The sequence below is a fragment of the Castor canadensis genome, chromosome 6 (genome assembly GCF_047511655.1).
Source record: "Castor canadensis chromosome 6, mCasCan1.hap1v2, whole genome shotgun sequence".
Taxonomy (NCBI): Eukaryota; Metazoa; Chordata; class Mammalia; order Rodentia; family Castoridae; genus Castor; species Castor canadensis.
Genome location: NC_133391.1, coordinates 680606 through 743763, shown reverse-complemented (window position 1 = coordinate 743763; position 63158 = coordinate 680606). Strand labels below are relative to the sequence as shown.

Sequence of the window (63158 nt, the reverse complement as noted above, 5' to 3'; positions counted from 1 at the left end):
TGATATAATGAAGCTGAATTGTATTTTTCACTTACCTTCTTGCTAACGCTCTCATCCTGAATCACTTCTACCCCCCTTTCCCCGTCAAGGGCCACACACTCGTCACCACAGAGCTAAACCGACCCGGCCCGGTTCCGAGCCGTGGGGGCGGCTGCAGGTTGTGCAAAGCCCCGCTCCCCGAGTTCAAGTTCACAGACGCCTCTGTTTCCAGACATTGATGTCCTCACAAGTGTGAAGTTGGGGGGGGAGGATCTAAGCAGCCATTCTGCAAATACGTTAACAGTTTCCAAAATCTATACTGTTGCTTAATTAAATATGTTATCCTGTTTATAGGATCTGTGGCTAATTATTTAGAGTCATTTAATCTACTCAATTTGCACGTTAATTAAACAGCATCACTTTCAGCGCGAGGCCCGGCGGCCTGGGAGAGCAGCAGCGCCGTCTGGTGGACATTCCGCGCCTGCGCCCGGGCAACGTCCAGTGTCCCCCATGCCACAAGGCACAGGTGGTTCAAAGTGCACGGCACTGACCAGTGGGGGCCGTCTGTGGGCCTGATATGCTGGGGACTGCTTCATGGTCCTGGTGAAACCTTGCCAGGCTATCCAGTAGGGAAATTTGGGGCTCCCTCCCTCAATGGATTGAGATTCAGCTCTTCTGGTGTCCTGTGTGTGTGTGTGTGTGTGCGCGTAGATTCATCCATCCATCCCCCAACCCACCCACCCATCCATCCATCTAATCACCCACCCACTCATCCACACCCACCCACCCTCCCATCCATCCACCCCCCACCCCCCCACCCATCCATCCACCACCCATCCACCCATCCATCCACCCACCCATCCACCCATCCATCCACCCATCCACCCATCCATCCACCCATCCATCCACCCACCCTCCCATCCACCCACCCATCCACCCATCCATCCACCCACCCATCCACCCATCCATCCACCCACCCATCCACCCATCCACCCATCCATCCACCCATCCATCCACCCATCCATCCACCCATCCACCCATCCATCCATCCACCCATCCACCCACCCATCCACCCATCCACCCATCCATCCACCCATCCATCCACCCATCCACCCATCCATCCATCCACCCATCCATCCATCCACCCATCCATCCACCCATCCATCCACCCATCCACCCATCCACCCATCCATCCATCCACCCATCCATCCATCCACCCATCCACCCATCCATCCACCCTCCCATCCACCCATCCACCCATCCATCCACCCATCCATCCACCACCCATCCACCCATCCACCATCCACCCATCCATCCACCCATCCACCCATCCATCCACCCACCCTCCCATCCATCCACCACCCATCCACCCATCCACCCACCCATCCACCCATCCACCCATCCACCCCCGCCCCAGGCTTGGGGACCCGGTAGCAGGCGGGAGGCTTGCAGGGTGCGCCATGCACGCTCAGCCCCTCCGGATCCATGCGCCCGGGGCTGGGCCTGGTTAACTGAAAATGATGAAGCCGCGTCCCGCCCCCGCACTCGGGCCTAATTGTTTTCGCTGGGTCCCATCTGTCCCTCTCCGCCCAGTGTGTTCTGGCCTTTGTCTGGCTGCCCCGCGCTGACACCCTCGTTCAAAGCCCACTTCTGTCACCCTTCACTGATCTCTTCTGCCCCATTAACCCATAGGCACGAGGTCCCAGCAACAAAGGCCCAGGGTCCGATGGGCATCTGAGGGCCACGCGTTGTCCCCACAGCCGGGTGGGGCAGACCGAGGCGACTGGACAGGGACAGGGACAGGGCACCACGCGCAGGCCAGGCACACTGGCTTTGGCAGGGCCTGCACAGCAGCTGCAGCTGAAGCTAATCCACTGCCCCCGCCTCTTTGTCCCCGCCCCGGACAGGGCCACAGGGCCGGCTGTGCCAGAAGGAGGTGCCCAGGCTCAGACCCCATAAACAAACACCACTAACCGTGACTTAGGGGGCCTCGCCCCTGCCGGGTCCCCAGCTCCTCCCCTGGAAAAAACGCAGCGCAGGGCAGGCCTGGGGTGCGCCCAGACTCTGGCGGGGTCCCTGGCACAAGGCCAGCACTCCCAGGAAGGACCAGGGTCCTTGCCAAAGGACCCTCCCTCCCCCATGGTCTACAGACAGGAGGCCACAGAAGGCTGGCTGGGGTGGGGACAGGCTGCGGGGAAACCAGAGGACCCCAACACCCGAGGGGGGCTGGACAGGCAGTGTGGAGGTGGAGTCCACGCTGCTGTGTCCACAGTGTGGGGTCTCTCTGTCCCCTGTGCTGGACCAGCGTCCTATGAGCGGCAGAAAAGGCACGCCCACAGAAGGCAGCCTTTCCATACAGTGGACCTGGTGACAGCACCGGGCTCCAAATGGACCACTGAGTGCTGATGTCCAGAGAGACCTTGGGGATGGCGTCCAGAGAGCGCTCTGTTTTGGGGGTTTTTTACCCAAACTTGTCTTTACTTTCTCTTCTGGCACAGTGGCAGACACGGAGGCCGGGCCCTCTCAAGTCCAGGCTGGTCAAAGGGCCCCACATCAAAACTTTAGCCATGACCGCACTGGGATTTGAACTCAGGGCCTTGAGCTTGCTGGGCAGGTGCTCTCACACTGGAGCCACTCCACCAACCCTTTTGGCTTTAGATATTTTTCATATAGGGTCTCAGATTTTTACCCTGGGGAGGCCTAGATTCTCCTACCTACAGCCTCCTGAGCAGGTGGAATGACAGGTGTGAACCACCATGTGAGCTTATTTGTTGAGATGGGGTCTCCACCACCCAAGTGGCTGGGATTACAGGAGTGATCTATAGTGCCTGTTCATGAGCATCTTCTTATTTATTAAAAGTCACAAAGCATTTTAGATTAAGATTGCAAAGAGGATAAGAAAAGGCATATGAAGACTGTGCAGGTCCTCCCAGAAGCCCCCTCCCGGGAATTTCCCGCCTGCGCTGGTCTCTCTCTCTTTCTCTCTGTCCACCTTGGTGTTGGTGGACCAGATGGCTACGTCGGGGGAGTTTCGCCATTTCCAGCTGCTGACCTGGGGGCCTGGTAGCTGGTTAATCCCAGCTACTTGGGAGTCTGAGGTGGGGAGGATCGAGGTTTGAGGTCAGCTTGGGAAAACAGTTCTCGAAACCCCGTCTTCAGAGCAAAACGGACCGGCGGAGTGGCTCACATGGTAGAGTGCCTGCTTTGCAAGTGTGAAACCCTGAGTTCAAATCCCAGTACCGCCAAAGAAGAAAGAAAGAAGGAAGGGGGAGGGAAGGAAGAAAAAGAATCGGAAGAACGGGGTCCTCATGTCTCTCTCACAGAAGTCCAGGTCCCATCCCAATTTTGTTCCCATTCGGTTTTTATCGCCATTTTCACAACTTCGTGGAAGTCCCCATCCTTTCCCCCTTCATCTCTGGCTACATTAACCCGAGACTGGACCCTGGAGGTCCTCTGCGTTGGTGGCAATGACAAGAGTTGAGGCAAAAGCCAAAGAGCAGGAAATTCAAATTTGTTTTACGGCACTAGGATTTGAACTCAGGGCCCGTCATTTGCTGGCGGGCGCTCTTCTATTCAGGCCACAACTCCCGTCCATTTTGTTCTGGGTATTTTGTAGAGAACTAGTTCCCTGTTCTGGCCTCACACTTCAAGCCTCCTGCTCTCAGACTCCCAAGTAGCTGGGACTACAGGTGTGAGCACCGGCACCCGGCTCCTTTCGTTTTTTTGTGGCAGCATATCCCCAAGGTTGTGCAACTGCCCAAGTACAGAACATTCTCTTCACCCCCAAAAGAAACCCGGCGCCATTAGCTGGCACCCCAGTCCCCGACCGCCCTCCCGGCCCCTGGCAACCACTAATCCACTCTGTGCCCGTGGATCAGGCTGGGATAATTTTGCAAAAAGAGATTCCACTGAGCAATGGCGGTGGTGGAGGGGGAGGCTGGGGGACTCCGTCCCGAGGTCAACGTCACCAGGGAGCCGGCGGGGCCAGGGAGGACAGCACGGTGACCGTCCATCCGCAGCCCAGGCCAGGTGTCCAACCACCAGCACTCCGTCCCTTGTTATCATTATTTTCAAAACCTCTTAGAGTCCACGACATGCGTTTAAAATCGTTCCTGGTCCCTTCCGTCACTGGCGCCCACCTCTGTGGTCCTCTCAGCATGGCACAGACCACCCGCCCGCCCCGGGGCTGGACACTGACATCCGGATGGCCTGACACCCCAATTGTCCCCCTGCCCAGTGTCCCCGTCCTTCCTGGCCGTCTTATGCCTTTCTCCCCGGTCCCAGATTTGGGGCTCGATGGCTTTGTTTCGTCCTGGTGCTCAGCCGGGTGTCGCTTAGAATCGAATGCGGACGAGAGGTCGCTCTGTTCCCATCAGCCGTCCTTCCGTCCTGTCAGCCGTCACAGTTTCTTGATTCACAGCAGAAATGAGCGGCTCTCTGCAAATCACCCCCATGGGAGAAAAATAAACCGAATGGCAAAACTCAGCCCTGGGAGATGAAGTCCCTGGGCTTGTCGTGGGGGCTGTGATTACTTAAGGGGACTGAGCAGTGGCAGGCATTGAGTGGACACTCGTTAACTGATTCTCGGCAAAGCCCTCTGTACTGGTGTGCAGGGAAACTGAGGCAGGAGTGAGCCGTGACAGAGGGAAGTGACAAACGAGGGTCACACACCCCGAAGGCTTCCCTTCCCTCCTCCTGACCACCTCACCATCTCTCTCCGCCCAGAGACTCCGAGCAAAAGTTATTGGGACCCTAGCTGAGAACGAAGCCAGGGGCGTCAGCGCACACCTGCAATCTCAGCCACTCCGGAAGTGGAGGCCGGAGGATCTCGGTCCAAGGCTGGCCTGCAGCCTGTTTGTCCCTGTGGTTGGGTCATTGGAAGCGGAGCCGTCCCTCCCAGGCACAGGCAGCGTGGCCAAGGGGAGCCCCAGGAACTGGACCACTTTGCCAGAGGTCCATACCTCGCCCCGACTCCGTCCTGGTCACCAGATGCTCAAGGATGCCAGCGTCCCGCGGTCAGAGCAGGCCACCTGCCACCATCGCAGGGCCGGGGTCCTTTCTCTCTTGGCTGGGTGACTTGCTTGGTTTGGGGGGACCAAAGGTGACAAGGATAAAGGGTGCCCCCGCTGTCCCGTGAGGTCACAGCCGGCCACAGCGCTTCTCTGAGCGCGGGAAGAGGCCCATGGGCCTGGGGACGTGACTTTGGGATCTCGGGGCCCAGTGAGTTAATTCCCGAGTGGCGTCTGATTTGTGCCTGGCTCTCGGGCTGTGTCACTACGGGAGAGTCCTCCTCACTACCATCCAACATCACCAAGTGCACAGCTGACCGGCCAGGGCCTCCCGCCGGTTTCCTCGCAGCTGTCATGGGCTGTGCGGCCTTGTGCCAAGGGGCTTCACTGTCTGTCTCTGTGTGACTTGGTGAGGTCCCAGTTGAGGGACAGAAGAATTGACTGCAGCTCGGATGGTAGAGGAAGGAGACTGAGGCCGTGGGGCCCAGGGGCTGTGGCCGCCATGTGCAGCTCGGTGCTGAGAGCGGGGTCCCCGCTACGTGAGCAAGTGATTTGCGCAGAACATCCTAGAATGGAGAGCGAGCCGGGCATGGGGGCTCACTCCTGTATTCCCAGCCACGAGGGAGGTGGAGATGGGGAGGATGACAGTGTGAGTCCAGCCCAGACAAAAAGAGAGACCCCATCTCCAAAATAACCAGTGTGTGGGGGAAGGGCCAGGTGTTACTCAAGCAGTAGAGAGTCTGCCTGTAGTGTGAAGCCTTGAGTTCAAATCCCAGCATCACTAAAAAACCAAACAAAGCAGGTGAGCCAGGTGCTGGCGCTCACTCCTGTAATCCCAGCTGCTCAGGAGATAGAGATCAGGAAGATCGCGGTTCAAAGCCAGCCTGGGCAAATAATTCCTGAGACCCTAGCAAGTGTGAGGCCCTGAGTTAAAATCCCAGTGCTGTCTAAAAGGTAAAACAAAGCAAAATAAATGAATATAATAAAACAACACGGGGTGGGGGGTAGTAGAGGAAAAGACTCTGTGGCCGTGGCTGTGTCCACTTCAGTCACAGTGGAAGTTCCCAGTTTTCTGTGGCAACCGTGGGGTCCTGCGATGGCAACCCGCAAGGGCACACAGCTTGGGGGAGCAGCCAGGGACGTGGGGCCCAGCAGGTCCTGGCCAGGTCCTGCTTTCTGCTTTCCTGGTTTCATGGGTCCCTTTTGGTCCTTGTGGGTCCTTCTCAGTTGGCCTCCCTTCTGTGGTCGGAACTCAGGGCCTCCGCCACTGAACTAAGCCCCGGCCCCAGCCATTCCTTTTTTATTTGTGGTGCGTCGTCTTTCAGGTAGGGTTTTGCATTTTTGCCAGAGCTGACCTCAGTTCTTAATCCTCCTTCCTTTGCCTTCCACCTAGCTGGAATTACAAACACGCCCACCACCCTGGCTCATCGATCAAGATGGGGTCTCACTAACACTTGACTAGGCTGGACTTGGACCTCGATCCTCCCAGTCTGTGCCTCCTGAGCAGCTGGGACTTGACAGGCGTGAACCGCCGTGCTTTACTCACCTCCCCCCTTTTTAAAAAATGGACTGCGTTGCAAATTTTCGTGTCATCCTGGCACTGGGAATGTACTAGTCGTCTCTGCGTCGTTCCAATTTTAGTCTCTGTGTGGCTGAAGTGAGCACCCCATTTTTTGCATTGCATAAAAATAATCAAATAATTAAAAACCAGCCAGGGAACGAGGGGGCAGCATTGAAAGGCCCTCGGGGGGCCTTTGTCCAAGCACCGTGGTCCCTGCCATCTGCGCCTCCATTAGTTTTTCTGTCTATAATTCTAGACTACTTTTGCACTTATTAGAATAATCGGGAGGCTACTGAGGTGGTGTTTTTATTAAAATTTCTATTAACTTTGGCTGTTAGAGCAGGCCATGGATTAATTAATTTTTGCTACTTTTCAAAGCAAAAAAAAAAAAATGAGAACTGATCCCAAATCATTTGAAATCTGAAACAAGCCCAGTCATAAAAGAGCTCGGCAGGGCAGAGGCAGCCTCTCTTTCTTCCTTCCCCCCATCCCTCCTTCCCCCCCCCCACTCCTTCCTTCCTTCCTTTCTTCTTTTTGGCAGCACTGGGATTTGAACTCAGGGCCTCACACTTGCTGGGCACTCCGCCAGCCCTTTTTGCTTGAATTATTTGTCAGGTAGGGTCTCAAATTTTTACCTGGTCTGGCCTCAAACTGTGATCCTCCTACCTCTGCCTCCCAAGTAGCTGGGATTACAGGTGTGAGGCACTCCTGGCAGTTATGCCAGTTTTAAAAAGACGTTTTTCCTCTTCTTTCTCTCTGCTTCCTCACCTATTCCCCCATTCAGGGAACTCAAGAATGTCCTTACAGCTGGGTGCAGTGGCTCATGCCTGTAATCCCAGCTACTCAGGAGGCAGAGATCAGGAGGATCACGGTTCAAGGTCAGCCCAGGCAATTAGCTCATGAGACCCTATCTCAAAAAAATCTATCACAAAAAAGGGCTGGTGGAGTGGCTCAAGGTGAAGGCCCTGAGTTCAAACCCCAGTACTGCAGGCGAGGTCCTCACACCTCCCTCCTTATTCCGCTGACCATGGGGACAGACAGCAAAGGCTCCAACTTTGGAGATCCATGCCCGCACCCTGGGGGCCAATGGACCCCGCCGCTGTGAGACCAGGGCCAGGCCTCAGCAGGTCCGTCAGCCCCTCAGGACCTGCCTGAGCACATCAGGCAGGGAAGGCTGTAGTGGCCTGAGAGGCGAGGCAGGGAAGGAGAAAAACCCGGCCTCCACTGCAGTGGCCATCCACACAGGAACATCTGGTACCCAGGTGCCGGCTGGGGATGGGGGTGGGGCCTCCCTTTGTCCCCTTTCTCTGACCTCCCCGTGAAACAATCGGGGCCCTGGCTCCCATGAGATGGAGTCAAACACAAAACCACTTCTCTCTGGAAACTCTGGCTTTGGGTCTTCCTTGACTTGGCCTCCTTCACTCATGGCTGCGAGACCGGGGGCCAGGAGGACGGAGGGGAGGCTCTGAGCCAAGGCCGCCAGCCTCACTGGAGCGCCTGCAGGTGGGAGGTGTCCAGCGTCCACAGAGGTAGGTGGGCAGTTTCTGAAGGATGTTGTGCACAGGCCAGGCTCTGTGGCTCACGCCTGTAATGCCAGCCACTTGGGAAGCTGAGATTGAGAGGCTCTTGGTTCAAAGCCAGCCTGGACAAATAGTTCTTGAGACCCCATTTCCAAAAATAACCCGAGCAAAATGGACTGGAGAGTGGCTCAAGCAGTAGACTGCCTGCTTTGCAAGTGTGAAGTCCTAAGTTCAAATCCCAGTTTTACCAAAAAAAAAAAAAAAGAAAGAAAAGAAGAGAGAGAAAAAAAGCAAGACCCTATCTGAAAAATAACTGAAGAAAAAAGGGCTGGTGGTGCAGCTCAAGTGACAGAGCCCCTGCCTGGCGAGTGTGAGGCTCTGAGTTCAAATCCCAGTGCTGCTGGAAGAAAGGAAAGGAGGGAGGAAGGAAGAGGAAATTCCAGGAATAAACACCCAAAATTCTGCTCAGAAAGTCTTTCCCTCGAGAACCTGGTAAAGTGAGCAGGATGCCATTCTGGATGTCTCTCTGATGCCTGTGCTGGCCGGCCTGCTTCTCCTGGGTCACTGTCGTTATTTTTGGTCCTGGGCACGGGAGCCTGTGCTTACTTTAAGACACCGTTCTGCTTTCAGCTGACGACGAGTCACCGCTCAGCTTCATGGTGGTTACAGGCCTCAGCTTGTCCTCTGGGCTGGGCTCTGTCCCCCAGTTGTAAAGTCACTCGGTCACAAGCCTCTCTGGGTGGCTGGAGACTGCCACGCAGGACGTGAAAAGCCTTCCTAAGACGCTGTCCATGCAGCAAGGAGGTTTGCTGCCTGCGACGAGGAAGGAGGGTGACGAATTCATTTTTTTAAGGTGGTGTCTCGTTACATAGCCCACACTGACCTCGAACTCACAACCCTCCTGCCTCAGCCTCTCCCAAGTGCTGCGATTTCAGGCGTGGGTCCACAAGCTCTGCTCCGTTCATTTTATTTTTTTGCTGGTAGAGCACCTGCCTAGCAAGTTTGAGGCCCTCCCTGAGTTCAAATCCAGTATTGAAAAACAAATTACATAGCATTTGCGCCCCCAAAACTCCTTCATCTGCAGGATTCAGCGTCAGGCCTGGAGTACAGAAGAACGGGTTTGGAATTGTCTGGGAGTTTTTTTCTGAACGGTTTTGCTCTGCAGCTGGCTGAATCTGTGGAGGCAGAGGCTGAGCTTGAACCTCTCACGCCTTGGGAAGCCATTTTCAGGTGGCCAGTCAGCTGACCGGGTCTTTCTGCTCTACCCACATAGAATTCAGAGTGGGTGAGCAGCTCTCCCGGTGCTGGCAGTCCCTGTCCCTTGAAAGCCCCAGGCCCAGGTGGCTGGACGCTGAGCTGTACAGTGACAGATGTGACGGCTCCTGGACCTGAGGTGTCTGAGCCCCTGGGCCCTCAGGCCTGGCAGCTTCCAGGGCCTTACAGCTTTTCACCCCCTTACAGCCGGTTCTCCTGTTCCCGCTCTCCACCCTCATCTCAACTTCTCTCTGCTTCCTCCACTCTCGGGATCTCTGCCATCTCTGCTGCCCCTCATTGCACGCTTGCAAAGTCCCCAGGGGCTGCTGCCCCCATCTGCCTCGCAGGAAGGTGTCTCGGGCTGAGTGGGAAAGTGAGCCCGAAGTCTGCTTATATACTCAGGAAGGGGGTGTGGCAAAGGTGTTTGCACCAATCATGGCATAGCTCTTCATGCAAATGAAGGGCCATGTTTGCACCAATCACAGCACAGTCCTTCATTTGTTTCCACCAATCACAGGCTTTCCGTTGGTCCACCAGGGGAAGTGCGCCCCCTCTGGCGGGGATGAGAATGGCTGCTGAGTTCACCCAGGCTTGTGACCTCCAAACGTCCAGCACAAGCAGTTTGTGATGGTCACGGCTGGGACAGAGCTGTGCTGGGCAGCAAGCAGCTGTGGTTGTCGTGGCTTCCTCAAGGTGACCCTGGAGTGTTTGTTTAAAGCAGCTGGGCAGCCCTGAGGGCAGTCAGGCCGGCCGCTTGGTCCTCCACTGGAGGACTGCAGGACCAGGGAAGATGTCACAGCTGTCAATCGGGGAGTCAAACAGCCTGGGGGCATCTCGGCTTATTCAAGGAAGATGGACACGAAAGGTCCACTCGTCAACATTCACGGTGACCTGATAGCATTTAACAGTGCTCTGTGTCGGCCAACCCTGTGGGGGCAGTGGGTTCGTTTTGTCTGTCTCAGTTGAAGACAGACAGACATTTCCAAAGAGGGATGTTCCCTCTAAGAGAGCTTGAGTGGACCAAACGTCCAGAGCATATTGCAGAAGAGACGCGAGAGGCAAGAAGAATGGGGTGCCGGTGCTCACACCAGTAATCCCAGCTACTCAAGAGGCAGAATCAGGATTGCGGCTCAAAGCCAGCCTGGCAAATAGTCTGTGAGACCCTATCTTGAAAAACCCATCACAATAAAGGGCTGGAGGAGTGGCTCAAGGTGAAGGCCCTGAGTTCAAATCCTAGTACGGCAGGAAGAAGGAGAAGAGGAGGAGGAGGAGGAAGAGCACAGATCTGAGTAAATTTCAGCAACTACTAAATACAATAAAAATGGCGTAGCTGGAGGATTCACAAACAAGACGGGGCTGCGGTGTGGCTCACCGGTAGAATGCAAGGCTCTGGGTCCCATCCTCAGCAATCGTAATAAAAATAAATTACTTACAAAATAGAACAGGCTTGGGGGCCAGGCCTGGTGGTGCACAGTTCTGGTCCCAGTTACACAGGAGGCCGCAGGTAGGAGGACTGTGATCCAAGGCCGACCCTGGGCAAAATCACAAAGCTTTATCCAAAAGTCACCTAAAACCCAAGCGGGCCGGAGGAGCGGCTTGCGTGGTCAGGCGCATGGGAAGCGCAAAACCCAAGTTCAAATCCCAGTGCTGCACAAAAGGAAGTATTTCTTTCTTTGGCCGTGCTGAAATAAGAAAGCCGAGTCTCTCCACTCTGCTGAGCCCGCAGTGCCGGGTGGCTGGTGGGTGGGTGGGGGGCAGGGAGAACTCATTAGAGGCAGTGGCCAGGGGACAGTGACCATGGGAGTGGCCAGCAGAGTCCAGTGGCCTGTCCCAGTTTCTGGAATCGCCTGCATCCTGTGGCCCCCCAGGGCATTCGGGAACCCAAGAAGCCTTCGGGGCAGCCTCAGGCCTCTGCTCCTGAGCCTCCTTCCCTCCAGCCGGAGGCTCCAGGGCTCTCAGTACAGAAGCCATTGATGTCCCATGGTCAGCTGGACCCATCTCAGCCTGACCGCGACGGAGGAGCTCCCTTCTTGTTCTCGTGCAGCTGGAGCCCTGCAGGTTCCCTGGCCTGCAGCCTGGGGACTGGGACAGGACTGGGACGATGGGGACAGGGACAGGGACAGCCCTCTCCACGAAGCCAGCGTAATTGCTTCCCCGAGCCATATGTGTGTGGAGTGCTGAGTAAACAAGAGGAAGGGACGCTCCTTCTGCAGCAGGTGGGACAACTGCCGGCCGTGCTCCAGGACAGACGCCAAGTGCCAAGTGCCAGTGCCAGGCGGGCTGTGTCCCCAAGCTCCCTCCCCACACCTGGGAGCTGGTGACCAGGACAGACTCGGGACTCAGATCGAAAAGGGACAGACAGACACGTGACTCTGTGGGGCCGGGCGTCCTCTGAGCCCTGGGGGAGGATGGTGAAGGAATTTGAGGGAAATAAGCCCCTTGCCAGGTGAGGCGGGGCACGTCTGTAATCCCAGCATGGGGGAGGATGAGATCAGGAGGATCAAAGTTTCAAAGCCAGCCTGGGTAACTAGTTTGAGAGACACCATCTCCAAAACAACCAGCGCAAAATGGACTGGAGGAGTGGCTCTACTGGTAGAGAGCCTGCTTTGCAAGTGCGAAACCCTGAGTTCAAAACCCCAGTCCCATTACAGAAAAAAAGCCAAACAAAAAACAGAGGCCGGGCATGGTTGTACATGCTTGTAACCCCATTTACTCAGGAATCAGAGAACGGGAAGATCACAGTTTTAAACAAAGCCAACACGGGCACAAACTTGCTGAGACTTCATCTCCATAAACAAGCCAGGCAAGGTGGTTACATCTGTAATCCCAGCTACCCAGGAGGCAGAGGTAGGAGGATCTTGGTCTGAGGCTATCCCCAGCAAAACACAAAACAAGACAAGAAAGCAAGTCCCTGTGTGAAAAACAACGAAAGCAGAAGGGCTGGGCTGAGACTTAAGAGGCAGAGCTCCTGACTTTAAAGAAACCCTTAACGCAAAGTCACTTTGCAAACACTACTTTTCTTGTTTTCTTCAGCGTGTCAGCCGAGTCTGCGTCTCAGCTGTGCAGCCTGTGTCTCGGGTTTGGTTTGGTGGCAGATGTCTGGCGTGTGACACCCACAGAAGGCGGAGACGGCTCGTCATAAATATTTATGGGTGGCTGTAATCCCCCGTCATTGCAGGGACTTCCCTGGGCCGTTTGCGAGCGAGCGAGCGAGCTCTGTGCCTCGTTCTCCTGCAGAGGAGCAGAGACAGGAAGGGGATGGTGGTGGCCACATGGTGACCACTGACCCGCCGCGAAGGCATCTGGTGGCCCTTTCCCTGCCGGTGAGGCTTTCCTAACAAAATTTGAGCTTTCTGGCTCCCCGGGAATGGCGTTTCAGCCTTTGTTGTTTTTTTTTTCCGCTGTACTGAGAATGGTAGTCCAGCGGTTCATGGGATTTACAGACAAAAATAAAAATAGTTGCTTCAGAGCCGGGCGCAGTGGCCCACGTCTATAATCCCAGCTCCTCGGGAGGCAGAGAGCGGGAGGATCTTGGTTTGAGGCCAGGCCAGGCAAAAAGTTTGTGAGACCACATCTCAACCAGTGGTCAGGTGTGGTGGCACCCCAGCTCCGTGGGAGCATAAGTAGGACGGTCACCGTCCAGGCACAAAAAAAGTGAGACCCCATCTGTAAAATAACCAGAGCACACAGGGCTGTGGAGCGGCTTCTGTGGCACAGTGCCTGCCTCGCAAGCGTGAGGTCCCGGGTTCAAATCCCAGTACAGCCAAGTAAAAACCAGAACACCAAAAACCCAAACCAAAAGCCCCTCCCGCCCCCTCCGCGAATTAAACTGTGAGGCCGGAGCAGCCGGCCGGCCTGCAGGGAGACGCGACCCTGTCCCCGCGTCCACACTGAGGGGGACAGATCAGCGGGGACGCTGCCCGGGATTCATCCGACCTGGTGTGACTGTCGGCTCTCAGCGTTCCCACAGCGCAGAGCCCAACAGAGAGGAGGACACGGTGACCAACGCTGAGATCCACAGCCGGGAGCGGCCACGTGTCCACGTGTGCACGTGTCCAGGTGTCCACATCATTCCACTGCGACCTGGCGGCCAGCCCGGGAGGGACAAAGCGGGGCAGGCCCAGGGCTGCAGAGCAGAGGACGGCGAGCCAACACTGCCACCGATGGCACCCATGGACACCCTGCAGAAGGAGGGAGGGAGGGAGAGAGAGAGAGGGAGAAAGCGCCAGCCGGGAGCCATGGCTCACGCCCGCCTGTAATCCCAGCCACTCAAGAGGATCGAGGTTCAAAGCCAGCTCTGGGCAAAAACCCATCACCAAAAAGGGCTGGTGGAGTGGCGCAAGGTAAGGGCCCTGAGTTCGAACCCCAGTACTGCCAAAAGAAAAGTCTTTTTATGACAGTCACATTGAACTCCAAGAGGTGACACACAGAGGTCCCCGCGGCCCTTTGTCCCCAGCCTCCCGCTAGCAGCATCTTGAAGCACTGAAGGGCCATGTCACATCCCCAGAGTCACCCGACGCGGTCCCGAGCCGACCCAGGGCCAGCTTTGTGTCCGTGTATGTGTGTCGCACGCACCCAGGTCTGTGGGTTTCACCTGCTCGCACACCGACCACCACAGGACACCAGCACTTGAGTCAGGGACGCCCCACAGCCCCCCTCCCCCCTCCTGTGGCTACGTGACCCAGTGCCGCCAGCCCATTCTCCATTCCATTATTTTTGTCATCACAAGAACCTTACACGAGTGCCACTGCGCAGTGGGCCACCTCTCGGGACCTGGCTTTTTCCACTCAGCGTCCGTCTCTGGAGATTCTGCAGACCTTGGTTCTCTCTCATTACTCAACAGTGTCTGGCCCCGTGAGGCTTCCTAAGAAGAGAGCAGGAGTGACGGCCACTTGCCACTTTTCAGAGAAGGGACATTTGCCCCGCTGTGTCTGTGGCACACACAGAGATGGAAAGATCACACTCAGGTTGTGTCTTCCTTGAGAAACGAGCTGAGGGGCCGGGCGCAGAGGTGCACGTCTGTAATCCCAGCCACTCGGGAGGTGGCGATGGGGAGGGTCCAGGCTCCAGTTTTGCCTTGGCTCAAAGTTCTAGTGAGACCCCATCTTCACCAACAAGCCAGGAGCAGTGGCTGATGCCTGTTGTCCCAGAGGCTCAGATAGGAGGATGGAGGTCTAAGGGCAGCCCAGGGGAAAATCTGAAACCCCATCTGGAAAAAATCACTAAAGTGAAAATGGCTGGTGGAGTGGCTCAAGTGTTAGAGCTCCTGCCTAGCAAGTGCAAGGTCCTGAGTTCAAACCCCAGTGCTGACCCAAAAAAGACCCTTCGTTCTGAACTCGCAAAACCTTCATGAAACTCATCACCTCCTACTTTGCTGCAACTAAATAATTCCCCCCACATTAAAAGCTGCTCAAGGCATCATTATTCACCTTCGGGTTATCTATGCACAAAACATAACTTCATCTTATTTCTGTTTTATTTTCATTTTTCCTGGGCTAAAATGCTCTTGCTTTTCTGTTGTGCTACTGCCATAAATATGGTCTCTATTTTATTAGCTTGTGCCTTATATTAAATTACGTTCATGGAAGATTTGCAAGAAAAATATCTTTTCGGTTTATTTTGGGAATTTGAAAGGCTTAACTTTGGGAAGCTGAAGAAAAGTCAGACCGGTGTGGTGGTGCATGTCTGTAATCCCGGCTCCTCAGGAGGATCGCAAGTTCGAGGCCAACCCCGAGCAAAATCGTTCAGCCTGTCTCAAAAACGAGAATGCAGACAAAGGGCTGCGGAGCGGCTCAAGCAGTGGAGAGCCTCCCTAGCAAGCAGGCCCCGAGTTCAAATCCCAGTACCGCCAAAACAAGGTAATTTTATGTTCTATGAATGTCACCCCGATTGTGATTTTCAAAGTATTATTATTATTATTATTTTGAGATAAGGTCCAGTCCAGGCTGGCCTCGAACTCAAGATCTTTGGCCCGGCCTCCTGAGTGCTGGAATTACAGACGTGCTCCTGGGCAACACAGGAGCCAGAAGGGCCGCAGGTGCGGATGAAGCACCAACACCAAACAATGACAAAGACAGAGACAAAAACGATGACAAAAATAATGACAAAAATGACGCCAGTGGCCAAAACTTGCAGGCAAGACGTCCTAAGATAGCACGGTGCGCTGTCCAGAAGTGGACAGAAGTGGACCAGAACCATGGAGCCATGACAAGACAGAACGAGAGGGGGAGACGGAGGGAGGGGGAGATAGATAGAGAGAGAGAGAGAGAGAGGAGGGAGAGTCTCGGTGTCTGCGTGCCTTGGCGCGAATCCCTGGGCTGGGGGACCCTGTGCCATGTGTCCAGTCAGAGGACGAGCCGGCCTTTCCATCGTGTGACCAAAGTTCAGGCATAGCCGGGCACTGGTGCTCTCCTCTGTAATCCCAGCTACTTGGAGGCTGAGGTGGGGAGGGGATTGAGGTTTGGGACCAGCCTGGGCAAATAGTTCCTGAAACCCCATCTCCAAAATAACCAGAGCAAAATGGACAGGGGAGTGGCTCGAGTAGCAGAGCGCCTGCCTAGCAAGTGTGAAGCCCTGAGTTCAAATCCCAGTGTCACTACAAAAAACCAGACAAGTTCGGGTGTAGAGGGGGTGACTTCACCACGTCTAATTCAATGCAGTACTGCAAAAAACCCAAAAACCAGAAAATGAGCTCGGCCCACATGGGAGTAGGGGAAACAGGGACGGGAACTGCGGTCAGGCCATGTCATTCCCAGCCCCTTGGTCCATCTGCTCATCAAAACCAAGTGAGTGACCCCTGTAGTCCCAGCACTCAGGAGGCGAAGGCAGGAGAAGGCTCGAGATCAGGAGCTCAAGGCCCATCTCAAGTCAGACCCCATCCCAAGTAGGGTTTTTTTGGCTGGCACCAGGATTCAAACTCAGGGCCTTGAGCTTGCTGGGCTGGCGCTCTACCACTTGAGTCATTCCTGCAGCCACAAGACCCCATCTCAAAACAGAACAACCTGCGGCTTCCTCTCCACTTACCCCGAGGCAGTCCACGACAGAAATCCAAAGTCCCGCTGGAGTCCACTCGCTTTTATGGGGGAGGAGTGAGCCCATCTTTGCGAGGCCAAAACTGCCAGTCCTGCTTCTTACACCGCAGCAGCAGGTCTGCCGGGCGCTGGTGGCCTGTGCTGGTGCCCGTTCCCCTGGCTCTGCTGGGTGACTCGGGGGATCCCGAAATGTCAGGGACCTGGCACAGGCTCCTGAGCCCACAGGGTCCCCGCGTCCTAACAGAGTCCAGCCCCTCAGCTGCCTGAGCTCTGGCCTCGGTGGCCTGGTGGGTGGCCTGTGCTCCCTGCCACCTCTGTCTGATCCAGAGGCCTCCCCCCTCCCCCTGGCAGGGCCTGGCAATTTATGGCCACAATTAGTGTGTGCTGTCATTGCTTAGCGGCTGGCAGAGGAGGACACGGGCGCCTGTCCCACAGCAGGGACAGCCTGGCTGCCCACGAGGGCTGCACCTGCCTCCCGCACCCCGTGCCAGCTGCGCCCCAGAGGCCGCCATCTAACCTGAGCCAACCCGGCTCAGATGGGCGGCGTGGGGCATGAGCAACAAAAGTGTGAGCCGATGCCTGGTCCAGGAAGAGCACAGCGTGCGGAAATAACCCGGAGACGCTCTGCGGGACACCCGAGGGTCACGCCCTCCTCCAATTTCAGACTCTGACAGGCTGTGGGGTGCTGGGCCCGGTGTGGGGGCTCACGTCTGTGATCTCAGCTACTTGAGGGGGCAGAGGTCGGCAGGATCGTGGTTGGAGGCCAGCTAGGATAAAAAGCTAGTAAGACCTCATCTCAACAAACAAGCCAGGTATGGTGGTTCAAATCTATAATCCCGTGGGAAGGCTTAGATAGGAAGATCCAGCTTTGAAGCCAGAACCAGGTCAAAAAAAAAGATGCCACCTCAGCTGAAATCAACAGAGGGTCCAGCAGTCCTGGGAGGACACCCACCCTTCTCTGCTCATGCCACACACAGGGCAGGGACCTCCCATGGGCAGCCTCCCCGACAGTGCCAGCCACAGGTGTCCCTTCCTGACAACCTCCAGGGCCTCCGTCCCTCTTGGGTGGCACTGGGCCAGCTGTCCCTGTGTTTTCAGTCCCCAGGCCGCTGATCAGTTACCATCGCTTGCTTTTCTCTGTCCCCCACCCCGGCCTGACACCCTAACAGCGCCCAGCAAAGTACATGGGCAGAAGCAGGTTTCGCCCAAGCCCCGTCCTCGGGCCACAGAGAGCCAGACGCACGTCAAGATGGCTGGGTCGGTGCCACTGAGCTGACAGGTCCTCCTCCTCCCGGCCGCGTGCCCATCGGTTCCCTGCCAGCCCCAAACTCCTATCAGTGCCGAGAAAAGGCGCCAGCACGCAGATCAAAACCATGAGCAAGCCGGGCTCAGTCACCGGGAGCGGGAAACAGGGCCACCGAGGTGCAGGGCTTCAATGTTTAACGCGCAGACTGGAGGGGTGGCTCAGGGGCCTGGCCAAATGTGCATGAGTCACCGGGAACCCGAACCCGGCAGGCTCCTACTTATCTAGAAGTCACTCAGGAACCAGACAGAGTGCAGCTGGGCCGATGGCTTCATGCTGTCACTCAGCCCAGGACGGGCTTCCTGGTGGATGGAAGCCAAGGAAATCCAAGACAGTGACCAACAGGGCTCAGATCAGAAAGACACCTCAACTCGGGCTCAGGGGCTCACGTCTGTGATCCCAGCTACACAGGAGGCTGAGATTGGGAGGCTGGAGCTTTGAGGGCAGCCCGGGCAAATAGTTATGGCGACTTCATCTCAACCAACAAGCTGGGCATGGTGGCTCCTCCCTGTGACCTGGGCTGGACCTGAGCAGAAACCACGGGACCCTTTCTGAAAAATAATGCAAAGCAAAAAGGGCTGGAGAGTGGCTCAAGTGGCAGAGCACCTGCTTAGCTTAGGCCTTGAGTTCAAATCCCAGTGTCACTCCCAAAAAATGAAATGTAGACAGAAGTGCACTGGCTTGGGGTCAAAGGATGGAGCGAGCAGGTAGGTGTTGCGTGACCCAGATTCTGCGATGAAAGGTCCCACGGGCTGGAGGACACCACGAGGCACAGTTAGGAGCAGAACGTCAGGTCATGTCACCCACTCATAGTTTCCTGCTCCCGTGCGACGCAGAGCGGGTTTGTTTTCATCCCACGGGGAAGGTGTGACAGGAGGGACGTCACTCTTGGTGCCACCTGTGGGTTTTCTCATAATTACTGTGCAGAATTAAAATCTCGCTGGCTGGCTGTATGACCATGAAATATTTGTGCTCTGTCTTTTTTTTTGTGGCACTGGGATTTGAACTCAGGTCCTTCACCTTGAGCCACTCCACCAGCCCATTTTTATGAAGGGTTTTTTGAGATAGGGTCTCGAGAACTATTTGCCTGGGTTGGCTCTGAACCGTGATCCTCCTGATCTCAGCCTCCTGAGTAGCTGGGATTACAGGCGTGAGCACCGGCACCCAGCCCAGCTCTGGATTTTTGATAGGAAAGATGAAGATTAAACCCAGCCGTGGTGAGACATTTATGTGGCGGCCATTTTTACAGCTCACCGCCTAATACAGCCCTCCTCCTGCACACACGGGAGGACCAGGGCCACCTGCCTGGCCGGGGCGGCTCAGCTGGGAGCAGAAGCGGCTTCCCAAGGTCATTGGTCCCTCATGACATCAGCAGGCCACCAGCCACCTCGCTCCTTCATGCCACAACAGCACCCTCCTCACCTCTTGGTCTTTTCCTGTGTCCCCCCACAGGTGTTGTCAGCTGCTTCTGGATTTTTCTCTAGAGACCGTCCCCTTGCCCACCGAGGGTGATTCCAATGTGGTTTGGTGTGCGTCCTGTCCACACAGCTTTTCCCAAACTCGCCATGACCTTGGACAGACTCAGGTCGCCTGGTGCTGCCCGTGGTCACCTCCACGCTGCGCCCGCTCCCCTCCCAGGCCTGAAGCTCCAGGTGTCCTCCGTCCTCCATCCTGTCCTCGTCCTCCTCCTGTGTCCTCAGCGCTCAGCCAGGCAGGAAGCTCTACTGGTTCCTTTCTCTTTCCTAATGGTTCCCTCAATGTGTCCCTTCCTTTCCCTGCCACCAGCTCGTGTCCTCAGCGTCCTGCAGCTCCCTCCCCGAGTCACCAGCCCGAGTGGACGGAAACCTGCTCAGGTTTCTCCACCTGACGCTCTGGGTCTTGTCTTTATCTAGTTTTTATGCAGCACTGGGGATTTGAACCTAGGGCCTTGGCATGCCAGGCAAGCGCTCTACACTCCAGCCACATCCCAGCCCTTTGCGTTTAATTTTATCTTTGAGGGCCTTGCTAACTTTGCCTGTGCTGACCTCACTCTTGAGGTCATCCTGCCTCTGCCTCCAGAGCAGCTGGTATTGCAGGCGTGCGCACCACACCTGGCTCACGCAGCTATTTGATCTTAGACATTGTGCTTTGTTCTTTAGTCTTCTCCTCTTCCTTTCCTAAACCGCCCACTCGCTCCTGATAGTGGACACCTGGCCATTTTGTTATTCCAGCATTCCCAACCCTCCTTCCTCCATTATTGGCCCCTTGCTTCCAAGGACCTCCTTCCCTTTGCCCAGGGCCGACGTCAGTGCCCACAGGGGCAATGGACACTTACTGCAGTGACATTGCGTCCTGGCTTTCCAGAACATGCCAGCGTGAGCCTGCTGTCCCAAGTTTCATACTCACAGTGCCCGTTAGGACAGTGATGCTCACCCTCCACAGCTCCAGAAAGCCTCTGGTGTCGGCTTGTGGATTCCATGCAGACTCGGGGACACTCACTGTGCTGCCAGCTGTGGCCAAGGCTGCGGGCCCTGTCCCCAGCCCACGGATGGGAGGGGCCAGCGGTCACACAGCAGGTGGCCAGGACCTCCCTCATTCCCGGTTCCAGGCACCTCTGAAATTCAGGAGCTAGTAGTTCCCGCTTTCTAAGCTGGGCATGGTGGTGCACGCCTGTAATCTCAGCTACTGGGGAGGCGGAGCCAAGAGGACTGGTTTGAGGCCAGTCCAGGCAAAGTTAGCAAGACCCTGTCTCAAAAACAAAAGGGCTGCTGGAGTAGCTCAAGTGGTAGAGCGCTTGCCCAGCAGGGGCGAGACCAGGGGTTCAGTTCCCACTACCGCCCTTCACTCCAAAATCTCCTAGAAGACAAGGGCTAGGTTTTAATGAGAGTCTTCAGTTAGGAAGGAGGTCCGTTCTCAGAAGTGCCTCTCCCCAAAGACTGGACCTCAGGCTCGGTGATGGTGCTGTTGACTGTGAATTCAGTGTTATGGAATCCACTGTATTTATTGACTAACTCTTTATTTTCCCCAGGGAGAACCCCCCCAGGAGTATTCCTGACTCAATGTCAGCTCCTAGCTTTCTGGGACTTTATACAACATGACTTCTGTGAAAGAATGTTTTTGTTCAGGGACAGGGTGCAATGGAACAAGTTAAATGACAAAATGTGAAAATCAGGCGATCTTGCCGGGCACTGGGGTTCACGCCTGTAATTCCAGCTACTTGGGAGGCCGAGATCAGGAGGATCGAGGTTCGAGGCCAGCCCAGGCAAATAGTTTGTGAGATTCCATCTCCAAAATAACCAGATAAGACCAAAATGGACTGCAGGTGTGGCTCAAGTGGTAGAGCACCTGCTTTGCAAGTGCAAAGTCCTGAGTTCAAATCCCAGTTCTACAAAAACAAAAACGGGGAACCTAGGAGATGTGGATGGGGCAGATCAGAGGGACCACCTCTCCCTCGGACACCGGGGCAGGAGTTCAAACACTGTTTAGAGCCAAGCACAGTGGCTCACGCCTGTAATCCTAGCTACTCCGGAAACAGAGATCGTGAGGATTGAGGTCTGAGGCCAACCTGGGCAAAAAGTTCTTGAGACCCATTTCAAGGTGGCTCACATGTGTCATCCCAGCTATTCAGGAATGAAAAGAGGAGGCCTGTGGCTCAGGTCTATGTAGGCATAGATGTGAGACCCTATCTCAAAAATAACCAAAGCAAAAAAATAAAAATAAAAACCCAAAAGTTTAGCATACATCCTGTTAAGTGCTACTAGAATTGCTAGTTCTGAGTTTTCATTGTCTTCCCTGGGAACCCCCTTGTATGCTTTTTTTTATTTTATTCATATGTGCATACAAGGCTTGGTTCATTTCTCCCCCCTGCCCCCACCCCCCCTTACCACCCACTCCGCCCCCTTCCTCTCCCCCCTCCCCCTCGATACCCAGAAGAAACTATTTTGCCCTTATCTCTAATTTTGTTGTAGAGAGAGTATAAGTAATAATAGGAAGGAACAAGGGGTTTTGCTGGTTGAGATAAGGATAGCTATACAGGGCATTGACTCACATTGATTTCCTGTGCGTGGGTGTTACCTTCTAGGTTAATTCTTCTTGATCTCACCTTTTCTCTAGTTCCTGCTCCCCTTTTCCTATTGGCCTCAGTTGCTTTAAAGTATCTGCTTTAGTTCTCTGCGTTCCGTGAATGGTCAAAACCATCACGAGCACCTCCACAGGCCCTGTGCTCAAGTCTGGCTGCCCGTGTGCAGGGCAGTCAGCCCAGACTCTGTCACCCGGCCCAGCTGCTCGGAGCTCTCCAGATGCCTGGAGGAGGCTTCCTGGCAACCACAGCTGCTTGCAGCCATTTTGGCTCCAGAAGGCACAACTCCAGCTGCAGAAGGCACTGTCACAGCCATGACTGCCGGAAGCATCTTGGGCTGGACATCTTCGCCATGGCCAGCCTGGGTGAGGGCTGGAGGTGTGGTTCTAGAAATAGAACAAGGCTGGGTGAACTCTGATCACCCTGTAGCCATCCCACCCAGGCCAGAGGGGGCCCAGCAGAAGGGCTGTGATTGGTGCAAACACGGTGCCTCATTTGCATGAGTGACTGCGTGAGTGGTGCAAGCATTCCTCATTTGCATGAAGGGCTGTGTGGTGATTGGCCGAAGTGCCCTTGCCACACCCCCTCTGGCTATATAGGCAGGGTGTCTGCGGCGCAGGTGGCTCCTGAGCTGCCTGCTGGTGTGGGCATGGCTCCCGTTAAGGGGCGTCTCTGCGATGGGCTTTTCGTTGCCCCCTTTGTGACTTTAGTAGGTCACTGGACAGAACAAGAAGACAGCAGGAAGTTCCCAGGGATGGGGGAAGGGGACACAGAGCAACAGCAGAAGCAGAGAAAGGTCAGAGAGAGCAGAGCTGAGGCTGAGGAGGAATGATATGAAAACCAGAGATGAGAAATGCAGGCCCCAGCTCACTGGAGTCCCAGAGTCGGCAAAAGCCTTATCACCAGAGGCGCTCAAACGGCCTTCGCTGAATGGCGCTGACCCCTCGCTTGGGCCCAGAGTGAACTGAACACAGGAGAAGCTTGGCGTCCCTGCCGCCATCGTGCATCTGTCTTTGCTCTCAGCCTTTCTCTTTGCAGTCACTTTGCAATCAGCCTAGATTCCAGAAAGGACAGGACTGATGACCTCTTTATGACAAGGGACCGAAACTTCCCACAGGGAACAGTGGGGACTTGCGGGACAGAGGCCTCCAGATGAGGACGATGACCTGCAATGGTGAGGCTGTGCCCTGGAGCAGGAGCGGTCACCTCACGGGAACCAGTTCACTCCCCTCAAGAGATGACAGCGATGACATCTTCTCCAGAACCCCTCAGAACCCTTGGAGGAGATAATGGTCAAGCTGACCACACCCGTGACTGGGACTGTGTCACTGTCACACTTTTGTCCCCTGCCCCCAGTCCTTTCTCTACTTGAACCTACAGCTCACGTCTGCACCCCGAAGATGTCTGAGGATGGGCTGAGGCTCCCTGTGCCTCTTCCCCCGGTGTCCCCAGCCGTGTATAAACCGCCTTTCCTGTCACCAGGCCTCTTCATTTGGCGTGCAGGGGCGGTGGGTGGACCTGGCATATGGCGTCCCAGGAGTTTGGGTGTTGGGTCTAAAATTCCGCTTTCATTATGGGTCCAGTGTCCCCGGTCCTAGGCCAGGACAGCGTTGTGACAGCAGGCGCTCAGCTGTCAACCACAGCCAGGGATCTCCTTATCCAAGCGCAAGGCCATGGCACGGGGTGTGAGCCCCTAACCTGAGCACCTGCAGCCACAAGTGTCCAGCTCTCAGCACTGGAGCTGCGAGCGTCTGTCCGTCCGTCTGTCCATCCGCCTTTTGCACCCAACACTCAAAAAAACCAAAAAGTCCTAAGTAGAGCTTTCCATCCCGTGACCCCAAGGGGCACACTGGGAACTGGGACACCGGCATTTTGGGCACTGCTCTTGCAGTCTGTCCCTGACTTTGTCCTTACTTGCAAGGGGACGGGGCCACCCCCACCTTTCCTCTGTCCTCCCCCAGGACGACCTGGCCTTGTGGATTCGGCCACCTGTCCTCCCCCCTGGCCCGGTCCCGCGGTTGCCCCCTCGAGTCGGTGGGCCGCCATAGCTAGACCTGTAGCCTGTCCCAAACGCCTCGAGGGACCCGCGGGGCAGCGGTGACCGCGCTCGTGGCCCTGCTACGCCTGCGCAGAGCGGCGCCGCCTCACCGTGACTCAGCCCAGCGCGGGCGACGCTGCTGGACTCTTCCAGAAAGAGGGCGGAGGGGCGGGGAGTGGGCGGGCCGTGGCGCGGCAGGATTGGCTGGGTGTCCGATGACGTGTGGGGCGCGCCGGAACTGCCCGCCTTGGCGTAGCGGGATTGGCCAGTCTGGACGTGACGTCGTCGGGGCGCGTCGGAAACGCCCAGGACGCGGGATTCTCAGACCGCCCAGGGCGGCCGCGGATAAATGGCGGGTGACTGTGGACGTCGTGATGCTGCGCTTCTTGTGGGTGCAGGAGCTCCTCGGACACTTTGTGGCTCCGGATACAGTCGTTCTTGCCACCTTGGCCACGGAGAGGGACACCCGCTTTTCCATCTCCGTCACCTTCCCCAGGGCCCCGCCACTGCCCGGGTCGCCGACGAGAGCCAGGTACGGGGTGACTCATGGCGGGGTCGCAGCCCGACGCCGTCCCGGGCCGGGGGAACTGAGGAGGTAGTTCTGGGGTCACAGGCACCACCCTGTCCAGCTGAGCGAAAGCATGCAGGTGCTGTCCTGTCCGGTCGAAGTGTCGCTGTCGCAGCAGGGTGACAGCGTCAAGAACACGTCGTCCAGGTCAGGTCAGGGGGCCGACGAGAGGCTCTGGGCTATTTTCTAAACTAAATTGGGGAGCAGCTTCTCTGCTGTGTTGGGAAAACACCCTGGGCACCATCACTGTGCGGGGATGGGGGGGCAAGGGTGTTAGGGATGGATGACCTTTGACCTTTGGAGAAATGACACGTTGAGGTCCCCCAGGGCGAGCAGGTGTTAGCTGGGGCGAGGGAGATGGGGGGGGCAGCTTAGGTGGGGGTGAGAGGCTGATGGGAAGATGGGAACCCCCCCAGTGTGAGTTCCGGGAGTCTTGAGCAGTTGTAATCCCAGCTACTCGGGAGGCCCAGAGCGGCAGGATCAGGGTTTGAGGTCAGCCCAGGCAAATAGCTCTCAAGACGCTATCTTGAAAAATACCCAAAAACAAAAAAGGGCTGGTGGAGTGGCTCAAGGTGAAGGCCCTGAGTTCAAGCCTCAGTACTAAAAAAAAAAAAAAAAAAAAAAATTGAGCAGTTTGTGTTGGTGGCAGTCATGGAGGGGACCTTGTGAGCTTGTGAGCACTGTGGTGGCCCTCAGTCCTCCCTCCGTGCCAGCAGCTCCACTGCTAGCCTTCCTGTTTGCCATGGTGACTTAATGGCCGTCACTTCTCCCTGATGTCATTAGTGAATAAGCAGAGTAAATAAAACTCAGTGCCTAAGGGACAGAGAGAGTGGCAGGGGACAGGGTTAGGTCTCCTCTGGACGGGGAGGCCCATAATGTGATTTGGTACCTGGTGACAAGAGTTTTGTTTACGACAACAAGCCTGATCTGGAGGTGAAATTGCAAGATGCTGGTTTTCCCTGGTGGCTGTGTAAGTTCAGTGTGTGATGAAATGCAGTTTAATGCTAATCTGAGGTCCCTGCAAGCCTTATAAACAAGGGATTTAAAGGACCAAGGAGCAGCTAGGCTCTGCTGGCGGGGTTTGCGTGACACTGAGTACTTGTGCTCAAAGTCAGAAGAATTTCATACTAGGTCTTGTGAAGGAGCGCAGGCTGCCTTGGGCATCTCGTGCTCCCTGCACATCTGCTACAGTCATAGAATCTGGTGACCAGCTCTCATCCCTGTCCTTTGCATCTTGTTCTCACAGGTGACACTTGACGGCCACCTGTGTCTTGAACACTGTTTCCACGATGGAGTTTCCTGACTTGGGGAGACATTGTTCAGAAAAGACTTGCAAGCAACTAGGTGAGCGCTTTGTGGGCTGCTGTGGGGAGAGCTGGCCATCAAACCCCTCGGTGCTGGGACACTGGCAGAGGCAGGGTCTGTTGTCACCCACTAAGGCCAGGTACCTGCTGGTTGCCAGGTTCAGTGGCTGTAGACATGCTGCTTAAATACCGCAGTGTCTCTGTGGAGGAGGGGGTGGCACAGCTCCCCACGTGCCTTTACGGCTCTGTGGCCTTGCAGGATTCATGACCTTCAAGTGTGGGGATACCTTGATCTCCCAGGTGTGAGGTACTTTGTGTAAATACCTGTTCAGTAGGACCTATGTATATATATTTATATATATATTCTTTATTCTAGTCTTTAAAACCTTTGTTTTTTTGTTTGTTTGTACTTCAGATTTTCTTCCACTAAGATGCGACGCGTGTAACCAAGACTTCTGTAAAGATCATGCTGCCTGTGCTGCCCACAAGTGCCCCTTTGCGTTTAAGAAGGTAATTCCTTGTCCTCCTGTCTGCAGGCCGAGTCTGCACTGCTCACTAAGGCTGACGCTGCCACTTAATCTAGTGAATAACAATTTAAAACCCAGGACTGGCAGCTCCTTGTATCCCATGGTAAACACTCATCTAGCTTGCCCAAGGCCCTGGATGCAGTCTCCAGCAAACACCCCCCGCCCCGCCCTGCCCTGCCTAAAAAAAATAACAGTTTCTTAGTCACACCAACTGTATTTCAGATATTGGGTGTGTGTGTGACCAGTGACAGCTCTTTCAACTCCCAGCATGGGGTGGAGTAAACTGGGTCTTCTTTTTTTTTTTTTTGAACTGGGGTTTGAACTCAGGCCTTCGCGCTTTCAAAGCAGGCGCTCTACCACTCTAGCCATGCATCCAGTCCATTTTGCTCTGGTTATTTTGGAATTGGGGTTCTCATGGGCTATTTGCCCCAACTGATCTCGAACCTCTGTGCTCTGGATCTTTTTTTGGGTGGTACTGGCGTTTTAACTGGGGGCTTTGCCCATGCTAGGCAGACACTCTACTAATTGATCCACATTGCCAGTACCATATTGTTTGCTTGTTTGGGTTATTGTTGAGATTGAGTCTTGCACTTGTGTCCAGGTCGGCCTGACCGTCACCCTCCTGTTTATCTTTCCTCTGTAGCTGGAATGACAGGTGTGCAAGTGCACCACACCAGTTTTTCATTGGTTGAAGTGGGGTTCGTGAACTTTTTGCCTGGGCTGACCTCAAACATCCTTCTTCCTGATCTCTGCCTCCCGTGTAGCCAGGATTTCAGTCATAAGCCACCTGCCTGGCAAGGACTGGATCTTTAAAGGGAAAAAAGAATGAGGTGAAATAAGTTGTTTTAAACAATTTTTGATTGTCTCTGCTGGCCTACAAGTGGCTAGGAGGAAGTTTAGATTGGTGCTGGGTACTGTCTGTACACACAGCTGCCCCTGATTGCTTTTGAGGGAGTCCTTTGGAGCAGTCAGCAAGACAGCAGGCAGCCTGGGGTTAGAAACTGTCACAGCACGTCTTGCAAATGGCATCCTGTGCGGATGTTAGGGATGGCACTCGCAGCCGCTGCTAGCTGTTGATGGGATCCCTGAGGCTCAGGGAAGCTGGGCTCCTCTTGGCCAAGCTGCAGCCTTCTTGATGTACACGTCCACGTCCACATGCCCTCACCTTCCGTGCTTGGTTTTGTGATCCAGTGTGCCAAGGACCAGTGGTGGCGTCTTCATGAGCGTAAGGGTCCTTGTTTGGTCCTCAATGCGCGGGGCTGATCAGAAGAGGTTAAGGGCTGGTTCGTGGCCTTGTGCAGCGGGCCTGGTTTTCCAAGATTGATGGTACACAATGCACCTGTGGCAACACCGGCTCACTGCCATACACAACTGTCAGGCTTGCATTGTTGGCTTCAGGTGGCTCCCAGCTGTGCTGGCTTCATTTCTGGGTGGTTCACAGGTTACTTCAGTGACGTTGGCCACCCCGGTGGCAGGTGGAGTGTGGGTGACTCAGCATCATGTGCTTCAACCAGAGTTGGCCACCATGCGGGCCTCTGTAGGTCATGAGGTGGGCGGGGCGAGCAACTCATTGCACACATCTGATGACATGGCCAGCTCCCTGTGAGTGTCGTCCAGACCTTACTGCAGCTGGATCCCACTTCCCTGTGCGGGTGGGGTCTGGCTGGAGGTGACATCATAGAACTTTAGTCCTCAGTGGACCCGCCACAGGAGGGGCACTGCTGTGCCCGCCAGCCCTACGCACAGGCAGCCCCACGCATGGGGCCCTGTCATTACTGCAGGTGCTTGACGTGAGCTGGAAGACCCTCCGCTCAGGGACTCCACCTGTGATCTCACTCTGAAATGTCGGGCATGTCCTGCTCCTGGACCTGCTGTCCTGAGACCCCGCTGACCTCACCAGCTTCCTTCCCTGTCTTCACTCGCTCTCAGAGGCTGTTTGTACTTTATGTCTAGGAGCCTGAGCTCCGTCCTGTCTGTCTGCTTCCCTGATATCATGTTCTCTCAAGTCTCGGACATAGGCCGTGTCAGATTCCCGGTGTGACGTTTGGGTTTCTGAGTCTCAGATATTACCTTGTGTTCATTCTTTTTAGGATGTCCATGTCCCCGTGTGTCCACTGTGTAATGTCCCCATCCCTGTAAAGAAGGGAGAGATTCCAGATGTGATAGTCGGCCAGCACATGGACAGGGACTGCGTGCGTCACCCTGGGAAGCAGAGGGAGAAGGTAAGCAGGTTCCGAATCGGCTCTGTGACCTGAGAAGCCCTCTACCCCCTCACCCCCCTCGCACATACCCCCAACGTGAAAAGTGGCTGTCTGTGACCGTGCAGCTCCCCCTATTCCCCCGCCCCCGGGTCTTCTGCACTGGGTAGAGGTCTTGGGACCTTTCTGAGACAGACCTACTGCCCCTTCTTTGTGTCCTGTTCTCCCTGGCCCTGATGGTAACTTCTGCATCTTTGGGGTTTGTTTCATAAGCAGGGCTGCTCCATGGCTTCCTCCAGCTTATACTCGGGGGCTCACTCGCTCTCACACGTGCGCACGCTCTCTCTTTCTCTCTCTCTCTCTCTCTTTCTGTCTGGTACTGGGTTTGAACTCAGGGCCTTCAACTTGCCAGCAGGTGTTCTACCACTTAGCCACATCCCCATCCTTTTTGCTTCAGTTATTTTTTGAACAGAGTCTCGCTTTTATGCTTGGGCCAGCTTGGACTGTGATCCTCTGATTAACCCTTGCTGCTGAAGTTGGGGTAATAGGTAGTGCTACCACACTCAGCCTTTTATAGGTTGAGATGGGGTCTCTCAGACCTTTTGCCTGGGCTGGCCTTGGAACCATAATCCTCCCGAGTTAGTAGGATTACAGGTGGAAGCCACTCTGCCTGGCCACACTTGGGCTTTCTCTTACCAGCCAACCCACTGCTACTTGTCTGTATGCCATTCAGCCTCCAAGCTCTGTGGTCACTTCTTGTTTACTCTGTGCCCTTGTGGGCTTCTCCCTTTCACAAAGCCCTTTTCTGTCACTTTCGCAGCATTTCAGGGAGGTAGGGCCCCACAGGTGTTCAGGAGGCTGGTTCAGCATGGCCTCCACAGAAGTGTCCCCTGCAGACTCAGAGCATGGCCTCCCCAGCACTAGCCCTGCTCCTCACCTCGTCCTCCCTGGGAGGTTGTTCAGGTGGTTTTCCTCAGGTGCGGCCTCACCGTGTAGAGTTGTTCTGTGAGATGAGCACTTGTAAGATGACTATTCTTCTAGGAAGCTGGTCTTAGTCACAGGTGCTGCTTTGTGGTTTATCAGTTGTCCTTTTTTTGTTTGTTTGTTTTTTGAGACGGGGGGAGGTCTCACCAGGTGCCTGGACTGGCCTAGAACTCGCTATCCTCCTGCTGTAGCCTCCTGAGTGCTGGGATTACAGGCATGGCCATTGTGCCCAGCTGTGGTTATTCTCTGTCTTAATCAGCACTTTGTGAGACCCTTCTGCACGGCTGTCCCTACATCTTAGGCTGTTAACGGTGCTTTGTTTCCAGCCTCACATATAAGGGAATGCAGTCTACACTTCTTAGTATGTCACACAAAGCCCTGCCACGTGCTGGCCGTCCTTGCTGGCTGGGCCTTTCTGTGGGATACAAGTCCACCCACCCCGGCTTCTCCCCTCGCCCAGGGCTTGATCCAGAGTCACCCTTGGTCTTCCTTTCCCTGCCACCTTAGGCAGACATGCCTGCCTTTGCCAGAGGCAGGGGTCCCCCAGGTCCCTTCTTAACTCAGAGGAAGTACAAGCACCTGGGAATTTATGTCACCACCTGGCCCTCCAAGAAACCATTGGCTAGTGTGGGGGGGGGGCCACAGGTAGTGCAGCCCACTTGTCCCTCATAAGGATAGCTTCCCTGTCCCCAGTGCCCCCAGAGCTCCTTCCGTGTGGTGGACATTCCTGCTGGCATGTCGTTCACTGAGTGACTTTGCTGTCCTAGGTGTTCTTGTACCGGTGCTCGAAGGAGGGGTGCCGGAAGAAGGAGGCGCTGCAGCTGGCTTGTGTGCAGTGTCGCCGTAACTTCTGCATCGGGCACCGACACCCTCTGGACCACGGCTGCCGACCTGAGGGTGGCTCCCCCGGCAAAGCGGGGTGAGGACGGGCTCCTGCTGCACGGCATCGAGCTGGGACACTGGACCTCTGGGATGGGGGCGGGTTAATAAAACTAGATTCTGAGTTCTGATTGGAGTCCTGTTCCCTTGGTTTCGGCGTTTGCCATAGCCGAGCCCGTGGCCCCAGCAGCAGGAGTTGGTCCTGTGGGTCAGTGCCAGGCTCCTCCTGAGAGCTGCACAGGGGCTGCCCAGGCCTCTCCCAGCTGCTTGCGATTTGTCCTTGCTCAGCCCAGACTTGTAACATGTCACTCCATCTCTGCCATCGTCTTCCTGTGCATATCTGCGTCCCTCCCTTTCCATAAGGACCTGTCACACTGCTCTGCTGACCGGTTCTGCCCTTGATCACCCCTGGGAGTGCTCTGTCCCCAAATAAGGTTCTGAGGTCCTGGGTTGGGACTTCATGTGGGGGGTGGGCGGGGGATGACACAGTTCCACCACAATGCTAGTACCTGTATCAAGCAGCAGAGCCTTTGGCCTCGCCAGCTGATGTCCAAGGTGGACAAGGTCCTCTCCAGTTGCATTTGGACGTCTGTCATGGTGTGTGTGCCTGAACCAGGCTGTGGCCCACTGCCCAGCTGCCCAGACCTTCGAGGTTCCTGGTGCTGAGTGATCATATCTGACCTTCGTGCAGGTGTTCAACCGCCACAGCCTCTGAGCCCACGTCGTCAGGAACGTTACACGCCCCGTCCTCCGGTTGGCTGGTCCAGCGACTCAGGTACAGTCCAGTGGCATGCACACGGGATTGTAGTGTGCTTAGTAGCCAATGGCCATAGTCTGGTCCCCTGAGGAAGATGGCGCAGGCTCCAGGTCACAATCATGGTCGTTTGTGCTCCTGGTGGTCAAGGCTGAAATGTCCTCGCTGCTTCTGCAGTGTGTCCGTGCCTCCTACATGGTTTTGAGAGGACACTTCTAGGTGACCAAACCACGTCAAAGTCCCTTGATTCTGTTTCTTCTCTTCCAGGTGGAAAGTGAAGTGGTGAGGTGACTGTCCCTTGTGCTGGCCTTGGTTTGCGTCTTACACGACTCCTTCCACACTCCTCACAGCACAGTCTGAACCTGATCCATTTCCAGTAGAACACATGGACACTTGGCAGAGTAGAGATCAGAAGGTGCTGAGTGACCCTCCAGGTGACTTACATTGTCATAACAACAAAAGCTCAGTGACAGGAGCAGAGGACTGGGGTGCCCAGGTGGGGACAGCTCTATCCCAGGCCAGGCCAGCCCAAAGCCCAATCTCCTGGGAGATTCTGCTGCTTAATCTTAGGCTACTGGCTGGAGCTCCAGGGTCTCCACCCAGCTTCCCAAGGAGGTGGCCTTCTGTGCCAGGGAATGAGGGGACCTCGCCTGCCTGATGAAGGGTCCTTGTCCGGGGCATCCGCTCACAGTCCCAAGAGAACATGCATCTGTCCCATGCCATGTGTGACTAATGCCTGGGGCTGCTTTGAGGGTTGAGACACTTGGCCTGCCGCGTGCCGTCTGCCACAGTGGCTAAAGTCATGAACCAGCCATGACACAGCTCATTTGTACATGGCTTCGGTTTCAACACAAAGAATAAAGTCACAAATGCAGCTCTTCAAAGTGTTGAAGAAATAGAAGCTTCCACACTGCCTTGAAACCACGGCACAGGCGGAGTCTCCTTGAGTCCTGGAGGTTGTAGAGCAGAAAGCCGAAGCAGGGGGCAGAGCCGTGGGGACAGGGCGTTCGGCCACAGCCTGACGCTGTGACTTGTGCAGTGAGGACTGTGGTTAGGAAGCGGTCACACAGCACTGGATTCGCACTGAGCGATGTGGGGGTAAGGTGGGTGCCGGCCCTGCTGTCCTGACCTTATGGGGCCGAGACGTCCCATCAGGCAGGTCAGTGTTCAGAAAAACAAGGCAGAGAAGTTTGAACTGTCACGAAGTTTTCACCTTTCCCCAGTGACGTAACAAATTGCATCACGGTCGTCCCCTGTACGTGTGTGTTCTGTACGGTAATTCCACTGGAAATCCCCTTAATAAAGAATTTTCTAGAAAAAAGACACGGCTGACTGCGGTGCGTGGTGAGCTTCGGCCCACGCTGCCTTCCTTTCTGGGTCCGTGGCCTGGAGATGGGGCGTGTTGCATGGCTGGCTGCTGGCTGCTCGCTCCTGTGCCATCCTCACAGCTCCTGTCCTGACCAGCCGTTGTCCCGCACCGGCTCCTCAGCGCTGGGCCATCACTGTTTCTGACTCCATCTGAGTGGACCTGAGATTTGTGCTGAGAATTCTAAGTTCCAGGTGTCGCTGCTGGCCTGGGGACACAAGGACTAGCCGCTCTCTGTCCCTTTGTCTTGCACGGCAGCCGCTGGGCGAGCTGTGGTGGACAGTCACAATGCAGCCGGCGCAGCTGAAGTTTGACCTTTAAAGCTGCTCAGTTTGTTCTACGGCGTTCAGATGCGGTAGGGGGGAGGTGGACGGGTCCACTGCATAACTGAAGTTTGTGAAAGCCATACAGATCTGGTATTTCTGCTGGACTTTTCATCCAAACCGAATCTGATGAAATTCTGTGTCATTGTCATTGGTAACGTTTACAGGTTGAGGTGGTGTATTTCACATGGAACTGCTTAAAACAGCCTCTAACTTAGTTTCACCTGTTTCTCCTTACCTGCACCAGCTTGCCATTCAAAGCCAGTTAGGGTCCAAGTTGTCCCTGCTGGTCAGTGCTGTCCCAGACCCACCGGGACACTGTGTACCCCGACCTGACCCGCTGCCTGGGAGCCCGCACCTGCATAGTGGTCACACACACGGGCACCTGGATGTCCCCCACAGCTTTGCTTTCAGGCCGGGATGTGACTCAGTGGTAGTGCACTGAGGCCCTGGGTTTGAGGACCACACCGCAGGAAGCTTAAACTGCCTGCAGGACCTAGGTAAGGTGTGTGTGACACAGGTGAACTGGTCACCTCGGCTCCCATCGCAAACGTGCAACAAGCGTTCCAAACTCTGAAAACTCCCAATCTTTGGGATTAATGTGGTTCACCACCATGCCAGTGATCCTGTGACTATAAATGTCAATATTGCCTCTGCCAGCTTTTCCCTCTGACACCCTCAGGTGTCCTCCCGCAGGCACGAGCAGCCACACAGACACACAACACAGTGCTCCCGTCCGGTGGACAGCTGGGTCTCTGCCCGTCTGCTGAGGTGCTCACCTTGTGGCCTCCTAGTGGCTGTTGTGGGACTGAAGGGCACACACATAATACATTTTGACAGAAGTGTCAAGTCACTTCCAAAAATCTTCTCTGTCACCTTCCCTGCTTCCTGTCAACTGTGTTTTATGGCTGGTTCTTCCCTTTCCGGTGAAAACGGTGTTCGTGGAGTTTGAATTACTTTATTTTTCCTGTGGTGCTGGGGGTGGAACCCGGGCCGTCCTGAGCTGCACGCCAGCTCATTTTCTTCTTTGTGCAGCCCAGGCTGGCAATGAAGTCAAGATGCTCCCGCCTCAGCCTCCCCAGTGCCAGGATTATAGGCGCACACCACCACACCAGCAAATTACTGCCTCTTTAATAAAGGAAGTCAGTGTCTTCCTACTGAATTTGAGCCGGGGACACTGACTGACTGGGCTGCTCACAGTGGAGTGCGAGGCCATAGGTGGCAGCACCCCATGGAGCGGGGGAGGCCCAAGTGCCTTCTAAGTGTTGACAGATGGTGGCCGTGTTCCTGGGACACGTGGGGAGTTCGTGTCAAGCAGTGCATGAACTTCTGAGTGACCACAGCAACTTGTGTGCTCTCGTCCAGGTGGGGTGGGGGAGTCCCCTCAGCTGCTGGGGTGCAGTGGAGGTGGCCAAGGAGCCCTGGGCGGCAGGAGGCATTTGGAGCCCCAAGCTGCAAGTGACAGTCACCTTTTTTGTAATACTGGGATTTGAACTTAGGGCCTACACCTTGGGCCATTCCATCAGCCCTTCTTTTTTTTTGTGATGGTTTTTTTCAAGATAGTGTCTCACGTACTATTTGGCCAGGCTGGCTTTGAACCTCCATCCTCCTGATTTCTGCTTCCCGAGTAGCTGGGATTACAGGTGTGAGCCTGGTGCCCAGCGACAGCCACCTGGAGCGGTTGGTCGCACAGCCCCGTTTCTGCACCTGTCGTAGGAGCAGGCCGCACAGGCTTGCGTGGCACCAGGGTGGACGGATGCACTTGACATTCTATGCGTGTCATTTAGCGAGCTCCAGCATGCTCCAGCATGGCTCCACACGGCCCACAGCGCCCTCTGAGCCACCTATGGCCGCAAAGAGGTGGCCATGGGGTGTGGACTTTCCCTTTCCTGGGTTGGCCTTGGCCTGATTCAGATCCGTGGCCATCTACTGTGTGGGCTGCAGTGTTGACACTTACCACAAGGTGGCAACAGCGGCCTATGTCAGAGCCGCCAGCGTCACAGGCTGTCTTCCCTCCAGGAGCTGGGGACAGTGGGTCTGAGCCAGCTGGGCGTCACCCTGCCTTGGTTCTGGAGCTGATGGTGTGACAAAGGGACATTTTGTACAATGAGCCAGTCTCACTTTTCCAAGTTGGAGCTTCAGTCTCGGTATCATTGGTGCCGTCTCAGTTTTGCCTGTGTCTTAAGAGAACCGTGTGACATGGAGGGCGGTCCAACCTCTGCGTGGTCCCCCCAGTCCCAGGCTCCGTGATTTGCTGCATGTTGAAGCCAGGACAAGCCTCAGCATTCTGGGCAAATGAGATGCGGCGGGCCCTGGCGTCAGTTTATAGGGAGCTTGTGGCAAGAACACTGCTGTGAGCTGGGAAAGGCAGCTTTGGGCTGGGTGTGGTGGTGCATGCCTGTAATCCCAGCTACTCGGGAAGCAGAGGTAGGAAGATCACAGTCTGAAGCTCGAGGTCCTAGCTGAAAAATAAACCATAAACAAAAGGCTGGAGGCCTGGGTCAAGTGGTAGAGCATCTGCCAGGCAAGCACGAGGCCCTGAGTCCAATCTCCGGGATGGGAAGGAAGGAGGAAAAGAAAAGCCAGACTTAACTCAGTTTGAAGGGGCCAGGGACCCTGCCTGTGTGGCCCTGCCTCAGGTTCCTTTCAGGACAGCCTGCAGCATGGCACTCATCCTGGGTCCTGGTGTTTATGTATTTAAATGATAGGCCTCGAGCCGGGTCATTTGTGGCTTTTACTTTTATCATTCTCGGAAGAGTCACAAAGTCTGTTTCAACATGCAATTTTTTTTTTACAAGGGTAAAGACAGAATGGTGCCGTTATGTCTAAAACTGCTTCTTAGGTGGCAGAAAGAATGATTTTGTAATAATTAACAGAAACATAAAAATTTATCTATTGCCTGGCCTGGTGACTCACACCTGTCATCCCAACTACTTGGAGGCTGAGAATGAGAGGATCACAGTTCGAGGCCAACCTAGGAAAAAATTTCATGAGACCCCATCTCGACAGTAACCAAACCAAAATGGACTGGAGGTGTGGCTCCAGTGGTGGAGTGCCTGCTTTCAAGTGTGGATCCTTTACACTTCCCACATAACCTGGGATGACAGCTTCCCCTCCATGCCCCGTTTGTAGGTTGAGATGGGGTCTCAATAACTTTTTGCCTGAACTGGTCTCAAACCATGATCCTCCTCATCTCTGCTTTTTGAGTAGCAGCCACATCGAGCTGCACCCCCAGCCCTTTTTGCTTTGGGTTATTTGTGCATCTGTCCCCAGAGTGGCCTGGACTGTGATCCTCCTACTTACACCTCCTGACAGCTGGGATTACAGGAGTGCATCACGGTGCCCAGCCCTTCACTCCATATTCTTCCATGTCTTGTATTCCCTATGAACCCGAGTGTCGACCTAAGTAAGTAGTTCCTGAAATACCAGAATCATCTCAGATAGAGTAGATCAGGGAAAACGGACACGAGGCTGAGTCTTTGAGAATACGGAAGGGCTGTCTTCTCTCTGATCTGACCTACTATGGGGTGCGTGCTGTGTGTCCTAAGGTTTCGTGCAGAAGTCTGGCGTGTGCCTCGTTTAGCTCATGATGTTCAGCTCTGTTGTGAATGGTGTTTTCTCCTCCATGGTAGCCTCTGGGTGCTGCTTGTGGGGTGGAGGCTGTGGGTTCCTGGGTTGGTGTGATGCACTAGTCCCTTAGTGCTCACTCTGGTCATCTGGGGACAAATGCACATTTTATGGCTGTGGAAAGCAGCTTCTATTCTGCATTTCATTGCCACATGCATCTCACTTTTAAGTGTCAAGAGGTCAAGATGTTCAGAATTACTAACACCCCCTGGGGTGTCCACAGCTACCCAGAGTCCTCCTGGCCACTTGTGGACTCTCCTAGTGGACACCTGTTTCCATAATGGCAGCTGGTGTCATAACATAGCCACAGAAGTAGCACAGACAGTGCTGGGGTTTGAACTCATGGCCTCTCGCTTGCTAGGCAGGCACTCTACCACTTGAGCCACTCCATCAGCCTTGTTTTGTGATGGGATATTTTTTGAGATAGGGTCTCATGAACTATTTGCCCAGACTGGCTTTGAACCACAATTCTCCTGATTTCTGCCTCTGAGTAGCTAGGATTACAGGCGTGAACCACTGGTGTCTGGCTTGTGTTCAGGCATAAAGTGAGATCCTATCTCAAAAATACCCAATGCTCAAAGGGCCGGGGGTGTGGCTCAAGTGATAGAGCACCTGCCTAGCAAGCATGAAGCCCTGATTTCAAAACCCCACTACCTAAAGAAAAAAAGTCATCTTTTTGAGAGAAGATAGGAAAATCATTTTTCCATTTATTTTGAAAATGCTGAAAGGACCTAGGAGCAAGAACAGTCCAGCAACCCTGAGTGCTGTCAGCAGCAGAGACTGGTTTCTAAGTGTCACCCCTGCAGAACAGGCCAGGCTTCTTGCAGACATGGCTGGCTCCAGGGCCGGGGTGGGCAGGCACAGGATGGGACTGGAATCCCTCATTACGCCAGTCGGTACGAAAGTGCACACAGCAGTCAAAAAAGACTAGGACATAGCAAAACACCTGGGGATGGTGCAGTGACAAGCAGACAGCCATGCGGGAAAGGGCAAAGTCGGATCCCTTCCTCACGCCACACACAAAATGGCTCACAGCTCTATGTGTAGGAGCAAAAGCCACTCAACTCTCAGGACAAAATGGAGGAGCAAATCTTCACGACCTCAGACTGGGCAGTGATGTCTTAGATGTGGCACCAAACACACAAGCAGCAAAAGAAGAAAAAGGTGAAGTGGACTTTGTCAAAATTAAAAACATTCCTGCATCGAGGACACCATCAGAGAGCAAAGAGCAGGCTCTCGGGAAAGGGACAACAGTCACAACCAGCTCATCTGATCCAGTTGTGGTGTGCAGAGCACACAAAGAATCCTTACAGCCGACCATGGTGGCTCACGCCTGTAATCCCAGCTACTCAGGAGGCAGAGATTAGGAGGATAGCGATTCAAAGGCAGTCTGGGCAAATAGTTCATAAGACCCTATCTCAAAAAAACCCATCACAAAAAAGGGCTGGTGGAGTGGCTGAAGGTGTAGAGAGCACCTGCCTGGCCAGCGTGAGGACCTGAGTTCAAACCCCAGTACTGCCAAAAAAAAAAAAAAAAAAAGCTGAGCGTGATTATTCCAGGGGCCCAGTAGGTCTGAGTTGTGTCATATACACTTTCATGTATGTACAGGAGGAGACAAACGGTATTTACTGTAGATTATTTGTAACAGCAAAAACTACAAAGGACAGAAAGCAGCAGCTTGCTCTAACAGCTGTGATCCCAGCTACTTGGGAAGCTGAGATCAGGAGAACTGAGGCTTGAGGTCAGCCTGGGCAAATAGTTCAAGAGACCCCATCTAAACCAATCGCTGGGTGCAGTGGTGCGCACCTGGGCGAAAAAAAAGCAGACCCCCATCTCCAAAATAACCAGAGCAGAAAGGGCCGGGGGTGTGGCTCAAGTGGTACAGCGCCTGCCCAGCAAGCATGAAGTCCTGAGTTCAAATCCCAGTATCACAAAAAATACGAATAAAAAAGAACCCCTGACTCCACCTTCCTGCAAATACTGCCCCACCTCAAAAGCTGGTGGGCACAGCTGTCACCTCTGCCCCGCAGGAAACACATTTACATTACTGTTTCTCTAGGAGCCACGATCTGACCCCCGCACGCATGTACTACCCAGATGGCTGGTTTTTAAGAGTTCGTCATGAAAGCTGGGTGCCACCGCCGGGGTCACTCGCTGGAATTCCTGGATGGAGCTTCGAGCCCGCCCAGCGCAGCGCAGCACGTGTACAAACCCCGCAGAGTTACCCTAGTAACCGGCTGGGGCTCCTGGAGATGACGCAATAACTCGGCGCCCGCCCTGGACCCCGCCCCCATGCGGATGTCGCTTGCCATTGGCAGGCGGGAAGACGGAGGCAGTCCTCAGCCAATGGGAGGCGCCGCACGCTTGAAGGCGGGACTGGGGCGCACCTGAGGCGCAGAGCCTGCCGGAAGCCGGCGTCCGGGGTGCTGAGACGCGTGAGCCAAGCGGGTGGGTTGAGGCAGGTACGTGGCGCCAGCGGCCGGGTGTCGGGAGGCCCCGGGCGGCGGAGGACATCCCGAATCCGGGGCGGGCGTCACCCTTGTCCGTCGGGCTGCGGCCTCTCCACGTGGCTGCTCGGAGGCCCTGGCGGCGGTACCGAGGGTTCCCGGGACCGGGTCGGCGGCCGCGGACGGGGTGAAGGACCCCTGGCTTCCAGGTGGCGGGATGTCTGTCCCCTGATCCGGGTGGCAGCTCAGTCAGCCCTAGTTGCCCGCGAGGCGTTTGGGCGCTCGCTTTCCATCTTAAGCTCGCTCCGTGTTTCAGTCATTTATTCGTTCAATTATTCACGCATACATGAGTTTATTCACTCATGCAGTCATGCATTCATTCAATGAACGTTCCTTGGGTTCCTCCTGTGTATCGTCGTTGCTCAAGGTTCTCAGGCCACAGCAGTGGACCTAATAGAGACAACTCTGGGAACGAGTGGACCCAGTTCCTGCCGGGGAAGACAGGATGAATAGGATCACACACCAGCTGGTGATCTACAGCAGGGGTTGGAGCGTGGGGGGCGAAGCTGGGGAGAGACCTTGGTTGCTGGAAGGACCTCAGGTAGAGGAAGCCTCAGGCCAGGGGGACCAGCCAGGAGCCCTGGGTTCCCTGGGCCAGGGGGAAGGAGCGCGGCCATCTCGTGGGAACCTGTGGCCTCCAAGTGGAAGGGAAAACCTTGAGAAGTTTACAAACATAGGTGATACATAATCGGACACAGGTATTTGTTTATTCTGAATTTTTTGGCAGTACTGAGATTTGAATTCAGGGCTTCGCACTTCCTAGGCATTTGCTCTATCACTTGAGCCACTCCCCCAGTCCTTCTCCCTCTGGTTATTTTGGAGATAGAGGTCTCGCTTTTTGTCCTCCTATCAACCTTCCCAGCATTGCTGGGATGACAGATGTGCCACCACACCCAGTTTTTTTTCCGTGGAAATGGGGTCTTGCAAACTTTTTTTTTCCCCCAGGCTGGCCTGGAACCCCAGTCCTCCTGACCTCAACCTCCTGTGTGGCTGGGATAATAGACGCACACCACTGTGCCCAGTTAGTGGTTGAGATGGGGTCTCGAAAACTAGCCCAAGATGGCCTGGAACTACAATCCTCCTGATCTCAGCCTGCTGACTATCTGGGATTACAGGTGTGATCCACCAGCACCTGGCTGGATACAGGTGTTTTAATGTCCTTCTGGACACTGTTGGAAATCGTCTTGAGGAAGAGGGCAGGAGTGAGTGATCAGCGCAGGCCATGAGTTGATCGTGGTGAGAGATGATGGCTGGCCTGGGATGCCAGCAGTAGAGGAAGTGGAATTGTGGATGTGTTTTGAAGACAGAGCCAACAGTGCTCTGTTGTGGATGGTATGGTGGTTTCAGTTGGAGCTGGAACCTGGATGTTGTCACCTGGCTGTTTATTGGGAGGACAAACACTGCAGTAAGAACTGGGTTTTGGCTGGGCGCCAGTGCGCACATCTGTAATCCCAGCTATGCAGGAGGCAGAGATCAGGAGGATCACAGTTCAAGGCCAGCTGGGGCAAATAGTTTGAGAGATCCTATCTTGAAAAAAAAAATCACAGAAAAGGGTTGAGGGAATGGCTCAAGGTGTAGGCCCTGAGTTCAAACCCCAGTGCTGCAAAAAAAAAACGGGTTTTGGAAGATGGCCAGAGTTTTGGTTACATGTTTAGTTCGGGATCATAGGTACACACTGAGAGACGTGGGTGCAGGTGTAACATACAGACTTCCTACACTGGCCAAGTGGGCGGTGAGTTCAGAGTGGGTCTGAGAAGAGGCCTGAAGACGAGAAAGCTGAACCATCAGGTGCAGCTGGTGTCCAGATCGAACCTGGGGCCTTCAGGGTTCAAGGTCAGGACTATGACGAGATGAGTGTGCTGGACAGGAGAGGAGGAGAGCAGTGTCACGTACTGCTGTGAGGTCAGGTCACATGGGTGCAAGGGCCCTGAGCCACGAGCTGTCCTTGTGGTAGAGGGGCTGGGGTCAGGTTACGAGAGAGGCAGAGAGGAGCCCTGAGAAATGGGGTGCACTGAAGGGCCAGTGTGGTCCCGAGAGTGTCCTGAGAGTGTTGAGGTGTAGGGGTAGGGGGCTCAGTAGAGGGCAGAGCTGCTGATGCCGGGAAGTGGGGAGGGGAGCCTGTTTCCTTTGATTGCCTCTGTGGCTCAGTGATCGGGATGGAAGTCCTCCGCCGAGCACAGAGGAGGGGAGGATGTCGTATATGGAGGTGGTGAAAGTCAGCATGGGACAGGGCTGGATTAGGGACCATGGTACAGTCACTGCACCGCCCTAAAGAGTCCCTGGGGGTTGGAGGTTCTGAGGTTGAACTGAGGTGGGTCCCCAGTCCTGGGGATTTTCCAGCCCTGTGAAGTCCCAGGCGTGGTGTAGACAGGCAGGCAGGGGCAGGACTGGAGGCTGGTTTTTCAGGCAACAGCCATGGGGGCAGAGAGGGCCAAGGGGGTTGACAGTGTCACAGGGACCATGGAAACTGAACTGTGGAGGGAGGACGGAGAGCGATGAGGGGCATTGCAGTGGAGCAGGCAATGGTGACGCTGAAAGATGACTGGGTTCCAGGTGCACCAAGGGGCCAGATGGAGGGACAGCAGTCTGCTTGGTACTGGATGCTTGGCATTGAGATGATGGTGGGCCGGGAACGACTGTCACCCTAGTGTTAGGATAGGCCAGGAGGAGCCGGAGCAGCATGGGGTCCGTGTGTAGGTAGTTCAGAGCGAGGCCTCCACAGGGTCAGTGTGGATGGAGTAAAGCCACAGCCTGGCAGTGGAAGCCAGGGCTGGGCTCCACTGAGGGCCCAGGGCCTTGTGGGGCGGCGGCGGGTGGGGGGGGGGGCGGTTGGGGGTGCCTGCCCAGAACACAGCAGAGGGAACTGGGTGCCCAGGGTTGTGGTGTTTTCTCCTGGGGGACAGTTGGTTTTCATAGGAGCTCTGGTTCTTTTCAGCCTTTGAGATTGGCACCTTTGCCTGCTTTTGCTAATGGAACCTTGCCAGGGACAGAAGCCAGGTGGCCAGCTCTGCTCTTTGTGCCCTCCTGACCTGGGGTGTCAGTTTCCCTTCCCCCTCCTCTTCCTTCCACCCTTTCCCTCCCTTTTCCTTTTCCTCTTCCTCCCTCCCTCTTCTCCCCTCCCCTACTCTCCCTCCCCACTGTTTCCTTTTGGCAGGGTCCTGCCCATAGCCCAGGCTGACCATGAACTCTCCGTGCTCCTCCGTCAGCCTCCTGCATGCTGGGATTACAGGCACGCGCCCGCTTTCTGTGGTGGAGTTGAGTGCTTTTGAATCGATCTTACGTTTTTGTCTTCCGCTCTTACTGTAGAAATTACAGAAAAGAACGAGTGAGCCATGGTGTTCTCACGACTCACCCCCAGTCGTACTGTGCTGGTCTGTTCCTTCTGCGCACTGCCTGCAGTCTCTTAAGAACGAGTCGTGCTGTCGGTAGGCTGTGCCCCCTGCAGTCACTCGTGCCGGCTCCCGGGCCTCTCTGTTTTTAATGGGCCTGTCGGAGTCTCCTGTGCACGGACGGTCATATTCCTTTCCCCAGCCTGAGACTCAGGACAATTAAAGTGTGTTCAATTTTTTGCTGCCATTACTGTCCGTGTGGATGAATCTCTGTCCTCCATTATTTCATTACAGTGAATTCCTGGAAGTAGAATTACCGGGCCACAGTGCTCGATAAATGTCATGAAATTGTCTTGTAGAAAGCCCCCCGCCCCCAATTTGTCCTCCCATGAGCCTGGGTGTGACAGTGTCCTGCCCACCATTCTCTACCCAATACTGCATGATATCACTAAAAAAAGTCATGCAGTTTATGTAAAAACTGGCTTTTCCTTTTCTCATGGTGCTGGGATCAAACCATTGCCAGGCAAGCACTTGCTGTACCTCTGAGCTGTACCCCCAGCCCCAGGAAGTGACATTTCTAACCTGTCAGGTGAGCTGAGTTGTGTGCACAGAACTGAAAGACTGTCCCTGTGCTGAATGACGTGCCGACATGGTCGCTGGCCCTGCAGTCCTGCTCCTCAAGGCAGGTGGACTGTGCTATCGGAATCACGTCCACGGTTCTGAAGAGTGTGACAGAATACAGAGTACTACAGTGTGACTTGCCGTCTGCTAGTTTTGCACAAAATGTATACATTTCTCACGCTGATTGATGTGCCTCAATTTCCTCATCTGTGGGCCTGTGTCATGGGTCACAAGAATGAATGGGGTTGAGCCAGGTGAGGTGGCTCGCACCTATCATCACAGGCTCTCAGGAGGTGGAGATCGGGAGGATCGCACTTGGAGGCCAGCCCAGGTAAAAAGTTAGTGCTGCTCCATCTCAATGAACAAGCCAGGCATGGTGGCTCCTGCTTGGGGTCCAGGCTGGCCCTGGAGAAAAACAAGAATCCTTATTTGAAACATAACTTAAAGGAAAAAGGACCGGAGCACTCCCACCTGCCTGACAAGTGCAAGGTTCTGAGTTCAAATCTCAGTAACACACAAACACACACAGCATACACGGATTCGTCTATGTGAAGCCTGAGGACAGGGCTTGGCCCGTCCGGGTTCTAGGAGCAAGTTCAGGTCCCAAATCGTGGGAAGGCTCAGGTGAGCACTGCTCTGTAGGAACAAATCGGAGACAGTAGATTTTTTGCAGAAACGTCTGTGGGGAATCAGAGCCATGAGTTACAGAGGCACAAAGAAGCCAGTGGTGGTTGGGACAAGGACAGGGAGAGGAGAGGGAGTGACTGCTGATGGAGACAGGGTCTTTGGGGAGGAACATGTTCTAAAGACTACACCCCAAACAAGCTGTACCTTTCCTGCAGGTGGCTTCATATCTTCACTTCTCTCACTTAGCATGTTCGAGGCCCATCTGTGTTGAGGCAGATGTTGCCATCCCATTTTTCTGTGGCTGAGTAATAGTCCACAGTATGGGGTTACTCTGTTTTATTTGCAAACTTGTCCACTGATGGGCATTAGATGGCCTGTACCTTTTGGATGTTAGGGCTTGCAGACTTCTGTGTGACTGTAGCATTGCTGGTGCATTGCTCACTGCATGTTGTAAACTTTTTTTTTTCTCTTTAGGTAGGTTTTAAATAGGTCTCGTGTTTTGCCTAGGCTGACCTGGACTGCCATCCTCCTACCTGTGCCTCCCAAGTGGCTGGGATGACAGGTGCCCACACCATGCCCAGCTTATTGGTTGAGACAGGGTCTCAATTTTTTCCTGACTGGCCTTGAGCCATAATCTCCTGATTTCTGCTTCCCGAGTAGCTGGGATTATAGGTGTGAGCCTCCATGCCTGGCCTGTTTTTAAATTTTTGAGGAACTGCCAGACTTTCCAAAGTGGCTGCAGCACTTACACCAGTAATAGGTGAGAGCTCCATTTTCTCAGCCTCCCTGATAGGTGATGTTATCTCCTTCCCCCCTTCCCTTCTTCCCTATCTCCTTCAATGGCTTCCTCCCTCCCTCCCTTCTTCTTCCTTTCCTCCTTTCCCTCCTTTCCTCCCTTCCTTCCCTCCCTCCTTTCCTTCCCTCCTTCCTCCCTTCCCTGCTTTCCTCTCTTTTGCTTCCTTCCTCCCTCCCTTTTCCCTCCTTCCCTCCCTCCCTCCCACTGGGGAGCAAACACAGGACCTTGCCCTGAACCACACCCCCCTCCTCTCTTTTGATTCTAGCCATCAGCAAGTGTCAGTGTCCTGTTTGGTTTGCTTTTCCTAAGTGACCATGTGGCTGAGCGTCCTTGCCCCAGCTTCAGTGTCCATCCTAAAGTGGAGAGGGCCTCCTGTGTGCTGTGTGCCAAGTTACAGGTGTCTCATGAGGTGACCTGCCAGGGCTTTCTCGGGTTCCATCATTGTCTCTGTATCGCTGTATTTTCTTGTTGCCACTGTTTATAGGATGAAGATTATACATTCTGATGTGCAGTTTACTTTCTCTCTCGACAGTTATATTTTTGGCGTTGTGCTAATCCAATGATTCAGTTCTGTGTCTTCTTCCAAGACTCTCAGGCTTTCACTCGTCCTGTAGGTCCTGATAAATCTTGAGTTCGTTTTCATGTGTGGTGTGACGCGGGCCTCGTTCGTTTTCTCTCAGGGCTGTCTGGTTGTCTGGCACCGTTTGTTGAATAGTCTGTCCTCTTGTGGAAAGTCAGCTGAGCAAGTCAAAAGTAAGTGCTGCTTTCTGGAACAAATGTCCAGGGTCTGGGAGGTGCCAGTCACTGCCTCCTAGAACTGTCAAGAGAAGCCACTCTGCTCAGTAATAGTCTCGGGTTAGGTTTCTCCATGACCACTCACAGAGCGAGTCTCAGTTTAACTTTCAGTAACTGCTGTGTAGACGTTGGCTGCTGAGTCTCTCTCCCTTCTCTGACAAGGTAATCGGCTGGTGCCATCGTTCGCGGTTTCAATGCCCCATGTTCCCTGCCTCCTGCCCTTCAAGGGCTCTTATTATTGTGCTAACTAAGTGGGTAGCCTTTGGCTTCAGATATTTTTAAAGATTAGACTTAATTAAAGAGGGCAGAGCTTGGACTTTCTGATCCCGGATGTGCCATAAGCAGTGACAGCCCTGGTGACAGAGTGACAGGGCTTGGAGCCCAGCCCACCCTCTGCGTCTCTAGGAGCCTCATTGATCTTGGCCCTTCCTGTTCCCACTGTCTTTCTTTCTTTCTTTCTTTTTCTGGCAGTACTGGAGTTTCAACTGCAGGCCTAGTGCATTGCTCACCACTTGAGCCGTGTTCCTGGTCCCTTTTCGGTTTAATTATTTTTTAGGTAGGTCTCTCATTTTTGTCCTGGGCTGACCTTAGACTATGATCCTTCTACTTATGGCCTCCCACATAGCTGTGATTACAGGCACACACAACTGTGCCTGGCTTGTTGATATAAATGGGCTCTCAGGACCTTTTTATCCTGCAGCCTGGCACATTTGCATGTGCCATCCTCCACACTGAGCCCAGCCTCATCATCCTTCTAAAGTGGTCACCTTGTCACCTTGTCCTACTTTGCCCTTTAAAGTTTTTATAGCTATTCTCATCTCCCAATAGTCCTGTCCCCTGTAAGAACGTGAGCTCCGTGTGCACGGGTGTCTCGGGCTGCCAGTTGCCTCATCTCCCTCCAGGAAGGAGCCTGGCACCCCTCAGAGGTCCCAGCAGCGGCCTGTGTCTGTCCGTCAAGGTCCAGGGGCTCTCCATCCGTCCTGTGTCTCTGCTTCTGAGCTCTGGTGGCTTTAGCCATTTATACACCAGCCAATGGAGGAAATGAGTTTTGTACTCAGGGACGTCTGTTCTTGAACCTGGCGCCCTAGACACAGCAGTGTGCAAGGAAACAGACCCCGTTAGGGGGACTGGTCCAGGCCTGGAAGTCAGAGACACCCTGCCTCCTGGGGTTCCCAACCCCCACAGCTGTGGGTGGCCAGATGCCTGTGACGGGGCGTGAGTAGATGTGGAACTAGAGAAAGATGGAAGACAAAGCTGGCCCCAGATACCTGATGACTAAGGAAGGGGCAGGTTCTCCCCTCTGGGGAACTGTGATGGTGTCATTTCCATTGTATTTCTCTTGATCTTGCAGACCCTGTAACCCACAGATGATGGCAGCCATGTTGAGTAAGGACCTGTGCACGCTGTGGGACTCTGTGTGGCACCCAGGTGGCGTGGCTCTTGTCCTTCTCCACACCTAGCACTCTTTGGACTGTTGCTGTGTCTCTGCTGTAGCCAGAGCGTGCCCTCCTGTCAACGACACTGACCAAGCCCTCACTTCCCATGACTTACCAATGTGCCCTGTCTGTGGCAGGATGGCAAAGCAGAAGAGAAAAGGTGACAGAGAAAATGAATTGGCGGAGAAAAAGAGCAAAAAACAGAAGAAGGCAGAAGAGAGGTCTCGGGCACCTGAGGCCATGCAGGATGGGGAGGAAGGCGGCCCAGAGGTAAGATTCGTCTGTGGAGTGTCGGGGCCGGGCCACCATGGAGCGTGGAGTGGGGCCCAGCCAGGCCACCGTGGGCCTTCAGTGCATCTCCAATTGCTTTGGGCACAGCATAGGTCAGAGCATGGTTGCAGCCACCATGTCTGCTGGCTGCTGCGTGGCGCCTGTCTTTGGGCTGTGGTGGCCTCCAGTGGCCCTGCTGAGGGTCCAGGAGGGCCAAGCCTGGAGTGGGGCCTGGACTGTGTTCTCAGGACAGGGGCTATGGGGCAGAAGGGGACACTGCTCCTCGCCTGACGCGTGCCTGGCAAGTGTGAGGCTCCGAGTTCAAATTTTAGTACTACCAAGAAAAGTTTTTTTAAAAACTCGTGTTTCGAGGCCTTAGGAAAACGAGGAGAGTTTTGTGTGTCTCTTCTGGTCTCTCGATGCTGGGTGTTGCTTGGTTTGTAACGTGAGCTCCTGGTGGACTCACTGGCTCTGTCTGGGTCTCAGGCCAAGGTGTAGAGATGGCCTTAGCTCCCAGCAGCAGCAGAATGTTCCCTCTGCTTCCGAGGAGGCTGCTGGGAGGAGGCCAGGGAGCCTGACCTGCGGGAGGCAGCCGTGGCATGGTGTGTCGTGGCCTACTGGCCAGGAGGGGTCAGCAGCCTCTGTCCTTGTGGAGGGAGTGTGATCTCTGTGTCTTGGTACTGTGGTGGGGAGGGGAACGTGGGGACTGTCCCTGAAGAATGCATTGTGGTCTCTGCTGCTGAAAATTACCTCACCCACTCTTCTACATCTCATGGGTAGTTATTAAAAGGAGGTGTCAGGCAGATTTTTTAGAGGAAAAACGTGGCGAACTTAACCATTCTCCAGGGTGGGTCCCCGAGCTTGGAAGTGTCTCATGGAAAAGTAGAGTGCTGGCCCTTCCCATGTTCCCCGCAGCTCGAGGTGGACCTTTGGGATCTGTGGGGGAACTGGAACAGCCTTTGTCCCCACTTGGACCAGTGTTGTCCTACCAGAAACGTCCATCTGGGGAGCTCCGGGGCCCTGGCGGTCACTTCCCACAGTACAGTGCGCTGTGCCTGCCAGGACGGTGGCTGTGTCCCGGCTGCTGGGACTTCATTGCCCCTTGGGGAGTGGTTTCCATGGAGCCGGCTCCACTCAGGCTTGGCCTGCCTGGGGCCACGGCCTTCCTTGTCCTGGAGCCTGGCCTGGAGCTCGTGGTCTCCTCGTCCCAGGCCTGGTGGCTCCCTCATGTCCCACACCGCTTGACAGGCCCAGGGCACTGCAGATAGGGGTGGGTTGTGATGTCCCTGGCAGGGCCAGGAGGCCAAAAACGCCCTGCCATTTCCTGGTGACTTGACTCCCTCTGGCTGCCCATCTCGCTCTTGCCTCTTCCTCAGCTGTGCCAGGCTTCAGGTTCGTCCCTCCTCTGGGACAGTGCCCTGCTCTGGGAAACCCTTCCCATGGCCAGGGCCCAGGAGCTCTGCTATAGTTACTCCAACCCCTCCAGAACCAGGGTCCATCACAAAGGACCAGGCTGGCTGCTCACCCACTGTGGTACTGCTGAGGTGGAGGGGGAGGCAGTGGCTTGGCAGGTCGTCCCCATGCCTGATCCCTGTGGAGGAGGTGTCTTGCATCCTGTTTCTGTCTTGGACACAGCCATGTGAAGGGAGACAGCACAGACATAACTGACACCAGAGCCAGACACGTTCATGCTCCAAGTGTGGGGCCCATGGCTGGAGGGTCTGTGTCTGCCCAGGCCATGTCTGCTGGGCTCTTTTCCAAGTTACAAGCCCCGAGCTGCCAAGGCTGAGGCGGTGAGGGGCAGCTCTGCAGCCAGCTGGTGGCTGGTGACGGCAGAGGGTACTGTGGGCTTCCCGCCCCTGGTTGCCCTCCTCCCCCTTGGTGCACTGTGCTGAGGTTGTCCCCGGTGGTGGTGAGTGGGGAAGCACCACTCGAGGACCACGCTGTGATGGTTACTGTTGGCCGTGTGGACAGGGCACAGCTCAGACGGACCAGGGTCTGCCAGGCTGGAGTGCTGGCCGAGAGGACAGAGAGCATTTGCTTCCTCCCTCAGAGACCAAGAGCTGCTGGCCAGCCAGGGAGCCAGCCTCTGTCCGTGCGGTGTCCTGTTCATGCTAGCCCCTGCATGGGGGCCTCCTTGCTGAGGTGGGAGGCAGCCCTGCCGCATAGTGGCTCTTGATTTCCTTCTTCTGGAAGCTTGAAAATCAAGTGTGGATTAACAGACGTTAGACCTCCAGCTTCCATAAAGCCACCAGACCAGGTAGCCATCTTTATGGCTAGCGCATTTGCCAGGATGCTGCACCTGGCTGTGCTTCGCCCGAGGACCATGGTGCTCTACTGCGTTTGCCGTGACACACTGGGGCTGAGCGCTGGCTGTCTGCACAAATGGCCCTGGAGCCGGGCGGGTCTTCTAGGGAAATGCTGCTTTGTGCTGCTGGACACTCGGCCACCAAGCTGTGGGTGGACTGAGGGGCTGGAGAGGTTTGCTGATTGGTCACTTTATGTGTGGGAAACTGAGGCCCAGAGAGCGTTAGTGTTTCTCCGAGGCCCAGGGCTGGCAGAGGGCAGGTCTCCTCTTGTTGGCTCCATGTCCTGTGCTGCTTCCCATCTTCCATGTTTAGGGCTGAATACTACTCCACTTCAGGGAATTACCAGAGTCTGAGAACTTGCCGAGCTGGCTCTGCCACCCGTCACACACCCCAGCAACGGTGCGGGAGGTGCAGTGTCTGTGTGTCTGTCGGTACTCTGTGTGGTCAAGGTTGGCCACGCTTTGTGGGTGTGGACGTGTCTTTTTTTTTTCTTTCTTCATGGTACTGTGGTTGGTTTGAACTCAGGGCCTCACACTTGCTAGGCAGGCGTGCTACCCTTGAGCCCACCACCAGCATCATCTCCGTCAGCACGTGGTTCGTGGATCACAGCACTCACCTATTTGAAGGCTCCGCTTTGGTGTGGTTTAGTGTATAAACAGCCTCATAGCCCTCCTTCCCATAGTCGGTTTTAGGACACTTATTACCATGAAAGGAACCTGCTTCCCACTAGCGGGCACCCATTCCCTGCCCTCGGCAATCGATACCCTGCATGCGTGTCTGTAGACGTTGGTTCCGGACAGTCCGCAGCTCTCGGTCAGCCCTATGGTCCTGTGTGGCCTCTTTCTCTCGCTACACCCAAAGGTCCGTTCTGTCGCCCAGGCCAGCACTTCATGGCTTCTCATTGCCGGACAGTGGTCCACTCTGAATGGACCTCAGTTGTCTGTCCACTCAGCTCACACACGATTGGGTTCTGACCTTCTGTTTGTTGATGGCTTTTCTGGGATGTGAGGGGGTGGTGTGCAGATGTGGGGTGAAGGTCTGTGTGAGGGGCTGCGTGAAGGATGCTCTCTGAGGCCATCGTTTCCTTAGTGATAAGTGGTATTAGGCATCTTCCCGTGAGCTTCTGACCATTTGCCTGTCTGCTGTGGGGACACAGCACCTCCAAGCCTTTGTCTTGTTTTAGCTGGGCGTGTTGTCTCTTCTCTGGTGGTTTGTAGCAGTGGAAGTGTCCTTTTTGACCTCTCTTTGCTGTGAGTCTTGCTAAGTTAGTGAGTTGAATGTCCACCCTCATTTTCCTACACTGCTAGCATGGCAAGGCTTCTCTGAGAAGATGGCTATGCACACTTGGACTTCCCTTCCCTCAGTTTGTTAAGGTTCTCGTTCCTAGTCTAAAAATCCTAGTGGAGTTGGTTGGCAACTGACCTCCGTAGGGCCCAGTGAACTGATTCCATCCCTGGAGTTCAGATGGCGCAGGCGGCAGCTCCACTTGAGCAAAGGATGTCAGGTGCCTGGACTGGGGCTGTGACAGCCCGGCTGTGTTGGAGGTTGGTGGGGCTCGCCTGTGTGGGGAGGGATCCAGTGTCCGAGCCACAGATGCTGAACTAAAACCTTGGTGTGCGCTGACTGAGGGGGGAAGCTGGAACCCTGAGAGGTTTGGGTCAAGTTTCCCACCTACTCCTCGCATTGGATACCTGCCTTTCTCCCCCAGGAGATGGGCCAACCCCAGGACTTGAGTGTCCCCAGCCCACTGGCTCCTCCTTCTGTCTCTGGGGAGGCCGTTGATGGACTTCCTGGTGGCAGCTTGGTGAGTGCTAACTGGAACAGAGGAGCCCAGCCGGAGTCCCTAGGGGCCTTTGTCCTGAGCCTGAGGCTGGTGGACAGCTTGTGTGCAGGTGCCAGGGCATGACTGCCCAGGGGCCTGGTGTCCAGGACCTGACAAGGGAAAAGCTAGCTGAGGGTGGCAGGGGCCTGTGATGTATCCTGCAGCCACCTCCACACCCTCAGGGAGTGCCTGACCTGGGTATGCTTTGGGACAGAGACCATGAGCAGAGGTGACAGGGCTTGGGGTAGGTGGCACTTTGTCTCACTCAAAGAGTAGCTGCCTCCTGCACCCTCACACCCTGGTGGAGGACACGTGTGGGATGCTGGAGAGACTCCTGTGGCGGAGGGTGAAGCAGGGGCCCTTGGGCCCCTCCAGCACTCCAGACCCATTCCCTCTGTGTGCTGCTCTGAGAGTGTGCAGTGTGACAGCCGCTTGTGGGCACCGGTCTCCTAGACACTGAGCGCTGACCTGCAGAGAGGGGGACCCACACCAGAGAGTAGCTTCCTCCATTGGGGCGGGACGGGGCATCGGGTGCTCACCCCGCTGCCCCTTAAAGAGAAATCTTTTTAAAAGACCTGTGGATTCACAGGAAGTAGCAAAACATCATGGAGGGGTCCTGCGTGCCCTGTTGGTGTCCTACAGTGATGAAGTGCCATGTGTGTCCGTGTGTCTGTCTGTGTGTGTGTGTCCATGTATCTGAGTGTGTGTGTTTTCCGGGCACCCTCTCACACTTGTCGGTTTCTGCACCACAACCATCAAGATACAATCCCAGGCCCCTCAAGAGCCCTCCGACCCCCATTAAACAGAGGACATTGGGGCTCTAGGTTTTTGCATTGTGGATGAAGCTGCGTGCGCATTCACGGACGGTTTCATCTCTGCAGCCTCCATCCGGGAAATGGCTGCTTATGAGAAGGGCCCACGAGCTTTTCCCGAGCTGCTCCATTTCTGTCCCGTTCCTAGCAAGGCCCTCATCAGCATGGTGCCTTCGCTCTTGCATGTCAGATGTCCTCCAGAGGACAGCCAAGTCTTGTCCTGGGACTTAGGAGAGGTGGAGTTCAAGCCTGGGCTCTTCTGGGTGTGGCGATGTGCACTGCTGGCTTACCAGGTCTCAGACCCACCCGAAACGGGGACGTGTCTGGCCCATGTGGGGCTCCCCTGATGGTCATGGCACGTGTGCCCTGTCTGCCCCGCCTGTGTGACAGCCTTGTCTCTTTCTCCCAAGAGCATTTTGGGGGTGCTCCCCCGCGCCCCCCAGTATTGTTCAGAGTGAGCAGGAGGAGGCGCCAGGCAGGCTTCTTGACAGGCTGGCCTTGCTGTTCCTCCCCCAGCCTCTGCCCATACACCTGGCCCTCCATCTGCCAGCCTTTCTCAGCCTGTAGGCAGCGTGGAGAAGTGGGGAGAACCACTGTGGAAGTGCCATGGCGCTCACTCTGAGCCAAAGTAAACAGGGTTCACCTCCCGCCCCCAGCGGCTCCTGCCAGTCCCGCCACCGCCCACGGCATCATCTGGGAGTCTGGGAGGTGTTTGTCAACCTTGCCTCCTTGTGGCCCATGGAAAAAAACTCCGCAAATGTAACTTGAAAAGCGATGTTTGCTGTTTTCCTGAGTTCTGTATGGTCGATGTGAAACGCATCAGTAGACGTAGAAGAATGTGTGGAAGCCCGGGGCATCGCGCCCAGCCTGCCCACGCTGCATCTGCACCGCGCCCTTCTGAGGTCTTTTACAGTGGTGTGAACTCAGGGCCTCACTCAGTGCTCCACCACCTGAGCCCTATCCCAGCCCTTTTTACCCTACTTATTTTTTAGGTAGGGGCCCTCATTTTTGCCCTGCATTGGCCTCAGTCTATGATACTTCTACTTATGACCACCCATGCTGCTGGGATTATAGATGTGCACAGCCAAACTTGGCTTATTTGTTGGGTTTGGGGTCTCAGTAACTTTTTGCCCTGCAGCCTGGCATAAGTGTATGTACACTCCTGGGATTAGACACATGTGCCGTGGTACCCGATCTTTGAAGGTGTGCTTTTTATACCTGGAGCACCTGTGACTTTTGCCTCCCAGCCCCGTGTAGAGATTCCTCTAGCACAGGCCTCTGCACGGGGTTCAGAAACCCATATAGGCTGGTGCTCAGCTGCCCTCAGGGACTCAGGAAAAGGGCCCACTCGAAGGAGTTCCACAGTAGAAAAGCACGGTCTGTGGCAGGAGGAGAACTGCCATGAAAGGCACAGTTAAGATGGACAGCAGAGTTCATGAGGGCCACAGGCGTGGGTCTTCTGTGTGGCTTTAAATGTGTCTGGAATATGTGTCAGAGGCTAAAGGAGGGCCTCAACCCCACACATGAATATGTAGGGCTGAGAGGACACAAACTGAAGCACCAGAGGTAAAGTGTGATCATGGAGTCAGACCAGTGGAGGGATGAAGGGGAGAATGGATGTGGGTGAAGAGAGCAATGGAGGCTGGAGAGGGCAGAGGAGGTGAGTGTGTGTGTGGAGAGGAGGTGAACATGTGAGGAGGAGGAGGAGATGGACGAGGGGGAGATGAGTGTGTACGTGTGGGGAGGAGGTGAGTGGTGAGGAGGAGATGGAGGAGGAGGAGGTGAGCATGTGTGTGGGGAGGAGGAGGAGGAGATGAGTGTGTATGTGGAGAGGAGGTGAGCGTGTGTGAGGAGGAGGAGGAGATTGAGGATGGGGAGATGGAGGAGAAGGAGATGGAGGAGGAAGAGATAAGTATATATATGTGGGGAGGAGGTGAGTGTGTGTGAGGAGGAGATGGAGATGGAGGAAAAGGAGGTGAGCATGCGCTTAGTGCAGAGGTGGCGTGGGAAGATGGAGGAGATGGTGAAAGTAGGCAGCATTTCAAGATATTGCTGAAATTTGAGAAATTGGTGAGGGACTACTGTCCATGTCACAGAAACGTCCAGGCTGGGTCAGAATCAATCAGACAGGTTCACAGTCTGCTGAGGAAGGAAGCAGCCGAATGGCAGAGGAAGTGAGCCCTAGAAGCCGCACAGGAGAGGAGGGAGGCAGAGGTGGAGCCTGTCCTGAGGCTTCTGCTGTCCTGCCTAGGTTGGGAGTGCTGGCTTTCTGGGATGGAGCGAGGTCCCCAACTCTCCTTTTTTCTTTTTTTGGCACTCAGTACTTGTCACTTGCTGGGCAGGTGCTTGATCACTTGAGCCACGTCTCCTGTTTTGGAATAGGGTCTCCCTTTATGCCTGGCCTGGCCTGGACCCCATCCTCCTGTTTTCCACTTCCCACTGTTGCTGGGATGACAGATGCACACCACCATGCCCAGCTCTTTTCCTTTGAGAAAATAGTGATCCTCCTGATCTCAGCCCCCTGTGTAGCTAGGATTACGGATGTGAGCCACCACGCCAGGCAGGCATAATGGAGACACTGTGGGAAGGAGGTGAAGTTTTCCATCTTCGGTGTGGGAACACAATAGCTTCTTGTGATTTCTGCCAGTCAGGGCAAAGTGTGGAGGACATGGTTATCTAGAACTGCCCGGAAATGCTCGCAACGGGAAAGGCCATTTTGGTAGTGGGAATGGTCCTAGAAGTTGCCCGGTGTCTGGGCATTTTGAGCTGCTGTGGGGTTTCTCCATGTCCTGGACTAAGGAAAGTTGAGCACAGGATAAAATCTTTGCACCTTTGTCCTGTGGGAGCTGTGCAGACACACAGTGGAAATAATACCATCTCAGAGGTCGTAGGGTGGAGCGGAGCTGTTCCTTTGCCAGGCACAGTGCCCATGGTAGAGTCCTGTGCAGGGCTGGGCACTCATGTCACCCCAGGGCTGGATGTGGGGGCTCTGCTAGCTGCAAGGTCTTCCCTGTGCCCCGCCAATGGGGAGAAATGGCCAACTGAAGGTCACATTGCACATGGTGGCTGGAGTGCACTGTCACCAGGTTGTCAAGGAGGACAGGGCCACTGCCAGGAGCCCATGCACCGATGGCGACTGCCCTGAGCCCTTCTGGTACCAGCGTGATGGCAGCATGGGAGGGGCAGCGTGTCGAAGTGGGAGACTCACTTTTGCCTTACGTAAGGGGAGAGGCCACGGTCAGCTGTGTTGAAGGCAGCAAACTCTTGTCCTAAGGACAAAGCCATGCTTTCCCTGGGTTGTGAGGAGAAGCAGATAGGTGTGGGAGCTCTGTGCGGTCCCTGGCGTCCGTGCCGTGGGTTCTTGGTCAGTGTCATCTTGTCTTCTGTGTGTGGGACCGCGACTCCCGCCCTCTGAAGTGCCATGTGTGAGTGAGTAGTGAGACCCTGAGCCGGGTGGGGGAGATCAGGTGCAGACAGGACACCTCCATTCTCAGGGTGGATGGACCCCCCATTCTTGGGCTCATGCACCTCAACTACTCCATCCTTGGCCTTTTATTTAAAATCCAGGGGTGGACAGCAGCGGAGCCCTGCTCCCTCAAGACAGAGCAGGCTGCATGTGGCCAGCAAGCGAGCTGACCCAGCAGCAGGTGGCTTCTGGTTCTGTGCATTTGAGCTCCAACCAGGACTGGCTGCCTCCTCTCACCTCTGACCTCTGGGCTTGTGGCTCATGTCCCCCTGGTTGGTGGTGCAGCCTGTGGCTGTCTTCCAGTTGCTCGCTGGGGCAGCCACTTGTGTTCCTGAGGAGGCCCGTTTGGCCAGGACGCTGCAGTGCTTGACTTCAGCGAGGATGCCCCCCCCCCACCTCTGCCTTGCCTTCCAGCCTTCCTGCCCTTCTTCACTTCTGTCACATTGTCCTCACTGCCACCACTCTGTCCTTGCCCCTAGACAGTGCCCAAACACAGTGATAGTCCAGGAGAGTCCTGAGCTGATGCATTTCTGGGTCTTCGTTCTGGCCGTGGTCTGGGTTGCCTCTGACACAGATGCACCTTTGAGTGAGTAGGAAGAAGCTGCCTGCTGTGTCTGTGAGGCTGCAGCAATGCTCAGGTGGAGAGAGAATTCACCCGCCTACCCCAGCTTTGCTGTGTGACTGCTAGTAAGACCCAGACACCCGAGTGGGCTGTGGCCGGGCAGCGTGCGGGGCTTCCCGGGCCCCATCACTCTGGGAAGGGCAGGGAATTGGAACGCAGGACACCTGGAGGAGCGGGGCCCTCTTGGCTGCCACGAGGCAGCGGCAGTGACGAGGAGGCCTTCGTGGTGGGGTTCCACTACTCGGTGTGTGTGTGGAATTCAACACAGCTATTTATCCATGGTCATTTTTAGCATCTGGCGACAGAGCCCAGGGCCTCGGGAAGGCAAGGCAAGTGCCCACCGTGGAGCTACACCCCCAGGCTTTTCTTTTTTTTTGTTTTGAGTTGGGGGGTCTCGCCATGTTGCCCAGACTGGTCTTGAACCTTGGGGCTCAAGCGTTCCTCCTGCCTCAGTCTCCCAAGGGCTGGGACCACAGGCCTGATCACCCCGCCCAGCCTCATGTCAATTTTTAAACACAAAGCCCCCCCCTTTAAAAAGAAAACACACTCATTGTAAAAACACAAAACATGGAAGGGTTTAGAAGGAAAAACGTTTGATGCTTTTCAGCATGCTTGGAATTTTTTTCCTAGCCATTTTTAAAGACATGGTCGGCCTTCAGGTCCCACGTGGACCTTTGTCACAGTGACTAAGGGTCAGACTCCCACAGCGTCAGCCCTGCTGCTTTTGAGACTGGACCATGAGCATCCAAAGTGACATGTGTCACCTGCCCGCTCCTGTGGCAGCCAGGTTGGTCCTCAGCCTCTGTGTTGGAAGCCTATCCCACGTGGATGGCAGGGCCAAGGCTCCTGCCTAGACCTGTTTCCGTGGCCTGCTTGTCCTGCCTAAGGTCAGGTGTGCCGTGGAGTCAGCATGGAGTGAGGGTCATGGTGTCATTTGCTATTTAGCGTAGGTCACACTCTGCTCTGAGGTGCCCAGAGCTGGCAGTGGGTGTCCTCCTCCCAGGGCGTTCTGCCAGTGCCGTGGCGTGTCTCTTTGTTACAGTGGCTGCAGTTTTCTTCCAAGACTGAGAGAGTAGAAACTGCACAGGTGTGCTTCCACCTGGGCCCGCCTGGGCCCGCCTTGGCTGAGATCGCTTCTGCTCCCGGACTGCCCTGAGCAGCCCTGGGTGCACTGCTCTCAGAGGCCACCATGGCTGTTCAGGGACACAGGTTTCTCTGTGGAGCAGCAGGCAGTGTGCTCCAGGAAGCTCCTGCTTGGGGTCTGAAATACCGAGGAGAGAGTCTGGGCTGCGTGTTTGCACAGTTATCTCAGGATTGTTCTGGTAACAGCAAGCAAAGACTTCCCAGGCTGGAGCGGCACAGCTGGGAAAACACTTGTGCCTTTGAAGGCACTTTCCCAGGCACGGGGCGTGTCTCCCGCTGTGAGGAGCACGGACGCGTCTGGCTTCACTTATGAGCCCCTGGGGCGCTTCATGGCAGAGCCCGGACTTTTTCTTGGTACCCTATTGGGAGCACTCAGTCTCGCAACCTGAAGAGGACGGTGCTTCCAGCACCCACAGGGCCGACTGAGCTGCTGGGGCTATGGTCATCAGAGTACCTGTGATAGATGCCCAGCTAAGTGGCTGGGAGGTGTGGGCATAGGACAGGTGTGACAGATGCCTGTCTGAGAAGCTGGAGGGTGCGGGCACCAGGACATATGTTTCTGGGAGGCCGTCAACACCCTTCTCATGGATGTTCCCTCTGGACTCATGACACACTGCAGAACGGGTCAGTCAGTGTCCGTGCTGGCACGTGATGTCCTCAGGAATGCAGGGGACTGCCCATGCTCAGGACAGCACTGTGGCCCTAGCAGCTGGCCCTGGGGCCCAGCTCCACCTGGACTGGGCCTGCGTGGGAGTGTGGGCTGTTGGGCTGACTGCAGAGGCCAGGAGCTGACCAATGCCAGCGTGAGCTGGTGGTCAGGCAACGGTGAGCCCCCAGGACTCTGCCTACAGCGGGTCGACGTGCACCTCACGGTGCAGGGCGGGGCGGTGCTGTGCCCGGGCGTCTGGGCCCTGAGAGACCTCTCCTTCTGTCCTGTAGTTGTGCACCTCTGGGTGCAGTCTCAGCCACATGGTCCATGGGAGTCACCATGCTCAATCCGTGTTGGGGCTGACCCCCAGGCTCCTGTGTCCCCTCTGTAATGTGAGGACAGCTGTGGCCCCTCTTGGGTGTCCAACAGATCCCATGCCAGGGTGTGCATAAGCAGACAACGCTCTGCTTTAAGTTGTAGAGGAAGCTGACGTTTGATTTCTCACCTGGAATGTGAGGTTTGTTGAGTCTCACCTGCAAACGTCCAACACGGAACTTAGGGGCTGAAATACAAAAGGGCCTTTAGCAAGGGCCGCCTGCCTGGCCCTGCGGTTCCAGGACGGCATGTGAGCCAGTGTGCAGCATTGTCCTGGCCATCGCAGCACAGGTGGCGCTGAGATGGGTTTTCCAGAAGCCCCTGCTGAGCTGCACGCTGTGTGTGTGTGCGGGTGTGTGTGTGAGAGAGAGAGAGAGAGAGAGAGACACCACGGCTGCTTTTCCCTGCACACCTCGCCTGGCAGACCAACCCAGCGTGTGCAGCTCCCACCCTGGCTGGGTGGCCCTTTCCGGGCCCGCTGTCAGACCTGGCTTCCATCATCCTGAGCGGCCATGTGCAGACTCCACATGCCGCCGGTGATGGTGGACTGCAGTGGCCAGGCCCACGAGCTCAGGCCTGTGGGACCGGCAGCCACAGAAGCACCATGTCCCCATGCAGTCTTGTCCACCTCCTGGAGAGGAGACCTGTGGGTGACACGCATATGTGTGCACACGGCGCCGGGCCCTCCCCTGCACACTTGGGGGCTCCCTGTGCCCCTCTGACCTGACAGCCTGACGCACCCTGCCCTGCTGCTTCCTGCCTGTTGATGTCCAGCACCGGCGCTGTGGAGCAGCTCCCCGTCCCAGGCCGCCTCTTAGGTCTAACTGTAGCTGTCTGTGGGTTCTCTGGTGTTGTCGCCAGCATGTCTGAAGTGGGTCGTAAGTTTGTGGTGTTAATGTGCATATAAACTGAGTTTACCCGTCACTCAGATATGGTAAGAAATCTGATACGTGGCAATTCTGTCTTCCTGCCCCAACTCTCCTCAAGACAAAGAGCCACCTGCACTGGTCGTGCACTGAGCCTGCTCAAGCAGGCAGCGAGGTGAAAATCAGATCTGTCCCAGGGCTCACACAGCCATACAGGGCTTTGTTTGTAAAGAGAAAATAGAACTTCGTTTAAGACTGCAAAGGGATGGGTTGTCTTCCACACTGCAGCACCGGCCTGGCTGGAGCCTGGCCTCTGAGCTCGGTGGGCACAGGGCTGAGGGACACCGCCACAGAGCCAGCCTCGCCTGAGCGGCCCTCCCTGCCAGCACAGCTCACCCAGTGTGTGTGCGAGGAGCTGCAGGCAGCTCTTCTGCCCGGGACGACTCTGGTGTAGAAAGTGCACTCCTGTGTTTTCACAGTTTGCATTTTGGGTTTGTTAGCTGTGACAAAATACCTGAGAAGCCATTGAGAAGGAGGAGAGCTTTATTAGGCCCAGGGTCAGAGGCTGGCCCCATCTTTAGGATGGTGGAGAGGTAGCACATTGTGGCAGCAGCAAGGGGCAGAGGAGCAGCTCGTTTTATGGCGGCCAGGAAGCAGAGAGAGTGAGTGAGCGAGTGAGTGAGTGAGGCCCCCGGGATGAGATGTGCCCCTCTGAGGCACGCCTGCGGTGACATACTCCCTCCAACTGAGCCCCCACCTGTAATTCCCACCACCTCCCCACAGTCTGCTCAGCCCTGAGTCCACCACCGTGTCCTCAGAGCACTCAAGGTCAGCCACCTCTGGCCACAACCACCACAGGGGTCATTAGAGCTCTCACTGCTGCCTTGCCACCAAGCCTTCAACCCACGTGCCTGTGGGACGTTCGGGTCCATGAGGCATGTACGCTTGTTACTGGCAGGTCTGGTTTCCCTTCAGCATTTGGGAGGGGGCTGTACAGCTTGGACCCATGGGAAGCAGGAAGCCCAAGCCATCTGCAGGTAGTGGGGACTGAGTGACTGGCTGGGGCCTGGACAGGTCAGTCCCTGAGCCACTGTGGAGGTCGCAGCAGAGTGTGAGTGACTTGTGGCTCTCAAGGTCCTCAGACCTGGGCTGGAGTCGGGAGTCAGATGGGGCAACACCAGACAGTGCGGCTCTTCCCCATTCCTGCTTCTCACCTGTCACCCGTCCCATGGGCCTCTCACCTCCCTGACAACCCACTGGGTACGAGTCAGGGAAAGCTGCTGTGCTTTCTCTCCATGGACATTGTGGCTCTGTGATGTCTGACCTCTAGCCTTCGTTCAGGTCTCAAGGCAGGCTCTGGAGGACGGTGGGCTCTGCAATGCCTAGGGTTTCCCTGAAGTCGAGACTCTGTGTTGGTTGGGAGTGGCATGACGTCTGGTGTTCAGTCTCCTCAGCCCAGGTTTCACCAGTCTGTGCTACAGGCAAGAGCTGTAGGTGGCGGGCCTCGCTCCTTCCTCTCTCTCCTCCTCCCTCTCCTGGGACGCACAGACACACTGCCTCCTCCCTCGTGCTGCGCAGACTGGTGCTGCCTGCGCCCTGAGCACGCGTGTGGCTTTGCTCCTACTGAACTATGATGTGTAGGCTGAATCACGCATACTTTCTGTGTTTCACTTTTTGGCCACGCGTGTGACTGTTAGCCCTGCTTCGGACTGCTCACTCTTGTCCACGTGTGAACACACCATCGTCTGCTCATGCTTCTGTAACTTGATTTGTGTCTGGTCTTTGATGATTTCGTCAGTGCTGCATCAGACGCTCTCGAAGGCACCCCAGCAGACGTGCATGAGTCCCTCTCAGGAACGTACCCGGGGGGGATGCCTGGGTCTCAGGGCCGTGGCTTTTCATCCGTGGTGAATAAGCTGTGAGAATCGGTTATCTGCTGCAGGATTTAGTGGCTTGGTCATCCAGCGTGTCTTGCTAGGTCTTTGGCTCCCCAAGGTTCAGGCAAGGTCAGCCAGGGCTGCGGCCTCATCAGAGGCTGCACTGGGGTGATCTCTGTCCAGCCTTGCTCAGCCGTCATTGGCAGGACCCAGAGCCTTGGCCAGGGGTGCCCTCATTTCCTCACTACTTGGGCCTCTCCACTGGCAGCTGACTTAATTTAAGCAAGTGAGAGCGCGAGCAGGGCAGGTAAGCCAGTCTCAGGGTGTCACCTTGTCCCTTGTGCTGCATTCTCTTTGCCACAAACATGTCACCAGGTGCAGCCCACATGCAAGGGAGGGTCATGTGGGATGTGGCTGTGAAGAGGCAGGCACTGGGAGCCAGTGTGGACATAGCCGGTGCATGTCACGCTCCCTCTGCAGTACCTGTGCCAGCTACACCCCAGCGGCCATGGGAGGCATGTGTCATTTCCTTGACATTAGGATGGCGGGGTTTTCATGCTGTCGTGTGCGAGTGACAGTTCATCACGGGTGTGCACACATCAGTGCATGTGTGTCTGTGCTTGTGTGTGCCGGTGCATGTGTGTCTTTTTATTGTCGCCATTTTGAGACAGAGACTCCCTGGTCTGGAACTTGCTATGTAGCTGAGGCTGGCCTTGAACTTGTGATCCTCCTGCCTCATCCTCTGGAGTGCTAGGATTACAGGCATGTGTCATCATTCCCATCTTGTCTGGGTGTGTGAGTCACTGCATGTGTCTGAGTTTGTGCCCTCTGGTGAGTGCACATGTACGCATATACGTGTCTGAGTGCACGTGTGTACGCTGTCAGAGGGCTGGACAAGGTGGTAGGGTCACCTGTACTTGAGTTGGTAGCTCTGAGGTGCAGTGGGCCGTGCAGTGGGGGACTGTTGTGGACAGGTCCTGCCCCCGCCCCCCACTCAGAGACACTTACCTCTGCTCTTTGAAACTTGCTTCTGGATATTGGCCTGGGAGTTCCCTGGTCCTTTCAGGTTTCTGTGCTGACTTGTGGTGGCTGCCCTACTAGCCAGAGGCTGGGATCCTAGATGCCTGTGCACTTCCTGGCTGTCTAGGGCCCATGCACCTTCAGCCCATCTGGAGCCAAGCCTGAGCTGCTGCTTTGCTCTGGATTCTGCCAGCTTGGCTACTGCTGCCTGAGCTCCCCAGGGTGACTCAGGACAAGGAAGTGAGGCAGCCATTCTCGTGCCCTTTGTTCTTGCATCAGTAGAGAATACCAAAAGATGGGATGTCACTTTCGTGAGGGGGCCCACACCTCTGTTCTGGGTGACATTGTAAGGAGCTGCCAAGGCCCAGAGGACAAGCTGCGACCTCTTCTATCCCTCAAGCAGGTACTCCCTGAAGGTCACTTCTCCTGGGGCCCATGGTGGGAATTTCCCTGGAGCTTCAAGGCTCTGAGGTCGTGTATGTGTGTCAGGGGAAGTGGAGGGGGGGTAATGGATACAGACAGATGCCCAGGTGGGAAATCAGACTAGGCCGAGGGTGGACTGGGTACTTCAGGAGCTGTCCAGGCCACATCCTGCAGGGAGGAGGAGGAGGATGAGAAGGAGGAGATGGAGGAGGAGGGGGACAAGGAGGAGGAGGAGATGGAGGAGGGGGAGATGGAGGAGATGGAGATGGAGGAGGGGGGAGATGGAGGAGAAGGAGGAGGTGGAGATGGAGGACGGGATGATGGAGGAAGAGGAGGAGATGGAGATGGAGGAGGAGGAGATGGAGGAGGGAGAGATGGAGGAGGAGATGGAGATGGAGGAGGGGGAGATGGAGGAGAAGGAGGAGGTGGAGATGGAGGACGGGATGATGGAGGAAGAGGAGGAGATGGAGATGGAGGAGGAGGAGATGGAGGAGGGAGGGATGGAAGAGGAGATGGAGATGGAGGAGGGGGAGATGGAGGAGAAGGAGGAGGTGGAGATGGAGGAGGGGATGATGGAGGAAGAGGAGGAGATGGAGATGGAGGAGGAGGAGATGGAGGAGGGAGGGATGGAGGAGGAGATGGAGATGGAGGAGGGGGAGATGGAGGAGAAGGAGGAGGTGGAGATGGAGGAGGGGATGATGGAGGAAGAGGAGGAGATGGAGATGGAGGAGGAGGAGATGGAGGAGGGAGGGATGGAGGAGGAGATGGAGATGGAGGAGGAGATGGAGATGGAGGAGGGGGAGATGGAGGAGTGGGGAGCTGCCTACTCCATTGTGCCTTCCCCCTCAGCGCCCAGGGGTGGAGCTGGAGCTACTCCAGGCCCCACAGCTGATTTCTGGTGATAAGGCTCAGGGTGATTCCGCCCTAGGGTTTGGACGTAGATACGCAAACAGGTTGTAACACAGTTTTGTTCCATGTTCCTGTGACTTTTATAACCCTTGTTCGCAGACTGGGTCCCCACCCAGTGGACAATGGTGGCCGTGGATTAGCTCAGTGGCTCACGCCTATCTGACAATATGGAACTGACTTGAGAGAAAGCTAAGCTGCAATT

General features: G+C 55.4%; 2 protein-coding genes and 1 non-coding gene across 4 annotated transcripts in view; 2 read left to right on the top strand and 1 right to left on the bottom strand.

Moving 5' to 3' along the window:
- Nucleotides 1-6546: 6546 nt before the first annotated feature.
- Nucleotides 6547-6655, bottom strand: LOC141424462 (U6 spliceosomal RNA). Its single transcript, XR_012449381.1, has one exon. It is a non-coding gene; the product is annotated as a U6 spliceosomal RNA (small nuclear RNA).
- Nucleotides 6656-24050: 17395 nt separating this feature from the next.
- Nucleotides 24051-32290, top strand: Zfand2a (zinc finger AN1-type containing 2A). The gene is made up of 7 exons (XM_020169664.2): nucleotides 24051-24284; nucleotides 25567-25664; nucleotides 26040-26134; nucleotides 28242-28373; nucleotides 30101-30252; nucleotides 30904-30987; nucleotides 31234-32290. The coding sequence occupies exons 2-7, from the start codon at nucleotides 25610-25612 to the stop codon at nucleotides 31250-31252; spliced, it is 537 nt and encodes a 178-aa protein (XP_020025253.1). The 5' UTR covers nucleotides 24051-24284; nucleotides 25567-25609; the 3' UTR covers nucleotides 31253-32290.
- A 6351-nt stretch (nucleotides 32291-38641) lies between these two features.
- Nucleotides 38642-63158, top strand: part of Chlsn (cholesin) — a 90852-nt gene continuing 66335 nt past the window's right edge. The window contains exons 1-2 of one of the 2 annotated variants that reach the window (XM_020169657.2): nucleotides 38642-38744; nucleotides 46309-46663. In XM_020169657.2, coding sequence (XP_020025246.1) covers nucleotides 46511-46663 — 153 coding nt within the window. In that variant the 5' untranslated portion in view covers nucleotides 38642-38744; nucleotides 46309-46510. The remainder of the gene's footprint in view (nucleotides 38745-46308; nucleotides 46664-63158) is intronic. The other variant, XM_074075453.1, reaches the window with a different exon arrangement.

Excerpts from the sequence above, each read along its gene's own strand:
- Zfand2a (XM_020169664.2), top strand. The coding sequence starts at position 25,610 with ATGGAGTTTCCTGACTTGGGGAGACATTGTTCAGAAAAGACTTGCAAG. Across the intron at positions 26,135-28,241 it reads GCCCCTTTGCGTTTAAGAAG|GATGTCCATGTCCCCGTGTG; the intron begins GTAATTCCTTGT and ends CATTCTTTTTAG. Across the intron at positions 28,374-30,100 it reads CTGGGAAGCAGAGGGAGAAG|GTGTTCTTGTACCGGTGCTC; the intron begins GTAAGCAGGTTC and ends TTGCTGTCCTAG.